Raw genomic sequence first — 72,089 nt, 5'->3', positions numbered from 1 at the left:
TGAAGTCACTGAAACCGATAAAATAACCATTAGAAGAATGGTAGCTGGATACGTTCTTGACGGGGAGGTTTTGTATAAGAAAAGCCATAATCAAGTTATGTTAAGGTGCGTCGATGCTGAAGAGGCAAAAATGATAGTGGAAGAAGTACATGACAGAGTTTGTGGAGCACATGCAAATAGACATATGATGTCGAGACAAATAATGAGATGCGGATATTTTTGGTCCACAATGGAAAGTGATTGCATCAACTATGCTAGAAGATGTCATAAATGTCAGATTTACGGAGGTAAAATAAATGTTCCACCTCATCCACTTCATGTCATTACATCACCATAGTCTTTCTCTATGTGGGGCATGGATGTTATTGGGCAAATCCATCCGAAGGCTTCGAATGGTCCTCATTTTATCATTGTAGCCATCGATTATTTTACCAAGTGGGTAGAGGTTGTTTCTTATGTCAGTGTCACTCATTCCGTTATTTGCAAGTTTTTGAAGAAAGAGATCATATGTCGGTATGGTTTACCTGAAAGAATCATTACCGATAATGCTACAAACTTGAACAATAAAATAATGAAGGTTGCTTGTGAGCAATTCAACATAAAGCATCACAATTCTACTACCTACAGACCAAAGATGAATGACGCAGTAGAAACAGCAAACAAAAATATTAAAAAGATAGTGGAGAAAACGACCGAGACCTACAAAGACTGGCATGAGAAATTGTCTTTCGCTTTGTTCGCTTATCGAACCTCAGTACGAACCTTGACTGGGGAAACTCTATTTTCACTAGCTTATGGAATTGAAGCAGTGTTGCCCATTGAAGTAGAAATTCCATCACTGCGGGTCCTGATAGAAGTCAAACTAGATGACGCAGAATGGGTCCAATCCCGGTATGATCAATTAAACCTGATAGATGAAAAAAGAATGAAAGTCATTCATCATGGTCAAATCTATCAGAAACGAATGATTCGAGCACATGACAAGAAGGTGCACCCGAGAATATTCTGTGAAGGAGATCTGGTGCTAAAGAGAAATTGGCCAACCCAGAAAGATTTCTGAGGAAAATAGACGCCAAATTGGGAAGGACCTTATGTCGTTAAAAAGGCCTTCTCCAGAGGAGCCCTTGTCCTGGCTGAAATGGACGGGCCCGAACTGCCACATCCCATCAATTCGGATGCAGTCAAGAAATACTTCGCTTAAGATAAAAACCCGTAAGGGCATCCTAATTCGGACAAAGAAAAATAAAAAAGAACAAAAAGTGAAAAACGTTTAGGGTGAAAACCCAAAAGGGCGCCCTAAATTGAAAAAATTGAAAAAGAGAGAAAAAAGAATAAAAGAAAAAAGAGAAAGAACAAAAAATAAGGTGGGTTCAAGATGAAAACCCGCAAAGGGCGTCTTACAACCAAGGATGGGTCCAAGTTGAAAACCCGAAAGGGTGATTTGGACAACTCAAGAAATCCAGACAGTTGAAACTCCCCGGCATCTTAATTTTCCACAGACTCGACGAGTCGGAGAAGGGTTGCAATCTCCTGAATGTTGTCGCATTTTCAAAGATCCTTTGGCAAAGGCTGTATTCAAGGTCACCTAACAGCTTTTCTGCTCGGAAGTGCTCACATTATTGAGATCTAAGACATTCATTTTACACCTCATCATGTCTTTATCTTCCAAAACGTTTGTCATGTATTATTTGTTCTTTTTTCCTTATGAATAAAAGATAATTTTTTTCTCTAAACCAATTTCTTTTGAGCATCTTGGATTGAGCTTAAACTTAAAGATTTATTTACTTATGCAAAAGATATTCGCATATTACTGTACAAAGATTCATTGAAAAATACAGGTACTCGGAAGCCGATCAAGGCTCATGCATATACTTGAGATGGTCGAGAAGCATTTCCCAAATCAAGGATAAAAAAACAAACATCAGATTTGAACAATACAAGACTAGGGATCGAAACTTCAAGATTCCATAATCAAGATTCCAAACAGGCAACTGGAGATCGAGATTTCTCTCCAGAGCCCCAAGATAATATATGTTCATAGCATCACATATATACATAACTTTTCAGGTTTTAACTAGAGTCAAAGTCAACTTCTCGACGAAGGATATTGAACTTGAAGCGATGTAATTGGCTCGAGAGTAGATTTCAACTTCACGACGGAGGATATCTAGCTCGAAGCCAAACTTCACAATAAAGAGGTCATTCATGATACTTGGATTTCAACTTCACGACGAAGGATATTCAAGTCAAGGCTCAACTTCAAGACGAATGGGCCATCCACGATCTCAATTCCACAACGGAGGATATCATACTCACACATCCATGATCTCAACTCCACAACGGAGGATATCGTGCCATTCGAGACAACACAAGTTCAACTTCACAACGAAGAGACGACTGGTTGTCAACAAATAATTTCCCAGTTCCAGAGCCAATTCCAACTTCACGGCGGAGGATATTGGACTCGGAGTGATACAACTTACATGGATTTCAACTTCACGACGAAGGATATCCAATTCCAGGCTCAACTTCACAACGAATGGGTCACCTGCGGTTTCAACTTCACGACGAAGAGAATCGTGCACACAGGCAGCATCCATCTCTAAATTGGATTTCAACTCCACAATGAAAGATATTCAACTCAAAGAAGGAGTGTATGTCAATAAACTTTCCAGTTTCAGAGTCAATTTCAACTTCACATTGAAGGATATTGGCCTTGAAGCAACGCAACTTACATTGGATTCCAACTTCACGACGAAGGATATCCAATTCCCAGGCTCAACTTCATGACGAAGGGATCATACAGATTGACCCAATTTCACGAAGAAGGAGTCATCTGTAACATCACAACACCAAAGTCTTCAGGTCAAGTTCCACCTTCACGACGAAGTATCTTGAGCCAGAAGACGATTCAGAGGCCACTTGTCAAAAGCTTTGAGCTCGTTTTCAACTTCACGACGAAGGATTTCTTGCTCAGAATTTTCTAATTTTGACTCAACCTCACAATGATGGAGTCATTTTATGATTGACAAATCAGTTTCAATATCAGATTTTAACTCTACGACAGAGGATATTCGATATGGACAAAATCTGTGTCTTGTAATCTTTGCTCCATTTTCGTTACACGATAATGAGCAAAGAGGGGCAACTAAAGACACCAGAATTTGTCCTGTCACCCAACCAAGGAGTCTTCACGCCCACGTCTTCCTCTCCTATTCTTTCGGGGAACGTTACTCCACGCGAAGAACAGGCAACCAACAAACAAGAGTTGGATTAGGACTCAAATACTAGTCTAAAATAGGATTTTTTTAGTACTATAAATGAGCCTTGTAATTACCACACCATAACACACACGATTCACAGAAAAAATACCAGAAGAATACAAGCAAATAGATAGTGATTTCAAAGCACTTGTAACAAGCTTGAAAAGAAATAAAAAGGTAGCATTTTTTCCTTTTTACCTTCGTTTGTTCGTTTTCTTGTTGTTGCATGTTGAATATTGCTTGAGAGTTGGCTTCGAAACCACAAGAAAAAAACGTTTTGGCCGATGAACGAAGTGAGGCCTTTATTTTTCGAAACCCATTTCCTAGATCTGCGTTTTTTAAAGCTGCTTTTTGAAAAACCGCTTGGATTTTCATACTGTGGGAGGAGGATGTTGTTAACTTCCTAAAAATGCTACTTTTAAAGTCTTTTTCACTTAAGTTATTGTTTGTTTAAAAGCTCATTTTAGTCATTTTAGGATCATGTAGTTGCATATAGTTGCATTTGTGGTGGTTGTGCTATTTTATTTCTTAATGGTGCTGTTTGAGGGAAAGGTGCAGTTTGTCTATGGTGTGCAGGGAATAGCAAGAAAAAAGGATTCTTTGGGAAGTAATGTCGTGGCATCACACGTTGCTAAAGCAGATTGAAATGCCTTGGCATTTCTGGCGCAGAAAAAGACAAAAATATATTTCTGCATAAGGACAGCTGGTACTGGACAGCTGTCTCTGCACGTGAAAGACTGTTGTAACCGCCTGCCATAGCTGCCAATGGACCACTGCCACTTGGAGGATAAGGTTCATGCACAACATGTGATTCTAGGGGTATGAGGGGTATTTTGCACCCAACAACCTCATCATTACCCCTAGATATTTTTATTATATATGACACCTCATGAGAGAGAAGAAAAAAAAGAGGACAGAGAGCACACGCATATAGCAGAAAAAATCACATTTTTATTTTTTTCTTCCTTGGGATATTCCTCCATTGATAAAGCTCCAAGGAGTGGCAAGCTAGGCGCCGGAAGGAGCTAGCGAGCTAGGTGGTTCGTGGTGGCCGAGAGGAGACCTCCGGTGGCGCGTCGAAGGCTTCTTCTCACTTCCCTTTTGCTGCTATTTTTCTATTAATTTATGGGTTGTTGGAACGAATATTTTCATGACTTTGTGTTTGGATATTTCGAACCCCACCATGAACTAACTTATTTGGTGGTGGTTGGTTGAACGATTGTTTAAACTTTATTTTTTAGGGTATATTTAAGTTTATTTTGGGTTCTTTATTTGCTTTGCTTATGAATGCTTCACCATCTAAGCTTGTAAGAGGCATGGAAATGTCAATCTCTTAGATGAAGGTTAGGTATTCGGAAGAATCCTAAGCTAAAAATACTTGTAAGTATTCGGAAGAAACGCAAGATAAGATCCTCATAAGCAATGGGTTATGGTATTTTCAAGGGGCTTTGAACCGGCCTAGGAATATTATAACTTAATCCCTTAGATCTCGGAAGAGACTAGGATAGGATTTCAACGACTAAAAAGGGTGTCTTTATCAATAGGGTAGGTTGTCCAACATCGTTGAGTGAGAGCATATGCCTTGGCATCCTATTCTGTTAGGTTCTTTTGAACACCTTAGGAAAGTCCTGTCGAGTAAATAAAGACAAGATAGCTTAAATATACTTGAGAAATAAGTTTAGCAACCTTAGACCAATCCTTACCATTCATTCCATTGAAAGCTTGTCATGTGAGGATTATTTTCTTCTTATTTTATTTATTTATTTTATTTACTATTTTTACCATTTCTCATTGCCTCAACATTTCACCATACTCAACATTAAACATCCATCATTGCCACTGCATTTCCATTTGCTACACCATCACACCATCAATCCGCATCCACTAGCATACACATATCCATTGCCGTGACATTTGTATATATCAAGACTAACTATACTTAGATAGAATATTGCATTGCTTTGGTTAGACTTTTGTGATTTCACCCAATCCCTGTGGAGACGATACTCACTCATCATTATATTACTTGAGCGGTTGTGTATACTTGCACATTATTTGAGTATAATTTTATAGTACTCGCAATACGCGAACAAGTTTTTGGCGCCGTTGCCGGGGATTGGCAGCCTAAAGTTATTTAGTTTTGCTAGAGCATTTTATTTTGTTTTGCATTTTTATTTTTGTATAGTTTACTTGATATTTTTGTTTTATTTTTTCAGGTTTATTTAGTGTATGCCTAGAAGAAATTCTGAAGAGCCTTTGGAACCAATAGAACCTGAGATTGAAAGACTCTTTAGAAGAAGAAGACGTGCTCAAGGAAATATGTATCAGATTGGAAACCAAGGCATTGGTCAAGATGACGGAAATCAGAATGCCGCGGCATTAAACAATGTTGAACCTGCTATCAGGCCTCGCGTTATTCGAGATCATTTAAATCCGATGCTGGATGATCGGAATCCTGGGGTTGTGGCACCCGAAATTCAAGCTGCACATTTCGAGCTGAAACCAGTCATGTTCAACATGTTGAATTCCATTGGGCAGTTTGGGGGTATGCCAACTGAAGATGCCAGGCAACACATTCGCAATTTTCTGGAAGTTTGTGATTCTTTCCGCCAAGAAGGAGTGCATGAGGATTTTCTGAAATTAAAGCTTTTTCCGTATTCATTGCGTGACCGAGCAAGGGCTTGATTGAGTGGTGTACCAGCCGGTTCGATGGAATCATGGGCCGATCTTTGCAAGAGCTTCTTATTGAGGTACAACCCACCGAATATGAATACGCAGCTAAGGAATGAAATATCATCTTTTCGCCAGGGCGACGACGAATCCATGTATGAGTGTTGGGATCGTTACAAGAGTTTGCTTCGAAAGTGTTCAAATCATGGTTTTCATGATTGGACTCAAGTAGTCATGTTCTATAATGGAGTCAATGCACCCACGAGGATGTTACTGGATGCCTCGGCAAATGGGACATTTCTGGATAAATCACCTACGGAGGCGTTTGCTATCTTGGACAGAATTGCTAACAATGATTATCAATTTCCTTCCTCAAGACTTGGGAGTGGAAGGAGAGCACCTGGAGCATTCGAGTTAGAAGCCAAAGATTCGGTGTCCGCTCAACTCTCCGCTATTACTAATATGTTGAAAAACTTACAATGTTCCACTGATGTGAAGGAAGTGAAAACAACTAGTCTGGCATGTCTGTTATGCCAAGGCAATCATCACGAGAGTGAATGCCCAACCAACCATGAGTCCATCAACTTTGTAGGCAATTACAATCGAGGCAGCAACAATCCTTACTCAAACACTTATAATGTTGGATGGCGTCAGCATCCTAATTTTTCATGGGGAAATCAAGGAGCCCACAATGCTAATCAACCTACTAGGCAGCAGAATCACAATGAGCCTTAAAGTTACCAAAATGCTATGCCATGGCATAATGCTAACAAATGAGCTTCATCTTCAGCGAGCATAAGTTCCTTAGAAGCTACAATTCAAGAATTCATATCTACTACGAAGACAATGCTGCAAGACCATTCTACTTCAATTAAGAATCAAGGAGCTTTACTTCATAGTCAAGGCGCCTTACTTCAAAGCCATAGCTCGTCTCTGAGAGCTTTGGAAGGCCAAGTTGGTCAGATTGCTACGGCATTGCAAAAGCGTCAGCAAGGACGTTTGCCAAGTGATACTGAAGTCACTAAAGAGCCTGGAAAAGAGCATTGCAATGTGTTAACTCTTAGGAGTGGAACACAAATCAATCGACAAGTCAAGGATAGTGGGCCACAGCATGATGATTCTAATCCCACTACTAAAGCTGAATTACAAGATGATAGAGTTTCTGAGAATGACAAGGAGGAGGATTCTGCCAAGGTACCATATTCTGATGCCAAGGCAAAATAAAATTCTATTCCTACAGCTAAGGAAGCTAGACCTCCCCCACCCTTCCCGCAAAGATTGAAGAAGCACAATGATGAAGTTCAGTTCAAGAAGTTCGTAGACATTCTTGATCAGCTCCATATCAATATACCTCTCTTGAAAGTTGTTGAACAGATGCCGATGTATGCCAAATTTCTGAAGGACATCTGTACCAAGAAGAGGAAAGTAGAGATTGTTGCCACAGCAACAGAATTTTATTCTTCATTGAGTAAGTTGTCGCCAAAGAGAAATGATCCGGGCAGCTTCATTATTCCTTGTTCAATTGGAGCTAAATTCGTTGGAAAGGCTTTATGTGATCTTGGTTCAAGTCTCAACTTAATGCCGAAATCGATATTCTTGAAGCTTGGCATAGGAGATGCAAGACCCACCTCAGTTATTTTACAACTTGCCGACAAATCCCATGTTAAACCTGAAGGGAGAGTCGAGGATGTCATAGTAAGGGTGGACAAGTTTGTGTTTCCAGTCGACTTCTTAATTCTGGACTGCGAAGTTGATGCCAAGGCACCAATCATTCTGGGAAGACCTTTCCTAGCCACTGGACGTATCTTGATAGACTGTGAAAAAGGTGAACTCACCATGAGAGTGGCTGATCAGTGTGTGACTGTCAATGTTTTTAGAACGCTCAAATATGTTGATGACACTGAAGAATGCCAAGGCATTTCTGAATTGAACTCAGTGATTGAAGAAGAGACTAAACATCTTTGCCAGAACAACTTCATTCAGCTAGCAGAAAATGAATATTGGGTGGATGATGAAAGCTTAGTGGAGTCCGACGACTTTCCAATTTTGGAGGAACAATCTAGCTTAGTACAAGTTAGATCATGTATAAATTTTGAACCTCTGAATTTTGATGAATTCATTTCTCCTAAGCCTTCATTATTGCATGCACCCAATCTAGAGCTTAAGACTTTGCCAGGGCATCTTAAATATGTTTACTTAGGTAGCGATGAGACTTTACCGGTGATTATTTCCGCTAACCTTACTACTAACCAAGAGCAAAGTTTGTTAAGTGTTTTGATGCAGCATAAGAAAGCAATTGGTTGGACTATGGCCGATTTGAAAGGCATTAGTCCCACGATCTGCATGCACAAGATTCTGCTAGAAGATTGCCACGGCAATTCAATTGAACCACAAAGAAGACTCAACCCTGTTATGAAGCAAGTGGTGATGAAAGAAATTCTGAAATGGCTTGATGCTGGAGTGATCTCCCCTATCTCCAATAGCTCATGGGTGAGCCCTGTCCAATGTGTTCCGAAGAAAGGAGGCACGACGATGGTTACGAATGAGGATAATGAGCTATTACCCACTCGCACTGTGACCGGATGGAGGATATGTATGGACTATAGAAAACTCAACAAAGCTACGAAGAAGGACCACTTTCCTCTACCTTTCATCGACCAAATATTGGATCGATTGGCCGGCAAAGCATTCTATTGCTTTTTGGATGGGTACTCGGGGTACAATCAAATTGCCATCGCACCAGAGGACCAGGAGAAGACTATATTTACTTGTCCTTATGGCACTTTTGCCTTTAGGAGGATGCCTTTTGGACTCTGTAATGCCCCGGCAACGTTTCAGCGCTGTATGCAAGCTATATTTTTAGATATGGTTGAGGATTTTCTGGAGATCTTCATGGACGATTTTTCTGTTTGTGGGGATGATTTTGAACGATGCCTCGGCAATTTAGTAAAAGTTCTCAAGAGATGCGAGGAGGCTGAGTTGGTCTTAAACTGGGAAAAATGTCACTTCATGGTGACTGAAGGTATTGTATTAGGCCACAAAATTTCACACAAGGGTATTGAGATGGACAAGGCAAAGATTGAAGTGATTGAAAAATTGCCACCACCAACTTCGGTCAAGGAAATAAGAAGTTTTCTTGGACATGCTGGATTCTATAGAAGGTTTATCAAAGATTTCTCCAAGATTTCTAAACCCTTGTGCACATTGCTTCAACAAAACCAACCCTTTGTGTTTGACGAATTATGCCTCGGCGCGTTTACTGAGCTAAAGCGACAACTGATCTCGGCACCCATTGCAGTCCCTCCCGACTGGACATCACCATTTGAGCTGATGTGTGATGCAAGCGATTATGCCGTAGGAGCTGTTTTGGGGCAACGCCGAGGTAAAATCTTTCATGTTATTTATTACTCTAGCCGCACTTTAAATGAAGCACAATTGAACTACACCACCACTGAGAAAGAATTACTTGCCGTAGTATTTGCTTTTGATAAATTTAGACCTTACCTAATAGGCACTAAAGTTATTGTTCACACTGATCATTCGGCTATAAAATACTTAGTGAACAAAAAGGATGCCAAGCCTAGACTTATTAGGTGGATCTTACTTTTGCAAGAATTTGACTTAGAGGTGGTAGATAGAAAAGGAACTGAAAATCAAGTTGATGATCACTTATCTAGGCTAGAGAACAATTCTGAATGCCATGACACTTTAGATATCCAAGAGGAATTTCCTGATGAGAAAATTTTATATGCCGCAGTAATCCCGTGGTACGCTGACCTTGTTAATTTTCTTGTTAGTGGAATTGTGCCTTTTGATTTGAATAGTCAGGCTAAAAAGAAGTTCAAGCACGATGCAAGGCACTATTTTTGGGATGAGCCATATATGTTCAAACATTGTGTCGATAGCTCATTAGACGATGTGTACCTGAAGAGGAGCAAAGTGATATTTTGTACCATTGTCATTCGGCCCCAAGTGGAGGCCATTTTAGTGGAGCAAGGATTGCTGCTAAGGTCCTACAATCAGGCTTTTACTGGCCAACTTTGTTTAGAGATGTCCAAGCATTTTACAAAGGATGTGATCGATGCCAACGGACTGGAAACATCTCCAGACGACATGAGATGCCGCTGCAAAATATTTTGGAGATAGAGCTGTTTGATGTATGGGGCATTGATTTCATGGGACCATTCCCATCTTCTGAAGGAAAATTATATATATTGCTTGATGTGGATTATGTGTCAAAGTGGGTGGAAGCAATAGCAACTTAAAAGAATGACTCCAAGATCGTACTCAAGTTTTTGCACAAGTATATTTTCACTCGGTTTGGAGTACCTCGTGCTATCATCAGTGATGAAGGAACCAATTTTGATAACAAGTTGATTGCCAAGGCATTGTTGAGATATGGAGTTCGACACAAGATTGCCATGGCATATCATCCGTAGACAAATGGCCAAGCTGAGATATCTAATCGAGAGATCAAGCAGATTTTAGAGAAAGTGGTGAACCCAAAGCGAATGGATTGGTCGTCAAAGTTGGATGAAGCACTTTGGGCGTACAGAACAGTATTCAAAACTCCTTTGGGGATGTCACCCTTCAAGTTAGTGTATGGTAAAGCTTGTCATCTCCCGGTTGAGCTTGAACATAAAGCTTATTGGGCTATCAAGCGATTGAATTTCGATGCTCAACTAGCTGGGGAGCAGAGATTATTAGAACTTAATGAAATGGAAGAGTTTAGAGCACAAGCATATGAGAATGCTCGGATATACAAGGAAAAAACCAAGAAGTGGCATGACCAAAAACTGATGCCACGGCATTTTCATGTGGGGCAACAAGTCTTGCTTTACAACTCCAGACTTAAACTCTTTCCTGGGAAGCTAAAATCTCGATGGTCAGGGCCATTTGAGGTGCATTATGTCTATCCCCATGGAGCTGTTGACATCAAGAGACTAGACAATGGGAAGATCTTCAAGGTCAATGGCCAGCGTCTGAAAGCCTACAATGGAATTCCACCACCGCACAACAAGGACGTGTTACGGCTGCACGATACTGAAGCGTGCTCAGAGGAGAACCAAAATTCGATGCCTCGACATGGAATTTGTGTCTGTGCATAAATAAAATTTAACATTCAAGTTTTTTTTCTTTAGTTTTATTTTATTTTATTTTGTAATTAATTTTTGATCTGATTTATAGGGACCACATTGCTGCAAACCGTACAAGGAGCGGTTACCAAAGGGAGGAAAGGACAAAGCATTAATTGGAGAGATATTCTTTTGATTTGTTTCTTTTTATTTAATTTAATTTCTGACATTTCTTTTTCTCTTTCCACAGACTTGTCCTATCACATCATTACCTTTTGGCAGTTTTTTTCCTTCCCTATACATGCACAACCCCCCACCCACTAATTCCTCTCTTAACCGTCCTATCACCCCTTTTCCCTCCCAAATTTTTAACTCTTTCTTTTCTCTTTCTTTATTCATTTTTTCTTTTTCATGTTAACTTTTACTTTTTCTCTCTCTTTTACTCATCTTCTTCCCTTATTCTCTCCATAGCCGAAATACATCCAAGTTTTTAAAGCTTTCAAAAGCTTCTTCCTTTTTCATTTTTCTTACTTCAAAAACACTGAAAATGGTGCGCTCAAGACCAGCTCCAACCGACACGACCGCTTGGCAATAGTTTGATAACGATGAGGCCAAGGCTCGGTTCCAAAACTTCAAGAACCGAAAACTCTTTTTTGAGTTGGGATTTATTTTTACCGAGAAAACCGATGGTGGTTTTGGACCCGATGTTATGGACATCGTGACGCCGCTCAAGTGGTAGAAGTTTGCCCGTCATCCTGGTTCGGTGAACGCCTCATTAGTTAAGGAGTTCTATGCGAACATTTCCAAGCCCAATCAACACTCCATCTTCGTTCGAGGTAAGCAAATCCATTTTACATCCACTGCTATTAATCGTTATTTTCATTTACAGGAGATAGTAGACGGCCATGCCATGTTCGAAGAAGAAGCCGATAGCAACACATACGATGGGGTCTTGGAGGACCTTTGTTTTGAAAACACTGAGTGGAATGGACGACAAACGAGTAGATACTCGGTTAACCGAGAACGTCTTCAGCCGCGCGCAAAGTTATGGAATCACTTTCTCAAGCATAAACTAATGCCCACTTCCCACAACACTACGGTATCACTTTCACGCTTATTGCTTTTACATTCTATGATAGTATCCCGTCCGATCGATGTGGGTCGTATTATTGTTCAGCAAGTTCATGACTGTTTGGGTAAAAAGGCAAGTGCTTTGGTGTTTCCTAATTTAATTACCGCTTTATGTCGTAAGAAAAAGGTTGAGGAAAATGCTTTTGATGAAATTTTACCTGGATTATCGGGCATCACTAGGGCTAAACTTCCACTATTGTTGGGACTTGAAAATCCCAAGTCTAAAGACCCTGTTCATGAGCAATCTGCAGGTACTACAGAATCGAATGCCGAGGAAAGATTACTTGCTCTCGAGGAAGTTGTGACGCAGACTCAAGCTCAACTGCATGCTTTACACGGTGACATCCGTAATTTCTTTGGATACGTGAAGCATAGAGATGATGTGGTGGAATCGTTGTTTCAAGAAATTATTCCCCACGGTCAATGGAATTTCCCTGGTTTCCCAGACAAAATTCTGCCGGCATTCAATGCCGAGGCATCTATAGAGCCTGAGCACGATGCACCCGATCCTCCTGCTGCTGACCCTACTCCTGATATACACCGGTCTGAGACTCCTGAATATCCGCCCACTGTCCCTGTCGAAGAAACACCCAGCCCTGTCCCAGCACCCAATCCTTCTCATGCACAACGTAGTGGTCGCCGTACCAAGACCACGGCTGGACGCATTGCGCACTATTACTCCACTTCTTCCGAGTCCAGCCCAGCACCTATCCGAAAGTGCACCCGACGAGGAGCTGCTAGCACCTCCAAAGCACCACCACCACGTAAACATTGAGGTACCTCTCTTGCATCCATTTTCATTTAATTGCATTTCATTGCATAACATATATTTTATAGTTAGTTTAGTTCTCTTTAAAGCATTGAGGACAATGCTTCCCTTATGTTTGGGGGAGGTATTGTTCTTGGTAGGTCATATGCATGATAGCATTAGCATAGTATTATGCCATGGCATCAGTAAATGGTAGGACAGTTAGATAAAATGTTTTGAGGATACCCGATGATGATAATTTTGTTAGGCTAGAATCTGAATGTAAATGACTGTTGAGAATGATAGAACTCTCTCTAGGGCTTGATGCTTTGTGAAAAATATTTACTCGATTTGTATGTTTTCTATACTTAGAAAATTTAGGAAATTTTTATGAAGGAACTTTAGTTAGTCTTAGCATTGAAATATAGTATGGTGTTTAAAAGAAAAATCAAAAACAAACTCCCTTAGAAATGAAACTGTGAATTAGAGGGACACTCCTCTTTGCCGTGGCATTTCCTGGAACTTTCTTTAATAAATGGAAGCCTTGTGCATATGAGTGAATGAAAGAAGTCACGGGATAACTCTACTTAACTAGCTTGGGGATGGAAGGTATGCTCCCGTTTATCTAGAGTATGGGAGAGTAGGTGTGATGAGTTGACTCCCTTCGTAACATCATATAAAAAAATCAAAGAAAAGGGAGTAAAAATGTGCTTAATGATAAGTAAATGCCTTGACAAAAACTAGGGGATTTGATTAGAAATTGTCTAAATTCGCTAAGTATAGATTGGATACAATCACGCACACACACTACCACAAAGGATTTTGACCTAGGGAAAAGTACTTAAATTCTTGATAAGTCTAGCATGTTGAAGCCTATCGTTCTGAGGGTTGAAATTCAATTTTGTCCTATTGTCTTACTATCGAACTTTGCCATGACATTATGCTTATGTAACTGCTATCCATTGCTTGAGGACAAGCAATAGCTTAAGTTTGGGGGTGTGTTAACTTCCTAACAAGGCTACTTTTAAAGCCTTTTTCACTTAAGTTATTGTTTGTTTAAAAGCTCATTTTAGTCATTTTAGGATCATGTAGTTGCATATAGTTGCATTTGTGGTGGTTGTGCTATTTTATTTCTTAATGGTGTTGTTTGAGGGAAATGTGTAGTTTGTCTATGGTGTGCAGGGAATAACAAGAAAAAGGATTCTTTGGGAAGTAATGCCGCGGCATCACACGTTGCTAAAGCATATTGAAATGCCTTGGCATTTCTAGCGCAGAAAAAGACAAATATATTTCTGCATAAGGACAGCTGGCACTGGACAGCTGTCTCTGCACGTGAAGGACTGCTGTAACCGCCTGCCAGAGCTGCCAATGGACCACTGCCACTTGGAGGATAAGGTTCATGCACAACATGTGATTCTAGGGGTATGAGGGGTATTTTGCATCCAACAACCTCATCATTACCCCTAGATATTTTTATTATATATGACACCTCATGAGAGAGAAGAAAAAGAAGAGGACAGAGAGCACACGCATAGAGCAGAAAAAATCATATTTTTATTTCTTCTTCCTTGGGATATTCCTCCATTGATAAAGCTCCAAGGAGTGGCAAGCTAGGCGTCGGAATGAGCTAGCGAGCTAGGTGGTTCGTGGTGGCCGAGAGGAGACCTCCGGTGGCGCGTCGAAGGCTTCTTCTCACTTCCCTTTTGCTGCTATTTTTCTATTAATTTGTGGGTTATTGGAACGAATATTTTCATGACTTTGTGTTTGGATATTTCGAACCCCACCATGAACTAACTTATTAAGTGGTGGTTGGTTGAACGATTGTTTAAACTTTATTTTTTAGGGTATATTTAAGTTTATTTTGGGTTCTTTATTTGCTTTGCTTATGAATGCTTCACTATCTAGGCTTGTAAGAGGCATGGAAATGTCCATCTCTTAGATGAAGGTTAGGTATTCGGAAGAATCCTAAGCTAAAAATACTTGTAAGTATTCGGAAGAAACGCAAGATAAGATCCTCATAAGCAATGGGTTATGGTATTTTCAAGGGGCTTTGAACCGGCCTAGGAATATTATAACTTAATCCCTTAGATCTCGGAAGAGACTATGATAAGATTTCAACGACTAAAAAGGGTGTCTTTATCAATAGGGTAGGCTGTCCAACATCGTTGAGTGAGAGCAGATGCCTTGGCATCCTATTCTGTTAGGTTCTTTTGAACACCTTAGGAAAGCCCTGTCGAGTAAGTAAAGACAAGATAGCTTAAATATACTTGAGAAATAAGTTTAGCAACCTTAGACCAATCCTTACCATTCATTCCATTGAAAGCTTGTCTACGTGAGGATTATTTTCTTCTTATTTTATTTATTTATTTTATTTACTGTTTTTACCATTTCTCATTGCCTCAACATTTCACCATACTCAATATTAAACATCCATCATTGCCACTGCATTTCCATTTGCTACACCATCACACCATCAATCCGCATCCACTAGCATACACATATCCATTGCCGTGACATTTGTATATATCAAGACTAACTATACTTAGATAGAATATTGCATTGCTTTGGTTAGACTTTTGTGATTTCACCCAATCCCTGTGGAGACGATACTCACTCATCATTATATTACTTGAGCGATTGTGTATACTTGCACATTATTTGCGTATAATTTTATAGTACTCGCAATACGCGAACAGATGCTCTTTAAAAAGACGGGATTCGTAGTGGTTACCGCCGATGAGCGGCAGCGAGGCGGTGGCCACCATTTTCAGACGGCGGCGTACGAACCTTGTTCTTAAATATCAAGAACAATCGGGAGATAAATTAGAGAAAGGGGGAGGGCTCTCGTGGGTTTGAGAAGAGAAATGATAAATTATAAAAAAAAATTAACTTTTATACTAAGCCCAATCCAGCCCGTCGACCCGACCCATGGGGCATAGGACCTGCGTGTTTTTAAGTAATTAAGGGTAAATCCCATTTCAGTCCCTCTGATTTTCAAAACTCGCGTTATTCTCCAAACTTCTCATTCTTTCTTTCGATCTCCTTTTAATTTGGCTACCCAACTTACTTTTCATTTCATTTTAATCATTGTATTATTAATTTTATTATTTTTTATATATATACATATATATTTTTTAAATATTTTATTTATATATCTATTATTAATATGTATATTTATTAATTATTTTATTCGGTTATCTTTTATTTAAGTATTATATTTATCATTTTATATATATCTAATTATATCTTTCTATTTCTTTTATTTTATTTTTTGGTTTTTATTTATTACTATTATATTATATTATACTAATTTTTTTATTTTATTTTTTATTGTTATTATTATATGTATTCTATTATCATAAATATATATATATATAGTTTTTCTACACGTTTTTTTCAACTTTCTTTTTAACTTTTTCAATTTTTATTCTAACTTTTTCAACTTTTCAACCTTTTCCTTTTAGTCTTTTTGACTTTTTTTTCAATATAAAATTATTATTATTTCCTAAACGTTTTTTCCTTTTAAATCTAACATTTTTTTATTTTATTCATTTTATTTTTTTCCCTTCTTGAAATTTAACATTTTTCTTCTTCTATTTCATCTTCCTTTGACATTTTATTCTTTTATTTTTTTTCCTCCTTTCTTTCTATCTTATTTAATTAATTTTTGTTCGATATTCCTTTTATTTTACCATCTAACATATTTTTGATTTTTTTAGTAGTAATTTCAATTGATCAAAGGTAAACAATTCGAATCGGATTTTTACCTTTTAATTTAAACTTATAACTTTTTTAATTAAAGACAACTGGTAATTACAAAGTACTGAAAGGGCAGTTCAAGGGTATTAATCATTCCTTAACTGTAACCGACTCCCGAATCCGACACATCTTTGGAAAGAAACATATCAGGTAAGAGATAGGGTATCTGAACAATCCATTTGTTTTAAAATAAATTATCGGTGGCGACTCCAATTCGTTTAATCCAAGTCGAAACTCAATTTCGGGCCCAACCGAAAGACGGTTGCGACGGCGATGAACTGCTTCTTGCTACCAAAAGGTTTGTGTTGGAAATTGAAAGATATTATGGCCCGCTACTGGTGGCAGAAATTAGAAACTAAGCGAGGTATCCATTGGTGGTCGTGGGAGAATTTATGGAAACTAAGGATAATGGAGGAATTGGCTTTCGTGACATGACCAAGTTTAATATTACCTTACTGGCAAATCAGGGTTGACGGCTAATGACAACCCTTCCTCCCTTGTTGGTAGACTTCTTAGGTCGAATTATTATCTCACTAGGGACTTAATGAACTCTCAGTTGTGGTCTTCAGGATCGTACATATGACGAAGTTTATAGATTGCAAAGCGTCTTCTTCAGATGGATACTAGGTGGAAGGTGGGTAATGGACATTCCATTTCTGTATGGAATGATTACTGGTTGCCACTAAGCGTCCCACGATGTGTTGAATCTGAAAGAGATGAAGCAGTCGAGTATGTTTTGAATTTAATTGATTTGGAAACTCGAGTTTAGAAGACGCGGTTGATTGAAGATATTTTTACTGCTAATAAGGCAAAATTAATTTTTAGTATTCCATTATCGATCTTTAACCAGGAAGATTATCGGGTTTAGAGTGGTGAAAAATCAGGCGAATACAGTGTAAGGAACATGTATAGGATGTTGCTAGAGCAGGATGAGGTTTCTCAATTGATAAAGGCCATGTTAACTCACATATGGGCTAAAGCGTGTCAACGGAAAATTTGAATCCAGGTTTAGTAATTCACTCAAAATTCTATCCCTTCAAACCAAAACTTGCATGTTAAACGCATTGCAAATAACCCACTCTGTGCGATTTGTGGAGACACTGTTGAGTCAGGTTTACATGTTGTTCGTGATTGCAAATTAGCCTATTTAGTTTGGTCAAACATGAATTATGAATGGCCTAGAACAATTTCAAATGCTGGGATTATTGAATGGTTAGAGTGGTGGTTTACCCATTATGAATCTACTAAACATGCTGAAATATTAGTGGTTATCTGGGGTCTATGGTTTACACGTAATAAACATTATCATGAAGGTAAACGCACAACAGTGGGGGAGTTCATTACCTTTGGTCACTCCCATTGCTTGGAATTTGCCAATACGATTGCCCGTACCAGTAGCCGTGTTACTCAGGTCCCGTCTCGGTGGAAACCCCCAAATCATCTCAGCATTAAGATTAATTTTGACGCCAGATTTATGTCAACACAACAAGAAGCTTGGTTAGGTATCATAGTCAGGGACAACGAAGGTCATTTATTGGAAACATGTAGAAGGGAATTACATAAGGCTATATGGTTGAAGCAAAGGCAATAGTCCATGCAATTGAGATGGTCATTGATCTGGGTTTTCACGATGTTATTTTTGAAGGCAATAGGAGAACTGTGATTTAGAAACTTTCTTCACCAAGGCCAGATCTTTCAGAGATTAGTACTTTGATATGAGAGGCGAGACAAAGAACGAGAGCCCTGCGTACTTACAGTTTCAACTTCACGAATGAGTAACGCGGCGACACACCTATTAGCAGCAGATTCTAATTTGGGCACGACAGATAGATACTGGATTGAAGAAGCTCCGGCAATGGTTCTGCGACAGGTTGCCGAGGACAGAAGGTGGATCGATCCCCCCTTAACTGAAAAGGATAATGGTCTTGTTACAGGGTGTTTATGCTTAATCTTGTTTAGTCCCCTTGCTGCATGCATTTTCATCGCTGATTCTGGTTTGGAGAGCAAGGGAGAAGAAAAGGCCAGCAGGGTTTTTTAGCTTTCTAGACTCATTATCCAAGCAGTTTTAGTTTAGTTTTGTAAATTTTTCGCATAGTATGCTAACAACTGTCTCCCACTTTGTTGCTTTAATGGATGTAGTAAGGGGTGCTTATGGAACGATTAGATGTTCGATTTGTGCTCTTTAAAAAAAATTTTTGTTCGACTCAACTAGTTGTTAGTTAAGTTCGTTAAAATTGTGCTCGACTCCTATTCGTTAAAAAAATTACTGTTTAACTCTACTCGTTGCTCGTTAAATTTACTAAAAAAATTACCTTATTTTTTAATTAAAAATAAAATTTACTAACACTATATAAGATATTAGGGTTGAGTTTATTTTTTTTATTAAAATAATACTAATTAATAATATTTTATTATTTATTAAAAAATAATAGATTAGTTAACTTATTGTTTTTTATTATTTATTAATACATTTAGATATTATCTTATTAATTATCATAATTAAAATATTACCTTAACTTAAAAAAAAACTCATAAAAATACACACATAATTGAAACATGAGATGATATTTAAAGTTAACATGTAAATAAAAACTAATATATGACGATGCATGATAATCAAAGACTAATTTATATTGGTCTAATATTGCTTTTAAACTTTGTATGTTTAAAATTTAATTTCCACACTTTAGAAAAAATCTTTATTATATGATTTAATAACTAAAAATTAATTTATATCAACAATCAAAGGAATTCAATTAAACTAAATTACGTGTTTTTTCTCAAAATAATTTGGCAGTAAGTATTAATGACATTGTATATTGTATTTCAAAAAACAAATTATAAGCTAAAATCTTAAAAATGATATTATAATAATTATAGATCTCGAACATGAATCATAAAATGGACATGAGATTAAAATTATTAGGACAAAATTTCAAATAAATGAATATAAGGACTGGTAGCAGAATTAGACCACGTTTATATTTGATTGTTGGAGCTTGTGTCATCTCATTTCTTCTCTCTCCATTGTCTTGTTCCTCTCCGATTTTACTCGAGTGGACAATAAGCTTAGCCCGTTTCTTTTTCAATTTCGTTTTTCTAATTTATTTAATGAATGTTTAAGTCCTCCATTTTTTGTGTGAATATGTTTTGGTTAGTGGTAGTGGTTGTTGCGACTCTCCAATGGCGATTGAAGAGGACACTGAGAGCTGCGGGGGACTCGTTGGCCCATGTGAATCCTCGTCATCACAGGCAAAAGCTTGACGTTTACAACGAGGTGCATAAGCGTATCCGGAAGTCTAATTACGAGGAAGCTAATCTGCCTGGCTTCGATGATCAGCTCTGTCTTCATTTCAATCGACTCCCTGCTCGGTACTACGTCTAACCCTAGTTCTCTGCTTTTGGTCGATTCTGCTCCTCTTTCCATTGGAAATGATTGTTTTCTTGTTGTCTTGCTGATGATTGGAAGGGTAAATTAGATATAAGATTCGTGAATCTCACTGTGATCCTTTTCCTTTTTTTTATAGAAATAATTTTGTCGTTAACAGAACGCGAAAGTGAAAAAAGAGAGTTCAAATCAAATCAGATAAACAGTTGTGTCTGTCTCCTTTCATCTTTTTAATTATCCTTCCACACTTGTATAGTTAATGAAGTTCGAAATTATTGATACCTTTTATTTTTATGAGAAGTTCAATACTTGAGCTTATACTAAATTATCAGTTGTTTTGTCATGACTCGCGATGTTTTGAGATTTCTGTTACTTTCGATAGATACGCAATAGATGTGAATGTGGAGCGGGCAGAAGATGTGCTTGCACATAAAAGACTATTGCATCTGGCAGAGGACCCTGCTAATCGTCCTGTTTTTGAAGTTCGACTAGTCCAGGTATACATTTGTGCGTGTCTGCCTCTTCTATTCGTTATACCTTCATAATAAGGTATTTCTATTTGATGTTTATCTTTGACTGTGATATACCCTATTACCCTTCTTGAAATCCTTAAGATTAAATGTAGCATAGCTTTGACAATTAGTATTTATTGATGAATGCTAAAAATAATTTTGTTTGATTCTGGTTATCTTCTATAGGTTTATCCTGTCTCCACCACACCTTCTGTTGACTCTGTTCATTCTGATTCATCTGTAAAAGAAGATGCACAAAGTGCTTATCATTCAAATAGACTGGGAGGCTCTTGTAATTAAAATTAATATTTCCATGGATTCTTTTTAGGCTCTTCCTCCTTATTCTTTCTGGACCCGATCTTAACTACACACTTCTCTTTTTGGGTATCCTTGCTATCCATTTCTTTCTTCAGCATCCACCCACCTCCTACCTTTGGATCATCGCCTCATTTTGAAGCTTTTTCTATTCAAGAAACTGAAGATAAAGACAGTGCAGTGAAAGCAACATCGTGCCTCCGGTAAGGATTTGAATTGAGCACTATCTTTTTTAAGTCTTGTACTATAAAGTGGCTTTGCTCTTACTCTTCTGGTTATCATTTGAAACTACGACCCTTGAGCTGAGCCCTTAGCTATACTCTTGTTTTGTCCTTTAACAAATCCACTGCTTTTTTTAGTAGTTGCATAACTTGATTTTACATAAATAATATTTTCTAAGGTGGAATTGTGTAGGACTATGCATGAGATAACCTTTTCAACAGTTGACCGGCCAAAACTCCTTAGTCAGGTAGTGAATGCTTCCTCTTCTCCTGTCTTGATGATGCCTGTCACTTTTTGTTCTCCTAAATTTCAGATATATACTGGCACCCTCTTTTTGTCATTTAACATGGCACATGCTGTAGCTTCATCGCTTATTTAATACAGCAGGGCCAGTATTGGTATTGTAATCACCGACTTTCACATAAGAAGAAAAAGATAAGTTTTAACACTTCATTTAATGTTTTTTAAAGGGGTGCCAATTGCCATGGATACACCTCTTTATGTTTGCATTAGCTTTTGGAAAAACAGAAATTATCATCTCTTGATTTACTGCTTCTGCATCAATTTGAAGGAAATGGTAATAACTGTGCGGTTTAACACATGAGTTCTTTAATTCTGAGACCTGAAAATCAAGTTACCATAAAAGTTCACACCTCTGTTTATATAATACTCTTGACAGGAATGATATGACATCAGATTGATTTGAAATTTTATGTATGCATTTTACTATGTTCTTGTTGCAGGAAGATCCCACTTGGTCTTTTGTTGAAACTTTCTCTTGTAATGAATAATAGATATTGATGATTATTTTGCAGTTGACTTCTTTACTTGCGGAGCTTGGATTGAACATTCAGGAAGCTCATGCTTTTTCCACTGTTGATGGGTATTCTTTGGATGTTTTTGTTGTTGATGGTTGGGCTTTTGAGGTATGCTATTATACTTGTTCACACTATTAATTGGATCAAACACTTGTTGCTAAGGCTGAAAAAATTGTTTTAACTCATAAATCTTTTAGGAAACCGAGGGGCTCAAAGATGCATTGGAGAAGGAAATTTTAAAGTCTAAGGTACCTTTTCCTGCATGTTACCCTCATTCCACCGCCACTATTGTGATGCTCATGAATGAAATCATATTCTCTTTCGCTATTAGTATTGAATCAAGCCTTGTCAGTTGTCAGTAGGGGTGAGCAAAACTCGACTCGAAAAAATTGATTTTTTCGACTCGACTCGACTTGAAAAAACTCGACTCGAATTGACTTCGAGTTGTAATTTCATAAACTTGACTCGACATGAAAAACTTTCAAGTTCAAATTGAGTTGTAAAATACAAATCGAATAACTCAAATAACTCAAAATTTTTAGTAATTAGTAAATTGATTTTCAAGTTTGAGTCGAATTTTGAGTCGAGTCCCTCAACTTTGTATGGTATATGTAAATTACATATTAAAAATACGAAAAAAATATATATGTATTATATATGGTTATAACATAAAATATAAATTGAAATCAAATAATGTCATAGTATTATAAAAATTTACTATTAAATTTAAATAGAAACTCGAAAATTTGACTCAACTCGACTCGAGAAAATTTCAAGTCAACTCCGAGTTATAAAATAGGACTCGCTAACTCGAATAACTCGACTCGACCGAACGCTCACCGCTACTTGTCAGTGCTATTAGTGCTGCGATTGATTGCTGAATATGACTCATAATCTTCCTTTCTCTTGGCATAGAACTTCTTTGTATACACCCAAATTGAAGCTTTGGCACTTATTCTTCATAAATAAAATGGGTCTACGGCGCTAAATATTACTCATCAGAAAGTGAAAAGTCAATTGTGGTTTCCACTTCTTGCTTTATAGAGTTTGACCTCCTAAAGTATGCAGACTCTCTGCTTTTCTGTAGATCAACCTAACTCCCTATACTTGATGATGACTTGTTAAACCATGGTAGCAACCATGTTGATTATGGATTACTAGAGCCTACTTATTTTTCTGCTTCCATTTGATTGTTTTCTAATTGGCTGCAGGAGCAATATTATCCAATAAAGAGTTCAATTTCTGTTATGTCTGGGCTTGTTAAAGAAGGGGTCTTTTCCTTACCCAATTGTGTTGAAATCCCGACTGATGGAACTGATGTATGGGAAATTGATTCCAGACAGCTCAAACTGGAAGACAAGATTGCATCTGGGTCATATGGTGATCTGTAAGTTTGTCAGCTTCAAGCATACTTCTTTTCCCTTTTGACTTAGGGAGAGTACAAATTCTAACTTGTCTCATTTAACGTCTTCAGATACAGAGGCACTTATTATAGTCAAGAAGTGGCCATAAAGGTCCTCAAGCCTGAGCGGGTTGCGGGAGAATTGCTGAGAGAGTTTTCTCAGGAAGTTTTTATTATGAGGTTCGTTGGAGCGCCAGTATATGCTAATTGTTTTGAAGTGAACCGGTTACTTCTGCTGATAAGCATTCTCAATGTGTTCTATAGTTGGATCATTGGATGTTTCATGATTAAAATTCAATCCAAAATCCTATAAACTCGTATTTAAAAAATATCATATTGTAAGCCTTTTTCGGCAGCCATAAGATGAAGAGATAAAGCTGTGAAGAAACGAAGTTCAAAGATTCAAGTTGAATCTAGTGAAATGGTTAATGCTTCTGTGTATGATTTGGATATCATCAACCGGAAAATTATCCTTAAGAAGGTTGAGAAAGCATGGGATTTTGGTAAGAATCTTGGTTTTCAAATTGAAGGGGATGAGCTAGAAGTTATTCAGGAGTACATAAGGTCAGATGATTATTAGTTTTGGAGTTCGGATACGAGACGACTTTCTTTTCTATGTGGTATCTCTAAGGTAGTCTCTAGTTTTTCTGGTTTCGATTTTCCTAAGATGTATATAAGCAACTTCTTGGTATTGTCGGAGTTGAAAGGGTCAACATATTTTTGTTCGGTATTATGGCAGCCTTCGAGATATTGGATTGGTTCTGTGTTTGGCAGGTTGTTCTTGAGATAGCAAGACGATGCAAGAGGTGAAATCTTTCGGTGGTGGATTTTATTTTCAAGTCTTTGTTTGGTCTTTGCTGCCGTTTTTGTATTACAAATTCTGTGCACTTTGGGAGGTTCCTTAGGAGGCTGTTTTATTTTTCCAGTATCTATCCCTTACTAGGGAATGCATTTTATAGTTTAGAGGGCTATATCGTGTGATGGGTTGATGGCCTCGCTGAGCTGTCGATGGGTGAGCGGATTTGGGTGTGCTGGCTGCTGTAGGTTTGTGTACAAGCATACTGATTAGTGCAGGCTTCCTTGTTAGTTCCTGTAGTGGAGTTTTATGGTCTGGTTAAGTTTCGTTCCTGATTGTGTTGTGTTAAGATGTGAAGTGCATTGTATCACTTTGGTGTTGCTCGATGTTATATGTTCTGTTTGGCACTGATCTGGGGAACTCTTTTTCCTCCAACTAGGTCTAAGAAGGTTTTTTAACGAGTTCCTGATCTCTGTCATTATTTTGTATGTTTCATCGTTTTAATAACATACAAAATGCTCCTTTCAAAAAAAAAAATCATGTTCTCTCATCTCTCTCCAAGCTATTACAATTATCTCTTCTTTTCCCTTCCTTCCCTATCATCTCATATTTTCTGGGATTATTGGTTAGCGTGCATCAGAGTCAGATTCTTGGATTACCAGCTATTTCCCTGGGTTACTAGAATCTTTTGATATACTAGACCAAGTGACTGTTTCTGATGTTCAAATGATTCCATTTCTACCTGATAGGTAGGATTCTGTGCATGCCACCACATAGATTTTGAGCGGAAGTTGCTCAATCATTTTTCCCATTTCTGTTCCTAAATTTTCAAGACCAGTGCTCGTCTTTGTATGGATAGCCACCAGTTGATTGTAGTGCCCAATTTTAGTTCTATTGTTTTGCTCCATCTCTCTCAATATTTCTGAATTATTAGCTGCTGTAAGTTTCACGTAATATGGTGAATTTTCAAATGAATATTATGCTGGGGAATATTGATTGTTTGGTGCTTAAAAAGACAAAGGAGATAACTATTGATGCTTCTTATTCTTGAGAATGGTATAGTTAACTCTCAAAGGAGGGTGAGAATGTTTCAAACGGACATAGCTCTGAAACAGGCCATTTTTTTAGTTGGCTGTCTGCATATCATCTATTTCCCATCCACATTGCTGTTTCATTTCTCTTGCAAAGAACTGGATGTTACTCTATCTTTTTTTGGCTTGATTGGTGGTTGTAACGAAGTCTGAACTCCAGCATTTTCCTAGTAGCCTTTGGTTGAACTAATTGATGTCGTGTCCATATATATGTCTGTGTGTGTGTGGTTTGTATATATTGGGTGTAAGTATTACAAGAAAAACTGGCTGGTCTTATTCAGATATCTCATGGTCCTCATATATTATAGTTGAGTTTAAGAACCCCTGCAGTTAGTGAATGCATTGATGTTCTAATCACAGCATTGATTCTTAGGAGGCTGAGACTTATTGGTACTTATCTTCAAGGCTGATTCACATGCTGTGGAATTTCAAACCTTTTTTTTCTTCTTCTTTTTCCTGTTTGCTGGAAAATCCGGCATAAGAACGTTATACAATTCATCGGCGAATGTACAAGAGCTGCAAACCCCTGCATTGTGACTGGTATAATCTGATGAAGTTTTCCAGCTATGATTAACTATGCTATAAATTTTTCTTTAGTGCATAAAATTTTGAAACTTTTGCTTCTACAATGGTGCTGTTAAGTGTTGCTGTTTTTCATCTTTACCAGATATTATCTAGAATTATGTTGCTAGAAGGGAAAAATTCTGGCTTTGGAGTACAAACTGAGAGATTTACACAAAACCTACCATTAAGAATTTAGTGTCTGAATTCCCATCTGTAAACCAAAATTTAAATATTCGAATGCTTATGCCTTTTCACCTCTTTAATTCTATGATGATAAACTCTGGTTTTATTAAAAACAGAAACATTTTTCTTTTCATTTTACAGATAGTTTTTTATAGTGATTTTTGTGCTTTATCAGAATTTATGGCCAGTGGTAGCTTATATGACTATCTGCATAAGCAAAAGGGAGTTTTTAAGTTGCCATCTCTGCTCAAAGTAGCCCTTGATGTTTAAGGGAATGAACTATTTGCATCAAAACAACATCATCCACAGGGACCTGAAAACTGCCAATCTTTTGATGGATGAGAATCAAGTAAGATTCTTCTGTTAATCAAGTCACTGAATAATTAATTTTCTATTAAAAGCTACCTTTTTTTATTTCCCTTATGAAATTTGACTGGGATCATAGTATGCTATAAATTGTATGATAGATTAACTTATGGAATTTGTCTTAAAAGTACCAGTCTATCCTTTATAGGTTGTTAAAGTTACCGATTTTGGAGTTGCTAGAGTGCAGGCTCATTCAGGAGTAATGACGGCTGAAACTGGAACATACCGTTGGATGGCTCCTGAGGTATGCATTTTTCTTGGACATTGTGTTTATCCTTTGCATTCTTTACATGGTAGTAGTTTAGCTACACCGATGATCTTGTAATATACTGGGCTAGTCTCTGTTTCTTCATGATCATAAAAATGCATGTTATGGTGTTCAAACTAATTCCTGCGCCAGAACTAAAAAATCATTTTGCATGTTATCCCATTATATATAATCATCTTCCAAATGTTAGCACTTTTTTGTCACCTGATTCACTACCTTGTACTGTAGATATTTTACTTGTTAATTGACACAAATACGTATTTCAATTCTAGAAAGGGATTCTAATCTATTGCATTACCCTATCTTAATTAATGTAGGTTATTGAGCACAAACCATATGATCACAAGGCAGATGTTTTTAGCTTTGGAAGAGCACACTGGGAGCTACTGACAGAAGTAAGACATTATTTTATGTGGAAGAGTTTTGGTTTAGGTTGTGGATGCTTGTCTGTGGCAAACTTTCTTTCATTTTTTGGTTTTAGGTTGTGGATACTTTGTCTGTGGCAAACTTTCTTTCATCTACACGTACAATACTTTGTGGTTTTATATCTTTACGACTGATCTATTCTTTACATTGCAACTGCTAGCTCCCGTATTCTCTCGACTCCACTACAAGCAGCAGTTGGTGTGGTGCAAAAGGTACTTCTATTTTTGTATAAATACAAAAAATACGAATATTTTGAGGATATTTTGTTTAGAACAATCTAATGGTCTTTTCAGAATCTACGCCCTACGATCCCAAAGAATACACACCCAAGACTAGGGGAATTGCTTGAGAGATGCTGGCAGCAGGACCCAACTCAAAGGCCTAACTTCTCTAAAATTATAGAAATCCTTCAACAAATAGATAGAGAGGTATGATGATACTCATATGACATGCTTTTTGATTTGTCCCATCAAACATTTCTAAGCACGGTACTATGCCTGATAGATTGCAAATAAGGGGGAAGATCGCAACATGAGCAAGTCGTCCGGCGGTGTTTTCTCATCTATGTTGAGGGGACAGCATTAACTCCAATAGTAAAGAGGATGCTGTGAACTATGGAAAGGTTAGTTTTAACTATGTCTAAAATGTTTGAGAGAGAAGTTAATGTAGTTTCAAGATGACCCCTGAAAATTGACTGGATTTTAATAGCTGCAATGTCCTCTCTGGTTAAACGTGTTGTCTGAGATGGAGCTGAGATATTGGGAAGTGTCTAGCTTCTTTGATCATCGGCTGCTGGCTTAGGTTTTTGCAGTGAAGAATGACGATATCTCATTGGTGGGATGATTTGACGAACTTCTTTCGAACTGTATTGAACCAGTTTCTAGCCGTTTTGCAAAATCTGCAGGGTTTTTTTTTTTGTTTCTTCAAGTATTTTTTTGATAGAAATAGGAGGCCTCATTAAAAACCTTTCTCATGGTAGTCCTATTCCCTAAGGAAAGAACCGACTAGCGGAAGGAGGAAAAGAGTACCTCAATATATTATTGAATAAAATATATTACATAAGACTTAAACAAACAGCTCAACAACTGTTCCTTACAAATACATAAAACAGAAAAAAAATAAATCTTATAATCACCCAATCCCCTCCTTTGCTAACTTATTTTCCTCACAATTACAACCCCTAGGTATCAATCTAAGGATACCTCCTCTGTTTCTTCAGGTATGATTTAATGTGCCCGTCCCAAGAAGGGGGTGGCTTTAAAGGGAGGAGGTTGAGGCTTGCGCACCATATATGTGATAGTTTAGTAGTTTATCCTTGCGGAGCAATGCTTGTCAGACTAAGAACGTGGGAGGATGAATTACCAATGGCCATCTGATCCCCACCAGTCTGTGCTGGTTTGAAGCGTTCTACCACACGGCTAACCTCAACCCAACCAACAATTGCTTGCTTCAATGCTCTGCCCAACATAAGTCAATCTGCCAAATCTTTTATTTATTTAGGTTAATATACCTCATCCAAAATGATTTTAAGGACTGGTTATGTCACGTGACTTAAATTCACAGTCAATGCTACATCAATATTATATGTTTATGTTCATTTTATATTTTTTTATTAAATAATATATCACTTGTTAATTTACAATTGATCAAATGTTGTTGTGTGGAATTTTGTTTATGTATTTTAATAAATTATTAAATGTGTCAAATTACATGTATTTACTTGAGATTTTTTTATTATAAAAAGATCATTTAGGTTCTGTATATTTTAAAACTAAAGATAATTAATTATGATTTTTTTTGGTACATTGAATGAAAAAAAAAGCAGACTATTGTCTCAACTCGCCTGCGCCATTTTTGTCTATTCCCAACAGCACAATGAGTTCAGTTGGAGACCCCTGCAAGATAAAGATTTCTTCTTCTTGAAGTAGTACAAGATTTGTCAGCTTATCAGCACGTTTATTTCCTTCACTCCAGATATGTCGGACTTCCACCACCCAACCTTCCTCAAGGATATTTATACAGTCCTTTACCAGATCGTTATCTGATCATTCTTCCATCCTTTCACCCTTCAAGAGATCCACCACCCATTTTGCATCTATCTCAAGAATCACATTTCTTAAGCCAAGATTTTTAGCTAACATAAGACCCTATTGAGCCTCCCAGATTTCAGCGATTGAGCTATTCACATTCCCCAAGCGCAACATGAATCCACTCTTCCAGTCGCCATTACTATCTCGGATCAGTCCACCTGCAGCATCCAGACCTGTATTAGATTTATCACACCATCAGTATTTAAAATCCATCTTCCCTTAGGCGATTTTTCCCAACATGGATCATTTGTCATCTTTCTCTGAGAGGCTATCAAAGCTTTCTCAATATCTCTGGCAAATTGTTTTGTATAACTTGTCACTTTAAACGGATCAGCTCTCCCGTCTTTGAACACTGTTTCATTTCTGCTTTTCCACAACCCCAAATGGCTGGCAAGAATAAGGGACCCCATTCTAGGCTATCAATCCCAGTTTTCTTTGAGAGGCAGTTTCTTTTCAGCCAATCTTTAAAGTCCAACAAATCGAATTGATTATCATGCTCCCTAGCTTTTAGCTCTTCCCAGACAATTCTAGCTATGGGACACATCCAAAAAATGTGATTAATAGATTCAACTTCATTTCGACATTCTTTACAATTTGATTCCTGTATCATGTTTTCTTGCATCTTACTTCATTTGTATTGAGTTTGTCCAGGTAAGATAGCCAAACAAAGAATTTGATTCTCTCGCTGGTATTAGCTTTCTAGATCCACTTTAAATTTTCTCCAATTTTATCGCCCATCTCCATGTTAGATATAGCTTGGTATGCTGAAGTAACCATGAACAGTCCGTCCTTTGAGAAACCCCAAGAAATTTTATCCCTTTCCTGATGGTCAGACAAAACTGGGATTGAAACTCTAGAATATCCTATCTTGTCTCTTCAGAGATCAAATATTGAATTCCCTGGATATTCCATGATCTGTCCTCATCGATGTACCTTGCTACCTCTTCATTTCTACTAGGATTATCCATGAGCGGATATATATTCTTCAAAGGTTCCTTTCTGACCCACCAGTCCTGCTAGAATTTTACTTGTGCGCCCGAATTAATTTGCCATTTACATCCTCTCTTAAGCAATTTTTCATTGCTTAGCAGGCCCCTCCAAGTGGAAGAACTATTTCCTCGTGTTCATGTCTCCAAGAACTCCCTTTCCTTAAGATATTTCCCTGTTAACACTTTGCACCAAAGGTTCTCTTGTCTAGTGAGTAATTTCCAGCTATTCTTTGCCATAATAGCAATGTTCATGGATCTTGCTTTGTGTAGGCCTAGTCCCTTCAGTTGTTTAGATCGGCAAAATTTTTCCCAGCTAACTAGGTGATTATGGGTATACTCAGTGTCTCCTCCCCATAAGAAGTTAGCATTTAATTTGTCCAGCTTCTTGCAGACAGCTACTAGGAGCATAGTTGTTTGCATTGTATGAATTAGAATTGCATTTGGGACGGCTTGGATGAGTGTTCTTCTTCTCGCCATGGATAATACTCGTCCTTTCTAGCCCGCTAATTTCCTCATGACTTTATCGATGAGATAAGCATAGGTTCCTGTATTAACCCTTTTATGGATTATTGGAATTTCCAAATATGTTCCCAAATCATCCGTAAGGAGGATACCGCACAAACCACTTAAGTATTGACCCATATTTGAGTTAATATTTGGGGAGATAAATTTTTTTGATTTAAGTAAGTTTACCTCAACTCCAACTGCTCGGCTGAACTCATGTAGGCAATTTCGTATATTAATCATTTGATCAGAGTTAGGTTATGCAAACAGTAAGATATCATCAACAAAGAACAAATGACTTAGCTTAGTTCCTCCTCTTGAGCACTTAAATGGTTTCTATAAAGCCCTTTCTTCCTTCTCCAATATCATATGAGAAAGTTTTTCCATGAACAAAATAAACTGGTACAGCGAAAGCGAATCACCCTGACGGAGGCCCTGCTTTGGATTCAAACTCTCAATGATTTCCCCATTCCACAACAGCTCGATAATACTAGACATGATGCAGAACATAATGATCTTTATCAGTTTTTCAGGAAAGTTAAAATCCTGAAGGGTTTTCTTAAGGAATTCCCATCTGACATTATCATAGGCCTTCTGGAGATCTATTTTCGCAATAACCGCACCATTTCTACCTTTAAGATTCATCATGGATTGAACCGCCTCTTGAACAATCAAAATATTATCTGCAATGCTTCTTCCTTTAAGGAAGATGTTCTGATAGGGGTCGATTAACCTCTGCAGAAGAGGACGCAAACGATGAACAATGATATTGGAAAAGATTTTGTAGGACGTGATCAATAAGCTAATAGGGCGAAACTGAGTAATGTTGTTAGCAGCAGCATTCTTCGGTATAAGCACCAGGAAAGTTTTCAAAATTTTTGTATACATCCTTCCTAGATCCATAGTTGTATTAACAAAATCTCGTATAGTGTTCTTAACAGTGTCCCAATTCTGTTTATAAAAAATTGGTTGAATGCCATTAGGGCCCGAAGCTTTCAAACCCTTCATGGAGAACAAGGCTTCTCTAACTTCCTCCATTGTGGCATGGTTACTTAACTCGGTCTTTTCATCTTCATTCAATCTGGGCATGAACCTATCATAATCCGTTGAGAGCTGCTCATACTCTTTACCAGCGAATAAGTGCTTATAATACTTGTAGACGTGTTGGCAAAGTGTTTGCTTTTATGTTATCCATCCATTTCCTATGAATAAACCCACTATTTTATTATATCTCCACCTCACCATAGTGGTAAGATGGAAAAAATTAGTGTTCCTTTCACCTTTCAAAATCCAGTCCAGTCTAGCTTTCTGAAACCAAAGGATTTCCTCCTGAGTCAACACCTGCTGATACTCAGTGTCGAGGGCCATTTCCAGTTCTTGAAGATAAGCATAATATAAATAATGTGGAGATCTTTGAATGCCTTGAATACGTTTAATCAAGGTTTTCTTGCGTTTAAAAATGTTCCCCAAACGTAGTATCATTCCATTCAATGATCGTATTCTTTGTTTCTTCCACCGCATTGACAAGCGAATCTTTCTTCTTATCCCAGGCTGAACTAAAAACTATATTGAACTCTTCATGAGTAAGCCAAGCTGCTTCAAATCTGAATGGACGTTTTTCTTGTTAATTGGAATTCTCAAGTCTGTGTTAACAAGGATCGAGTTATGGTCAGAATAGACTCTAGTTAGGGTAACCACTCTGAGGTTTGGAAAAAGCTCAGCCATATCAATATTCTGAAACAAACGGTCAAGTATTTCCTGAAAGGTAACTCTCCCATGAAGGTGTCTAGTCCAGGTAAATTTACTGCCCACATACCCAACATCCATGAGATTACACCTATTCCAGCGGTCCCGAAACTTTAAGATGCGCTCCATGCGGTCAGAGTTGCTGCCAACACGCTCATCAGATGCTGTAAAATCAATAAAATCTCCCACCATCATCCAAGGTTTATTAACATTTATAGAATAATTGTATATATTCTCCCAAAACTCATCTTTTTTGTTAGAATGAGGTTGAACATAGACTGTGGAGAGTAACCATTTATTACCATTCTCTTGAATTTCAGCATGAATAGCTTGATCAGTATGTTGCCGAATCATAATCTCATGATGTCGTGTGTTCCACAGAAGAATCAACCCTCCTCGGAGGCCCTGAGATGGGACCTCAAAATGAGTATCAAATTTCAGTTTTTTCTCTAGTACGGAGCCAATACCTGCCTTAGCTTTTGTTTCCAGTAGACAAATGATGGTTGGGTTTTCATCCAGAATCAATTCCCTACAGTTTCTAATAAAATCATTATTCCCTACACCTCGACAATTCCAAGAGATAAGCTTCATTTAGGAAATTTGTTGTTGTTATTTTCCTCTATGCCCATCATCTCGTTTATCATAAATGTTTGTTCCTAACCAACTGGCTTGGCTTCCATTTCCAACGCATCTTGGCTATCTGTTTGATTTAGGTCATTTTCTATATCCATTGAGGACTGCCCCTGTTTTCCCGTAATTGTCTCCTTTTCCGTAATTGGTTCCAGACTAGTAGCTTGGTTACTCTCCCATTTAAGCTTACTCCCTTGTGTCTTGCCCTGTTCATCTCTTTTTGCAGGAAAATTGGGGGACTGGGGTTTATCATTTTTTGCCTTAGAGTTATCTTCACCTGAGCTTCCTGCCAAATTATTACCTCTGATTCTATTACTATTTTCTTCACGTTGTATGGACTTCATAGTTTTTTTGTTGATCTTCCAGGTACACTGCTGTTCACATTAACTTCTTGAGTTCGGATGTTTTTCTCTTTACCCTTCCTGAAATCTTCTTCACCAGAGTTATTCAAACTATCAAATCTATTGTTTCAGCTTGGTTCTTGGCTTCTACTTCTTTGATTTTTAGGATTAATTCTTGATCCACGTTGTCTCATTTGAACCAACATCCAAGGTTCGTATCTATCCTTAATAATTTTTTTTTTTCTTCCTATTGAATTTTCTCGTTTCCCACCTTTTCTTGTCTTTTTTGTTGATCTTGATTTTGTGGTTCACTGTTGACTTCCCTAGCAATAGGAGTTTCCTTCTGATTCACCAGGCAATCAGTGGCTATATGACCTACAACACCACAATTGAAACAGATAGAATGCAATCCCTCGTATTTGATATCATAGACCTTATTTCCTATACGCACTTTTAACAGTAAAGGAGTATTTAGATCGATTTCCACACATATTCTTGCAAAACGCCCTCTTGTTGACCAAGCTGTATAAAAATCACTCTTAAGGGGCTTTCCAACCAGTCTTCCTATATTGCACAAAACACTTTCCTCAAAGTACTCAATTGGGAGACCAGGGATATGAATCCAGACTGCCGTGAAGGGAATACTTGCGTTTGCTGCCACAAAATTAGGACGCCATCTTTGGACCGTGATATAGTGATCCAATATTTTCCATCCAATATTTTCCAAGGGCCTTCCATAAGAACATTTGCTCTATCTAAAAATGTTTTGAAATTTAATAGCATAGAAATCATAGCCAAGATCGATGCATTCGAACTTACCTTCCAATTTCCATAGATTTGTCACTCTGCTAATGAGGATTTCGTAAGCCATTGTTTTGCCCAGAATCTTGATAATGAACGCCTTTCTCCAAGGTTTTCTCAGTTTTTCTTTTAACTCTTGGGGGATTTTGATTGTCGGAATATCATCCCCTTCACATTCTTCGTCTTCATCCGAATCTTCGACTTCTACTTCCGTCGAGATAAATCAGCTGAAGAAGAAAATAGGGTAATAACCCTCAACTCTAGAGTGTTGCAGAGAACCAAAAACGAAGAAAGAAGATAAAGAAAAGTACAAAAGAACCGTCTCATAAACAGTTCAAATGATAATTATACAAGCCTTTGCTTTCTAAAAATTGTAATTTCTGCCTTCAATCAACAGAAACGATACCTGATATACAAAGATGCTCAGCATGAGGGAGGCTTATGTGCCACTTTTCTTTATGTGTCATTTTATCTCATATTTATCTATTAAAAAACAATCATTAAAAGCAATGCTAAATTAAAGTCTCCCTCTAACTTGACGTTAGATGTTTATTTGGGCTAAAGTTGATTTCATTTCATGGTGGATTTTTTCCTGGGTAAATTCGTTCGCTCACATCTTCACATTGAGCCCAATGATCCAATCCATGCACTATACTGATTGGGTGTGGGCGTTTTCAGGGTAATCTTTGTGCCCTTTCCTCTTCAACGTCCTTTGAGCAACTAGCTTGCACCATCACGACTTCACAGCCCGTGTGGTTGATATCTGAGAACTTGTCTTTCAGATTTTCTAAGAAATGAACCCTTGCGTTGAGCTTGTTACATCTTCCCGGAATCTGGGCATTTAAGAAATGGCAAGCTTCACTGGTTTATCAGCTTCTCAAACTCAAATCTTGTATCGCTGCTCTCCGCCTGTCTCTTCTCCTGCATTCATTTCGTCTCCATTTCATTTCAAAGTACACTTCTTCTCCCCATCGCTCTCTTTCTATCTCCTTGCTTGAATCTAATCCTTAATCCTTACTTAATTCCTCTTTTCCCCTTTATTGAAGAAGGAAGCGCCAGTTCGGATACTGCATGTGGTTCCACTAAAGTGTTCATCTCCATGGCCGAGTCAACAGACTGAGTCAGAAGCTGAAACGATATCTGCAATTACTCTTATAATTGGCGTGCGGGGATTGGTGCCGTCGGTCTTCTTGAAACTGCCTACTTGACTTACCTCAAGCTTTCCGGTTCCGATGCTTTTACCCTCTCGTTGGTTGCAGTTACGGATATGTCCTCAACAGTGGTTACGCCCTCATCTATGGGGTATTTAACTATCTATATGCATTTATATAGAGCTAGTTCTTCTAGGCTTCATCAATCTCCTTGGGAATAAAGTCACTCCTAGTCTCTAAAATTTGCAGGCATAGCTGGATATTATTGCTTTCCTATTATACTTGGCTTCTTGGCTTCTCATGTTAGATTTGATTGGAAAGATAAATCTAATGCTTCTTTTCTTACAGAGTAGGTACATTAAATATATAATCTCCTGCTTTACATATAATGGGAATGTCCGTGCCTTTGATTCTTTTATAAGTATGGCATTCATCAGCACTGATTTCTCTTTCGGATGCAGGTGTTTGGGCGTGAGACAGCAAAGTTGTTGGACTATGTCGAATGCTTTCCCGATGGATATAAGACAGGAACTAAAATGATCAAGGCATGTGCAGATACACATTTAGAAGGATTCCCAACCTGGGTTATCAATGGTCAGGTGAGGAAATCTTTCTCTTTTGTAATTCTCGAAATCTTTCGACCTTATATTTTCCAAATACATCTTTTCATTGCAATTTGCAATGTTTCCTCATCTGTATTATATTTATCGTGTCATGGATCGTAAACTTGTCATTCAGAATTGCTTCTGTTCTCATATACTCACATACAATGTTGCCTTTTTCCAGGTTTTGAGTAGAGAGATGGAATTGGAAAAACTTGCTGAGGTATCCGGGTTTGAATTCAACGGATAAGCAGACTGATCTACACCGGCATTTGTACAGCGCTTACAGAAGGCATGTTTGCTCCGGCTAAGATTTTGAAGGATGAAGTCGGCTTCTCGCACTCACGGGACGTAGAAGGTAGCATTGGTCTTATAACAAATTTAGGAAGCTGGAAGATATGATGATAATGGTACATATTTGATCCCTCTTGTAATTCGTGTATGAGAGGAGCAGTCCTGGAATTGAGCTTACATTGTGTCCCTAAACCCAGCCGCTAAAATGTCACTCAAGACTTTGCTTAAAACTTTACTGCTCAACTTATTTGCTTGCCATGCGCGGTTAACATAAGCTTTAAGTGGTACTGTGGACTATTTTCTGGGACATGGTCACCAACCAAGCATTCATTCAATGCATTTCATTCAATCTGATTGGGAAGAATGAAAAAAAAAATCCCAGTAAAATATCAATGAAATTGTTATTTCTCGACAAAGCTGTGTATATTTTTTCTAAGGAAAGAAAAGATAAAATATACTTCAAGTCCTCGTAGTCTTAAAAGATTTGGAATTCAGTCCCTCTACTTAGAATGTAGTCTCCCTACTTCTTTAATTAAAAAAAAATCAGCGCTCATTTTTAACACCATTAAAAGGGATCTGTTAACTTCATTAAATTTAAATCTAATTTTAACATCTACAATTTGGGACTTATCCAATTTAGCAGCCAAGTCTTTAGGGAAGTTAGTGGATAAATTTTAATAAAGATAAATTATATTCATGATCATTTAATAATGAGCAATAATCGATCTTTTAATTTTATTAATTAAATTATTTCAATGATGTTAGTTATATTATCAATATTTAATAGTAATGAAGATGGTAACATGTCAGTTAAAAAATTTACTGTAACTATATTTGATCACTAATGGGATGTGATTAGAAAAATAAATTTATTAAAATAAAATTGATAAAATACGTAATATAAATTAAATGTATAATTATAACTACGGATTGTAGCATTGGATTGGACAGGTTGGTTTATTTATTGGGCCTACAAAACTTCATGGGCTGTTATGTAAATACCTAATAGTATACAATTATCTGACCGACAGCTGCACTTTGATTTTCCATTCAAACTGCAAATGCAATCTTCCACGAGCACGCTCTTCTTTTCTTTTCTGCTTTGATTTTGGTTTTATCCACATTTCTAATCTGCTCCTAACTTTCCTTATCCTTTGAAATTAAAAGAAAAAGGCCAAAATGATAACTTTACCAGGACCATTCTGATGCTATAACCGGTGTCGTTTAGTGATTTGATTTGATTTGAAATTTGAAGATTTTGTTGTTCCTGGGTGGGTTTGTTTGATGGCGACGGTCGTAGGTGTATGTCGCTCTTTTCGCGATCGAGCTCTCTCCCGCTGCTTCCCTTGTCTCTCCGATGGTACCCTATTTTTTCCTGCAACAAATAAGCTCTTTACTTTGCATAATTCAGTTGAGTTGCGGATAATTAGTTTATGGCTTTCCGTTATTTCGAATAGTTTTTCTATTTTTCACGACTTTTTAGCGTTTTTCTTGTCATTAATTTGGATTTTCTGATGATGGGTTCTAAGCTCGGAGATCATTGTTGGGTTTGAAAGTGACATTGGTGATGCTGCATCTGATATTCGTCGGCACTCTCTTTCTTTTCGATGACGATTTGATCGATAAAACGAGAAAAGAACCCTGGTATGTATAACGGACTTCATTCACTGCAATTAGTTATATTTTCTGCTTTGAAAATATAAAGTTTGATCCTTTTGTTCATTCTTTTATAACCACTTTAACCTCATCATAATGCCTGTATAGCATAAGAATTAAGAACATCCATAAATAAAGCATTAAAAAATGCATCTTCCTTAACTAGATGTTATGATGTTTTATGTTATTTCTTTCCAACTCGCTTCAGTATTTTCTCTTGAACTTTATAGCACATGTATGTGGAACCTTCTATTAATTCTTTCTTCATTTTCTCAGGTACACAGCTTTATATTTGTCGTTGCTTTTTGCCACATTGGTGCAATACTTTATTACTTCTAGCTCTTCTCCCGGGTAAATATCAGTGAGCTTATGCTTTGTAGATCACAGTTTTGAACTGTATAAAATATTTTATTACATTCTTACTCTAATATTTTTTATTCTCTTTGTTGTTTTCTGCTTTTAGTTATGTCGTTGATGTAATGAGAGCTGTTAATGAGACAAATGTGATATATCAGAAGTCGTCAGTGGCCTCAAAGTAAGCATCTTTTTTTTCATTTTTATTGGTCCTTCTCCATTCTTTGTTTCTTCCATCTTTTAGAAGTTTGAACTAAATTATTCTGGCTAGAATGATCTAACAGCAATAGAAGTGGATTTATGCTTGGAATCTTACTATTATCATGTTCTTATGATGTTTAAGCAAAGACAGCCTGCTTCAAGCAAAAATGGAAGCTTGATTGTCTCTGTTGAAGGGAGTCAATCGGGTAGAAGTCTTCAAGGGAGTATTCCCTCATCTTGGACAAAGTTGGTGATGGAAATGTATCCCCCTGGAACATCTATTAGGTATATAAAACACTATTGACTCTGAATAATCTCTTTCAATTACCTTTTCAATGAATTTATGTTTGTAGATCTGCATGGGTGCTAAGTGCCAACGAATTTAAGCAATTACAATATTTTCTTTCATGTATCTCTTGCAGCTCTTGCCTTTAACATTCTTATGCTTGTTGCTTTTACAAATCTTAAAAGTTCAGGTTGAAGGATTTAACCTCTTTTTCCTAGCTAGTTTTACTTTTATATTTCTAAGCCTGTCTACTATAGACCAATGCATATGAATCTTGATGTTTTGTTTGTTTTAACCCCATAAGCTTGAGTTTAATCTGAGTCGCGTCTTGCAAATCACCAAGTAGAATGCAGTTATGTAGAATTTATTGAATACTACGAAATTACTGACTCTCTTTTGTATCTTGCAGATCTTGCACTTGCTCCTATTGTAATGTTGAGCAGGTATTGAAATGTAACTTTTATGTCCTTCATGCAATACAACTCATTATCTTTGAATCAGGACCTCATGATGACCTCTGCTTTTGTTGTGTTACTTACCTAGATGTGGAGGTTTATTGTTGACTTTGTATAGTGTCTAGCATTTGAAATATGCATGTTTGAATAGTTGTAGCTTTGATGGTGAGCATAGAGGTCCACGTAATTCATGCAATACAACTCATATTGTTGCTTTAGATTGGATGTTCATTGCAAAAATTATAAAGAATCACTTCTGTTTATTAAGCTATCTTTTTGGATGTTACTTTTGCCTACACTTAGTAGTACATTACATGGCATGTGATATGCTTCTTTGTACAACTGCAGCCACCACGAGCAAAGCATTGCCATGATTGTGATAAATGTGTTATTCAGTTCGATCATCATTGTGTGTGGCTTGGAACATGTGTTGGCCGAGATAATCATTGCAAATTTTGGTGAGTCTACATCAACTTTGACATGTTCTTTATGACCTTACCTATAGTTTGTAAACATTTGTGAGTTACCATGGCATAAGGTATCTATAACGAGAAGGCTGCTCAAACATAAAAAAAGTTACTCATCATAAACCCATTAAATACATCGACAGAGGATTTTCTTTCCCATTTCTGTTATGAATTGATTATTTTTTCATCTATTTTAATAAATTCATATAGTTGAAATATATTTTCAATTTGGAACTGATTTGTCTTCTCTCACAATTCTATAAATTCAGGTGGTATATTTGTGAAGAGACAGCATTGTGCCTTTGGACTGGCAGCTTGTACATTTCGTTCCTGAAGGCCAATATTTCAAGGGCTTGGTATGTTATATTACTAAAGTAACTTCTCCTTTACCATCTTGGTATGACAGTCCAATATTTTATGGTGCTAAACAATTAGTGGCTAAATATGGATTATTTGACTTTTACTTTCGATCAGAGCATTTGTATTCTGAAAATTTGACTTGGAAACATTTGGTTGACAGGTGGAAGGATGCCATCATGATTCTATTTTTGGTCGCCTTGTCAATTTCCCTATTATTTCTACTATTACTGCTGCTCTTTCACAGGTAAGTTGTCATTTTTACTCTTTTTTTTAGCATTGCATTTCTGATTTTGATGACTGTTTTTAATGTTTACCATGGGCACTGCTTTATTTTGGGGACCTTTGTTTTTCATGCAGCTATCTTGTTTTGACAAATCAGACTACATACGAACTCGTTAGACGCAGGCGTATCCCATATCTAAGGTAAGTTGGTGGTTTTATTCTCTTCGTTCTATTTGCATCATGCAAATTGTGCACGATGCCGTGTTTATGTATACCAATGGATTATCAACTACAAATCAACAGACTATCATGATTGATTTTGATAGAACACATTTTTTTTTAATTATCTGTTGGTACGAAGTGAAGATGGTCGGGACATTTTCTTTAAGCACAGATTGAATGTTTATCAAGTTATTGACTGTGTGTTGAAAGCATACTTGGACTTGGTTGCCACTTTCATTATATGCAGGCGGATTCCGGAACGAGTATTTCCATTTAGTAAAGGGGTTTGCAGAAATTTACGTGAGTTCTGCTGTGCACGAAGCAGCATTTACAGTTTGGAATCTTTACCCTCTCCGCAAGAACTTGAAGAAAAGTCGAGGCCTTACACTTGCTTAGATGTTTTAACCTGTCGTTGCGGCTGATATTATAGGACAATGTATCATTCAGCAAAAACATTTAATGATTTAATGTGAGGTCGTATAGAAGCAATCATTCTAGTTTAGTAGATATATGGTTGGCTGACGACAGTCAGGTTCACGTTTTAGTGGTGGTTTATTGTCCGATGTGTAGAAGAACTTGGAAATTTTGTCAACCAAGATTTAAACTGCCTCGTGTATCTTCTTTATTCATCCAAAAACATGACATTGGAGTCGGAGCATTTCAATGCTTAGAGCCAACAGATGCATCATTTTGTTGAGCAGAAGCTCCATTTCATAAAAGTTGTGTGCTTCATCTATTTGAAAGGACGCTCGAATCGTTTAAACTTTGAACACAACACGTATATCTAAATCGATTACTGTCTCCATTGCAAGAAAAATCAGTGATGGAACCTAACAAAATGTACAAATGGTGCTCCAGCAATGCCTGAAGTATTGCACCCTATAACAACTGTACATAGTCTCCCGCAGGCAAGACATGTCAGATTACATGTCAGTGTTGTTGATCCACCTCTCAAATCCCAATAGATCGGAGGACATTACAAATCCTAATGAGAAAGTATGTTTAGGAAAGAAACCCTAGTATGGAGCAAGCTCCTAAACAAGCGCCCTAATCCATCTTCAAAACTTTCAAACACAGCATCCAAACATTCCAAATTCACCAGTGCTGATTGGAATTTCTTTTCCTTGGAGTCCTCTTTCGAGCCCTGCAGCAGTAAGTTGCTAACTGCAACATCGGCTCTGTCTAATTCGTTTGCTTTCTGCTCGTCTTCGCACAATGTCGAACCCTTCCGCACCAACTTCGAAACCAATGACCACTTCGAGGGCTTTGACCACAGCCTCGATGAAGAAAGGAATGAGAGTAAGGTGTGGAAGATGGAAGCAGTGATCAGGTTTGCTTCTTTAAGCAACTCGGTGATCGCGAACAGATGACGGTTTTGGTCTAACAGGGGAAAGTCACCGAATATATCGTCCATTTGCTTCAATAATGCAAGAGCATTGGCAATTTCCCTTTTCATATTCCTCCTACAGGTGATGTAACTACTGATATTGCTTTCAATGCTTAGCTCCCCTGCCTTTCTTCGTCGAATAGCCGATTGAAGTTCTCGAGCACTTTGTTTCATCGACAGGACGGCATCCCTCGTGTTACCGCATAGATCCAAGTGCTTCAACGAACAATCCAGCAATGCATTCTCCCATTCCTCATTGTGATGCTGAGCTAAAGCATGCTGAGTGAGGGGCAAATTCAGAAGATCCTCTAAGCAGATATACAATTCGGCTAGGCCGAATAGACCGGTGCAAAGTGTTTCGGAATTCGATGACGATGAACCACCCTGCCGACACCTACGCTTATTCAGCTCCTCTTCCATCGAAGCGTCGTCGGATGCGATCGAGCAGGGAAGCTGACGGACCGGACATTGTGTTTTTTCGTAGACTTTGAGGAGAAAGCAGCCATTGTCACTCTGTTCATTCTAAGATGAAAGCTAATCAAGTTGAAATGATAACCATCCATTAGCATTTATTTATACCAAAAGAGTTGGAGATGGAAAGCAGCCAGAAATCACTATGGGGCGTAGGCCCATGCACCAATGTGGAATGCATGTGATGATGATATTGTGGGGTAATTTTCATGTAGAACACATTATGTCGTCGCCATATATCCCACCATAAAGAAAGGACTTATAATGATAAACTTGCCTTATTTATTAAAAACCCAAGGGTTCTGATTCTGATACGGTGTATCTGACTCTTGGGGTTCTGTTTTTTCTGTCACACATTTCTGGAAATGCATCAAACAATGCACCATCACCATTGTCGAACGCCGACCTGGATTTTTCTGTTAAGAAAAATGGGGCCATGCAGGACCCTGAAACTATGTGATTTAAGATCCGAAAAAGGGATTTGGGACCTTATAATAATGTTGTACGAGTGGTACCTCATAATAATAAGAATAGACTTGCCAGATAACATGTTTATATGGGTACATGAATGCTACTACATTGAGCAGGATCTCGTTATGGATTTTGGCCAGCTCGCCTGGATTTGAAATGTGGATTTTATCTTACCTATATTAACAAAAGTGGTGTTATTCTTTTGCTTTGAAAACAGGGAGCAGATATGCCATATCTTATCGAACAAAGGAGCTTCAACACTTTTGAGTAAAGGTTAATCAAGAAAAGTATATGTGGAACTTCTAAATGCTATATGTTTTGACACGTGCGAGTGTCCTTTTCGTAGGTTTACACGTGGAGAGAAGTGGACAACCTTTCCTGGAAGAAATAAGGTTGGAGGCAGCCATTAGGCAAATAATTTAAAACCAAATAATAGAGATGACGGCTGTCAAGACCATGTCTTAAATATATTCAAGAAGTGGGCCTAACATTTAAGTCGAATTTTAGTTGCAGATGCAATGTCCCAATGCAAATATCTTTCCTTTTCTTTTGACCTATACCTACCTCTGTCCTAGATCCATATGGGATTTTAGAATGCCAAGAAGCTTCATCATTTCATTTTCATACTATCAGGCTAAATTACCATGTTTTTAATTTTACTTTTCTAACACTGTTTGACCAATATTTTCAAAACTAGCACCCTTTCTGCTGAATTGGCAAAGGCGCGTCCCCGGGGACGCGCTTTACCCGTGTTTTCGCTGAGTTGGATGCCACGTGTGAAAGGCGCGTCCCCGGAGACGCGCCTTTGCCAACGCAGCAGACACGTGTGGAAGGCGCATCCCCGGGACGCGCCTTCCATTAAATGTCATAAATGCCCCCATCCGTTTTTCCTAACTACCCCTCCTCCTCCCCTATATAAACCCCCTCAACCCTCACTCATTCTTCACACCAAAATCATCTTCTCCTCTCTTATAACTCAAATTCTCCAACTATTTGAGTTTTAAATTTGTTATTAGTGGTAAGAAATTTATTTTTATATTAGTATTTTTTAAATAGTTATTATTTTTTATATTAATATATTTATGTAAATATTATTTTTTATTAAAATAATATTTATAATTATTATTTATTTAGAATTATTAATTTTTTTTGCTAATTATATTGTTTTGTCTACAGTTATAATGGAAAACGAAATGTTGTTGCGATTGGATATTGATCTGCAAGAGAGGTGGTGCGATTGTGGTTTCTTTCAAGCACTCAAATATCCATGCTCTCATGTCATTGCTGCTTGCTCACATTCGCATTTGGACTACAAAAATTATGTTGATCCCGTATACCAACTTTCACAAGTTTTCAAGGTATATGAATTTGAGTTTCCGCCCATAGGAAACGAAAGAGACCAAATGAGATTCAAACTTGGCTTACAATTGTACCAGATCCATTGCTATTAAGGGACTCAGGTCGTCCAAAATCTACTAGAATACATTGTGATATGGATATTCGGAGAAGTCAACAGAACAAAACGATGTGGGCATTGTAGAAACATCGGGCACAATAGAAAAAATGTCCAGCTCTGTTATCATCATATAACCGTTAACTCTTATGTAATTAATGTTTTTAAATGAATGTTTTTATTTCTAATAATTTAATGTTATTGCATTTATATAATTTGTCAATGTATGTACACCTAAATAATTTTTTTTAACTTTTAAATACATAAATATATTTAATATATTTATTTAATATAATATTTAATATTATTAGTTATAATTTTTTTTAAAATATAATACTAATTCCACCTTCTAAGTAGAGAAAAATATTAAATTAAACAAATTAAAAGTTATTAAAAAATTTATGTATACGATGACACATTTCATGTTCTGATTGGAGGATTAAATTTATTAAATTAAATTTTCAATAAGACTAATTTTATAAAATATGTAAGTCTTGGAGATTAAATATGTAATTATACTAATTTATTAACTTATGCATCAATATTTTCGTTAAAATATTAATATGAGATGACTAGATTGATAACATTTAAATAATTAACTAATAAAATTAATAGATCGATAATCAAAATCAAAAATACTCGAAACTTGATAATTCTTACATTATAATCGAAACATTTTACATAATATATTATTAATTTATAATAATAATAAAAATAAACTATTTATTATAAAACAAAATATGTGTCTGCTGAGTTGGCAAAGGCGCGTCCCCGGGGACGCGCCTTTCACACGTGGCATCCAACTCAGCGAACAACACGGGTAAAGCGCGCCCCCGGGGACGCGCCTTTACCAACTCAGCAGAAAGGGTGCTAGTTCTGGAAATATTGGTCAAACGGTGTCAGAAAAGTAAAATTAAAAACCCCATACTATCAACCTATAATTCATTATTATTCTGTTATTATCCATTCCACCAAACTCAGACCATACCCTTCTGGTGACGATTAGATGGGGAAATATGAAATTTTTCTAAGAATAGAATTCATATTCTCTCATTTGGTCTGATCGGAAATGTCATTTCCGGTAATATTTTATTACTAATAGTAGATTTTTTTGGGTATATTACCGGGAATGTCATTACCTTCATTCCCTTATGTATTGTAACATTATCGGCGTTTTGAACTAAAATGCCCTTAAATTTTTTTTTTCAAAAATATAATTCTTCTTTCATTGAATAATAAAAATTCTACGAAGGTTAAATTACAAATTTATCCTTAAATTATTTTATATTTACAAAAAAAATCTATAATTAAAATTTTATATGAAGTTCAGGGGTTAAAATAAAATTTTACCCTTTCATTAAATATTTTTATATTTTTAGTTTTGTAAAAAAATTATATAAATATTATGAATTTAGTTTTTTTTTAAAATATATAAATATTTTATAGTAATATTATAGTAGAATTCAACTTGTTAAAAAATAAATATATAATAAGGACAATTTGGTCAAATATATATTCCAATAATCTTTTATTTTTTTAACCAAACAAGGTAATATTACATTCCTTCTAAACCAACCAAACACAAAATACAACATTCTCAGTAATCCTATTCCCTGATAATATTTTATTCACACTGGTAATCTTATATTCCGTGAACCAAACACACTCTCAGTTTCAAACAATTTTGGATTTCTTTTTCTTAAGAAGTTTATTTTGTAATCTATAACATTTGTTACGTTGTTCAAGAAACTCGTTACGTTGAGTTAATTAATTTATCAAATTAATATTTTTTATTCAAATTCATCACGTCGAGGTGACGAGTTTCAATAAAAGTATATTTTTAATTTAATTTTATCACATCCGTGTAAAAAGTTTAAATAATTTTTTTTGAAACTTGTCACCTCAAAATGAAGAATTCAAAGTCACAGTAGTAAATGTCGTAGATCCCTAGATAAACTTCTATATGTCCTATTGGACTAATTAATTACACTGTTTGCTCTATTGCACCAAAAAAAACCACAATTTTGGCTTTATTATGAAAATAATAAGAAAAATATTTTTTTAAATAAATATGGACATTTGAGTATTATTTAGGGAAATATATTTAGATAAATGGTTTTATATAAATTTGTTCTTAATTAGATATAACTTTATTTAAATCGTTGTGAGTTGGATCAAAATTAGAGCGTGTATTTTAAAATAGAAAGTTGATGATAGTTATGGATAATTTTATTAAAATCGTGAATACATGCCGACAATTTTGATACCGAGGATGTAAATGCAAGAAAAGGAAAAGGAATAAGAATCAATCAAGAAAATAAAATTTATAGGATGAAAACAAAAGAAAAGGAAAAACAGGAATCGATTAAGAAAATAAAATTACAAAAACATGCACACTTACTTCCATGTTATAACCGCAAATGAATACAAATTGGATTTGGTAGTAACAAATTAACAATCACATGTATGTATGAACTTTTAACGCTAATTATTTAATAAAAATAATAAATGTTATATTTAAATACTTATAAAAAATAATATTTAATTAATATAAAATTTATCTTTTTTTATCATTAATAATTTCTATATTAGTTACCACTGTCTCCTTTGTCTACCTTTTTTTTCTTTCTCTTTGAGTTTGTATCATTTTTCATAGATTATATCATTTTTTTAATTTTTAATAGGCGACGACACTGACTTTGATGCTACTTGTCGATCACTGATTCTTTTTTCTCTTTATTTTTTAATAAGAATAAATATGCATGTGTGATGTTTTTCGATTTTTTTCTCGGTCGTTTGTTCGTTCTTTTATTTATGTTTTTCTTTATGTTGGATTGGACGACGTCATAACTGATCAAGATGGCGCTTATTCAAAATCTTGTTGATCTTCTCTGCTATGGACCTTTGGTTCGAATTTGGATGCGTGATTTTGTGTTTGTGGATAGTTTCTCACGACATTGGCTCTGATCTGCAGTTCTCGATGTTCTTTAAATATCTTAATTTTCTTTTATGGTTCGTTTGCCGATGCAATTAGATTTATTAGTATCTATTTTTGTTCAAGTATCTTAATTGAGTTTTTAACATTTTTCATGTATAACCTTTATATAATCTAAAGTGGCTAGTTTCAATGTTATATGAAAAGTCAAAATTATGTATTTAATTTTCGATGATAACTGTAAAATCTTTTTATAATTTTAGATATTTTCACTTTTTAAATAATATTAACGGCTTTTATTAAAAAAATTTATATATTAGTTAGATATCGACGTTTATAAATATTTAAATTTATATTTTTTTAAATTTGATTGATTAAATACAATACCTACACATATGTGTCTTGATCGTTATCCAACTTAATCCGTACTAGTGTTAACACTTTCTTTTCCAATATTGTTTCTGTAATTTTTATTTTCTTAATCATTTTTTAATTAAAGACAGACTTAGATTTTTTTATTTAATTTTAGCCCGTTTTTATTTATAAACATTTCAATGTAAAAGTGCATCTCCTCGTACAAAAACATTCCCCCCCCCCCCCAATTAAAACTCATATGATTTAATCGCCATAAGGACACCTATATGGAGTAGATAGGTTCAAACCTCCTTGTGCTATTCTTTTTACGTAGAACATTTTTTTGGGACAAAATTACGGGTAAATTTTTTTTATTGATATTAAAAAATAGTAGAAGAAGAGGATTTTCAAAACTAATTTAACATTTATTTTTTTAATATTTTTTTATAGAAATGATTAATTTATTATAATAAAAACTTTTTTTTAATATTATGGGGTATGTACAAGGTAATATATGTTCAAAGATAACTATCAACTATTTGACATGCTCGAATTCGGGACTTCAAAGAATAACAACGATTTCTTTATCACCGAGATTGCTTGATTTGTGCTAAAAAAAAAACTTGTATAGCAATAAATTTACACAAACTACGTTTCTTATTTTTAATCAATATATTATAGAATATGTTTATTACTTTCAATTAAATTAGAATTTTCTTTTATTTTTTCTTGATTTTGTATATTTATCAATTTTAATAAGATCAAATTCAAGTAAAACTCTAATATCAATTAAGATAATGATCTTTGAAGACAAAATAAAAGAAAAAGATAATTACACATCAAAATTTGGAGCTCAAAACTTGAAATTGTGTTTCGTTGTATAACTATACAAAAATTTGTATGATGTAGACTGAAATGGAAGTCCTCTAAAACTTGGATGCCACACCAGGATTTGGACCCATGACAATATTCTATTGAGAAATGATGTTCAAAAGAGAGGTTCTTGCTCTGAGCAGCTTCCAGAACAGGCACTCCAATTTGTTCTCTACGCCTTCAATGCTACTCTCCAACGCCACCAATCTTTTATGTGCAATTTGCATCTTATCAACATCAAAAGCATGTCTGCAAAGCGCAGAGTCCACGCTTTCAAATTCATTAACAACATCTTGCTCCTCTTCACACGCTACCACACCCTTATGCATCAGCTTCGCCACCAGAGACCATCTCGTTCGCTTCGATGAAACCGGTGCCGACAGAAACGAGAAAAGGGATTGAAAGATGGACGTGTTCGTTACATTAACTTGTCGCAGAATTCGAATCACGGCCGAGAAATGATGGTCCTGGTCCAGGCACGGTGATGCATCGAGTTTATCATCCATTTGCTTCAACTTGAATATCACTTTCTTCGCCTGCTTCCTCATCTCCTTCCTGAAGGAAGTGTAGCGAAGGATGCCATCCTCGATGCTCGAAACACCCTTCCTCCTCCTCAGAGAAGATTGGAGAACACGAACCTGTTCCTTGATCTGAAACATGTAATCCCTCTCAATACCGCAAATATCTAAAAGCCTTACGTATCTGTCCAACAATTCATCGACACATTTCTCGTGTCGATGCACCGAGAGTACTTGTTTTACCGAAGTCGTGTTAAGAAGGTCATCCATGCATTGATACAAGTCTTCAAGCCCCGAAAGACCAGCAGATATCGACACTGATGTCGATAAAGCCGATGCTTCCCAAGTTTTGATCCGGTTCAGCTCATCTTCCATTCTAAGAATCGTAGGATGTGACCTCGAAGGCAAGCAAATTGATCTTACATGGTATTTGCTAGCCATTTTAATTTGCATTTCTTTTATCTCTTTCAGAGCTCGAATTAATCTTGTTTTAAATCAAACCACAACAATATCTATTTATACAACAAAGCAAGGGTATCGAAAGCTAAAATGTGACCACCATGTGAACCAGAATGGGCTTTGTCCTTTGAATTCGGATACCTTGTCACATCATTTCACCGGCAAGGCTCAAATAATAAACTATTCAAATATGGTTTTGGCTCATTTGATTCATATAATAATGTTTGATCAATATTATTGAAATATCAGATATGCATGAGGTGTCGTGTTGCCTTGTCGTTTCTGTGTTTATTTATGCATGTAACCTAAATAGTCATCACCAGTTTTGCCTCCCTTGGTGCCACATTATCCACACACCCAAACCATTTTCAAAGTTTAAAGAAATGCAGGTGCCTCGCTTTCTATATGGTTGGCTTACCTGGTTTTGTCTCGCATTTAAGAACCTTTGAATAGCACAAGGTATTGAATAATAATTTTGTTGAGATTGGGATCCAGATAGTTAGATAAAACCAAATGCAATAATTTATAGGGTTTTTTTTTTTTATAATTCCAGGATCTTGATTACAGCAATAATTGGCCCACCTTTGTATTGCCTATAATATTGTGTGCACGAGTGGCATGTATCATTTTATTTGTATAATTTAAAGGTTGAAATTTGACATTCACAAATATAAATAATATTAAATTATATCAATAAATAAAACTTAAGAATTATTCATGACATTAACATATATTAAGAATATTTAAAAATAATGTAATTTTTCTTACTAAGAATATATAAATTTATTGTAATTTTTCTTCAAATATGTGACTTGATTTAGTGGTTAAAATAGTTTCATCCCTACTTAAAATTTTAAATTTAAACCCCCTCGTTAGTATTTTCACCCCTTTCTTCATTTTTTTTGTCATTAGTTAGAATTATATATATAAGAATGTGTAAATATTAAGGATCAAATATGTAATTATACTAATTTTTAACGATCATAACATCTCCTCTACTAAATGTTAATTATTGATGGCTTGATTACAACACTTAAAAAGTTAAATGACCTTATTGATAAAATCAAAAGATTTGTGGTCAAAATGAAAAGTGATCATAGTATAATTTACTCTATTTTATATTTGAGGTTTCTTAGAGTTTGCTCATTGACTCAGGTTTTCAGAAATTAGTGTAAATTATAATATTGACCGCTTAATTATTTAACCATTTTACTTTTACGACCGATTTTTCAATTGTGTCAACTAAACCACCTAACTATTTAATTAGATTCAATCAGATCACACCTTTGAAAAAACAAAACCCAGATCACATGTCGTTAAAAACCAAACAACACATCTATCTGGTTTTTATCTACTAAAGGTGAAGTAAACGTGTAGTTTTTATAATACTTTTAAAGTCAACCCGAAAATAAGGAAAGATTTGTAATACCCTAATTTTCCAAGTAACTTAAGTTAATTGAAGGTGATCGAAGAATGACTTGAAAACGATCATACAGTGATCCAGGTGGTGTTGGTGGCATGACTTTGCTTAATCGGTTTACTGTTGGTTGAACATGGGCTGATGTTGAAATTTAAAAATTTGTAACCATTTTTTTTGTTAATACCCGAATACCAAATTAAACCAGATTCAAATAAAAAATAAAGCCCAATTATGTTTAAAACCCAGTCCAAATTACAAAACCTTTACCAAGCCCAAAATACACCAAATGTCATGTTAACCAATCAATTAACTCATTACCTGAGCCCTATCAATTGAAAACCCTAACATCAATCATTCTAAGCTCCTGTCGCCCCCAAACTTCAACCCTTGGATCACTTTTTATCAACACTCCAGATCTGTCACAGCTAGGGTTTGTGAAATTCTAACCCCCTTCATGTTCCAGCCGCCAGCAATGGTCTCGATCTTTCTTCGCTCCTTCAATCATCATCATTCATCAACAACGAGATGCACAGTGGTCCCGATCCACATGCCTCGCTACCAGCAAAAGCCTCAGCAGTGGTCTCCCTGGTCCCTCTGCCATGGTAAAACAAATGCCCGACAATTCCTGGCAAACACCAGATGCAAAAACAATCTCCTGGTCAAATGCAACAGAAGAGGACGAAAGCAAAAGTTGGAAAGAATTTTCCATTTTGGTCATTTTTATTGTAAATTGGGTTCTAGAAAATCCCAAAAGCAATTGTAAAAAGGGATCCCCTTTCCCACCATTCGAAATATACAAGCGATACAAGGGTCTTCCCCATTTTCTGGAATCGAATTCTTTCAAGTAACATAAAAATCAAATCAAAACTGATGGTAACCATTTTTTGTAGTTTCCATCTCATTTTTGGCATGCATGTTTGATTTTCAAAAAATAGAAAAGGAAAATAGTAGTTTACCTAAGGGTCGCCGGAGTAGAGAGGGAGCGAGGGACGCCGAAGTTCTTAGGAAAGCCAACGGTCGCCAGAGTTTGTGAATATGAGAGTTTGGGTTTAGGTTAGACTTGCTTAGAGGGTTTGTTTAGAGTTCATAGGTTTAGATTCGGGTTTGGATAAGTAGATCGAAGGCTTAGGGTTTTAGAGGGTGAGCTTTTGGTCTTTCCAGCCATCGTAGGTGGTGGCCGGAGTTGGGAAAATGTAGACGTATAGTGTTTGGGGCTCTTGGTCTTCGGGTTTGGCGTTCGGAGTGAAGATAAAAGATTTGTGGGTAATTTTAAGTCTAGTTTCAGTCGGTCCGGCCACCGTCGGTGGTGTCGGTTCGACGATTTTCGACTGGATGAGGAAAGGGATGTTTGAGGAGTACAAACGGGAAGAGGCTCGAGAGTTTTTTTTAGATTTTTGGGAAAAAATGATGTTAAACAAAAAAATGTATATTATATAGTACAAATTTATGGGCTAATTGCACTTATATCCTTCTATCTTTACCTTGTTTTTACATATCTGTCATATGTTTTGTTCATTTTATTTTAATTTGAAATCTGTCCTTATCCTGATATTTTCCATTTCTGTGCTTATTAGTTAGCTAGGGTAATATTTTAGGATTAATTTTGTTTATGCCCCTGAACATTAGCCGTGTTTTTTTGATGTGATCCATGTATTGTGATTTTCGTATTTGGTTAAATTGTAATGTCCTGATCTCTTAATGTTTCATTTTTAATTATTAGTATATTTTAAGTTCATTAAAATGAAAATCCTTGTTTTAATCTCTCTAATTTAAGCGTATTTTTGTATACTGATCACTGTCATATTTCTAATTTATTTATGCTTAATTTTTATTTATGTCAATTTAGTCACCATGTTGAATTTTGATGTTTTATTAAAATTAGGTCCCTAAATTATTCTGTTAGTTTTAATTTAATATAATTTTAGCCTTAGATTTAAACTTCTTTTAATTCAACCCTAAGATTTAGGATTCTTACGCTTTAGTCCTTGAACTTTAGAATTAGGTATTCTTTTAACATAATTAATTAGGTCTTTAGTTAGAGTCTTCACATTAGTTTAATTTCACTTTACTCCTCTAATTTAGGGAGTAATATGTGTTCGGCCTTGCCTAAATGCTCAGATCATCTCGATTATTCGATTTAATAACTGGTTAAAATTAAATAGGGTTACTAATAGAGCTTCCATTTCTAGGTTTAGTCCCCTAGGTTCTTTAAATTACATAAATTAAAACTTTATGTTAGGGGAAGCCTTAATTAACCATTTAGAATAATTATGTTCAATAACTTAATTGTTTGATTGCATTTGATTTTTAAGAATTAAGGCAATGTTCAAGGGGTGAACGCTGGTAATTCCCGAAGTAGATGGACATCCTTTTCAAAACCCCCATATCATGATTTTTCAAACCTTAATGCAATGTTCGTTTATGTAGATCAATAATGAAGCTTTCACATTACATGCTCGAGAGTGGTCGTTATTGGTCTTAGTAAACTAACATCTTTTTCCAAACTTGGCATCCATTATGATTTTTAAATTAAATAAAATTTTGAGCTCAATTTTTTTTTATTTTTAAATATAGGGTAATCTACTAGGTACCAATTTTTGGGCAATGTGGGGGTGTTAATCCTTCCCTACGCGTAACTGACTCCCGAATCCTATTTCTGGTTTTCGCAGACAAAAGTTGGTATTTTTGATAAAATAAAAATGTTTTATTAAAATTACTTGATTTTAGATGTTCCAATCACACCTTAAAATAATTGGTGACGACTCTCAACATTTCAAAACCTTTTCAAAGAAAACTCCCAAGTCGCGCTATTTTTTTTCCCATCCCAAGCAAAAAACGGTGTTGATAGCTTGGCAACTCAATTGGGGACTTTTATTTTCTAAAACAAAAATTGAGAGTCGAGCCACAAGTAGATTACCTTATATTCGAAATTTCAAAATTTGAGTTTGAACTTATTTAATTTATGATTCATTATGTTGTTTTCAAAATTCAAAAAGATGTTCTCTCTAGTTAATCTTTTCTCTTGATTTAATATTTAGGACTGTTGGATGCATATCATAGCTCTATACCAAAGCTTTGTCCTGTTTCGCCTAAGTAGGGGAAAACGTCACATCACCTTGGAATATTGGTTTTCCTCGTATAGGTCTGACAAAGTACCTATGGAAAGCATTCTAAATGTTTGTCCGTATATTGGTTTCCGAAACACTCATTTAGTGATGTGATCCCCTAGACTGAATTCGATTTGTAAGTCTGTAATGGGCCAGAATCGAAGTCCTTATTAACCTTAGTAGGTTGTAAGGATAGTTTGGGAACCCTTGTTAGAACCGAACCGTCATATAGAGAATCTAGTCCACCCCGCTAGAGTCATGTGGATAACCTAAGAGAACTAGAACACATGCGGTTAGGACTTTACTTTCCTTTGTGTGTTTTGTTTGTAGCATCATCTATGAGTTATATTTAGTTATTTTTACCTATTTACATTACTTTGATTATCATTTCTATTGACTTGATTTTTCTTTTGCCTTGTTTCGTGTCTTGTCGTGCTTTATTTTTTTCCATAAACATGACACCTCATCAAAGGTATTGATCCCTAAAATAGTTGGCCATTGAGAAGGTTCTTGAAACGATAATGTCTTTCATTGGATTTGACAGAATTTCAAGGATTCCTCAGTGGGAAAAACAAAGCAACGTGACAGTCTACCTGCTGAGGTAACAAGCTGGACTCAAGAAGTTCTAACACTGAAGCCAATAGATAAAGATCGTGAACCATTTCAACGAATTTATGCCATAGGAGATGAAGTAGAAGTTTTAAAGGTTCTCAATGTGCCCAAATCTGATGAAGGACAACTCATTATACTACCACTTGCAGGAGTTGAGCAATTAAGATAGAACCAGATAATTTTTTATTTTTGCTTTCCCATAGTACCGAGACATTACCAGTTCTTCGAGAATTGTTCTAGGGACAATTATTTTGGGATCAATACCTTTTGCATTTGTATCCTTTATTTGCATTTACATTTACATTTTGCATTGCATTTATTCAAGCATTTATGCAGATATTCAAAAAATAAGATTAATTTATGGAGGGTATGTAGCAAATAATACCAAGTTCGTCCATTCACATACCAATCCTTCGTCACCATGGATAAGAGGTTAAAAGCAATAGAGAAGTCCCAAGGTGATTCACATACCAATTCGTGCATTATTTACACTAGCCTCCATTCACAATTTGTAAGTACATCAATGGATGTAAGGACTGCATTTCTGAATAGAGATCTAGATGAGGAGATATATATGGAGCAACCCCTTGGTTTTGAGGTGCCTGGTATGGAAAACAAAGTATGTAGACTCAAAAAGTCTCTTTACGACCTCAAGCAAGCTCCTAAATAGTGGTACGAGAAATTTCATAAAACTATCCTTAGTTTTGGTTTTGTTGTGAATGGTTCAGATTCATGCGTGTATTCAAGGACGTTTAATGTTGATTTCTTCATCATAAGTTTGTGTTGATGACATGTTGATTTTCAATACTAACATTGAGTCATTAACAAAACAAAAGATTTATTGTCTACTAAGTTTAAGATCACAGATTTTGGAGAAGTCGATGTGATCTTAGGAGACAAAGTTACCAAAATTGAAAAGGGTTTTTCTTTGAGTCAAGCACACTATATTAAGAAAGTGTTGAAGAAATTGGATAGTTTTGACGTTATCCCTATTCGAACTCTTTATGACCCTAACGTACATCTATTTAAGAATAAAGGAAGTAGTGTTTCCCAAACTGAATATGCTAAAGTGATTGGGAGCTAATGTTCTAAATGAACTATACTCGGCCTGAAATTGCCTACGCTATGAGCAGACTTAGTAGATATACCCACAACCCAATTGGTGAACATTGGGTCACTCTTCGTCGCTTACTTAATTACCTTAAGGGTACGATGGATTAGAGACTTGAGTTTGTTGGCTATCATGTGGTGTTAGAAGGATACTTTGACACCAATTGTGTTTCTGATAATGATGAGGCAAGCTCGACTAGTGGGTACGTCTTTACTTTAGGTGAAGCAATGATTTCATGAAAATATTCAAAGCAAACCTGTATTGCTCGCTCTACTATGGAGTCAGAGTTTATAGCTCTCGACTTAGCTTGGCAAGAAGCTGAGTGGCTCAAAAATTTATTAGTTGAATTTTCGTTGTGGGGAAGACCGACTCCTCTAGTTTTTTTACTGTATGAATCACAAGTTGTGATTAGTATGGCCAATAAATAAGCTTACAATGGTAAGAAGAGGCATATTCACAAAGACATGAATATGTCAGACAATCGATAAGAAATGTAGTGCTCTCTTTAGAGTATGTGAAGTCGGAAAGGAACCTAGCAAATCCGCTTACCAAAGGGTTAAGCTGAAAATTGGTCCTAGATTTTTGAGGGAGATGGCCCATTGGTTGAGGAATTCATGGTGGATACCCAACTTAGTTCTCTAAGTTCAATGTGGTCAAATGAAACCATGAAAAGATTCATAGTGTACATTTTTCCATGCCTATCCCTATGACGAATAATATACATGCCCAGGTTGTTCTTAATTGCTCTTAATAAATTCATAACCCAGATATTGGGTGGTCTTAGTGAGAAAGACTTGATGAATTTACTGACTTTAGTTGAATATCTATTCTTAATAAGTTCACAACCCAGAGTTGAGTGGGTAGTCCTAATTGAGAATGACATGATGAACTTACCGCTAGAAATGTTAAGTTTTATGAAAAATCTTAATGAATTCAAAACCAAGTTTATGGATGGTTTAGTGAGGACTTATTGAATTTACCGAATAATGAGGTTGAATATTTATTCTTAATAACTTCTTATCTAGAGTTTGAGTTGTTCATTTATAATGAACTTTAAGAAAGTCACCATACCCTATATGAGATTGAGCTATTGGATAAGCTCTTAATTATTTCATAGCCCTGTTAAGGGTAGTTTATGTCAAGATAAACCTAATGAAATAACCTACATAAGTTAGAAGGGTTAGCCACCTTCTATGAAAAATGATGGGCCGTTTTTCTAGTACACTTACTAGAATCATGAGGTAAGATGGCCAAATATATACTTTTGTATATATATATATATATATATCTTACGCATCGAGGACTCAAGTGGATGAAGGGGTTAGTTTTGTGTTATGAGTTTACCCCTATCTAAGAAAGTTCAAGACTAGTTTCACTTATCTAAGAGAAGGATCGCTCATCATTATTATGTAGTAGTTCAAGATACGTTCACTAGTGCTTAAGCAACTAGCTCCTCTATTGCTCTTCTAGAAAGATTATTTTGAGTTTCAGAAGAATTCTTTTACATTAGTGGGGGAATGTTAGTAATGCCTAATGGGATTGGGTATTTAAGGCTTTCATTCTCCACTCATTTGTTGAGTGATAGAGAACAAGGGGCAATCTCGTGCACCACTGTCGCCACCGTCCGTCTCGTCTTGTGGCCGTGGTCAAGGTCGTGGCTCGTGGCAATATGTGGCTTCGTCACGTCCGTCCTTGCAGATTCTATCTTTTTAGAAAAAATCTGTAAGAACTTTTCTCAAGCATAAAAAATTGTGAAAGAATTTACTGACTGATATTTATAAGCTACACATTCGATTTAAATTTCAAAGGGTAACAACTAAGATCAATTAGTTGTCTTTTTTATTTTTGAAATTTAAAATATATGTAATCAGTTTCCTGTGAAATGTTGAGTGTATCTGAATGACATTTCAGCTTTGTTCAGCTATTTATTGGGCTAGTTATATGAGTTAGAACATGAGTTATAACCACAATTACTTGAGAGTTACAAAGTAATTGCAAAACGACTGATATTATACCTCGAACCTGGATTGTTTTTAGGCCAGATTCATCCATTATTTCAGCAGTTTGAACAGGAGATTAAATACAGAAATTAATCAAATTTACATCTGATTTTTATTGGACCTCTTTACCCCTGTCGTGAAGCCTATAAATAGAGAGCTTCATAAGCTTCTCAACTCACTAATGCACTCAAACATCTCTCAACTCTCTCAAAGTTTTCTAAGCTTTTAACTCTTTACGAACGCGGAGCAGTACCACCAACAATCCACTCTAGTTTCGGGTGTACGGGATTCGGAATGATCGTGTTAACCTCGAAGGAAGATTTGCCTATTGGAGCGATTATACACATCAAGACGAATTTATTTATAAAACAATAGTTTTTAACCACGACACAATTTCGGTTGATCGAATTATTTATTTTTTGTTTATTTTTTCAATCAGTATTAACGCTGTGATTTTGCAATCAATATTTCCAACACCTTTTGATTTCTCCTCTATAAAAATATCAAATTCTAGCATCTTACTTTTGCTGGCCACATATATTTTGTTTCACAATTGAATTCGCCTTCCCCTGGAATTATCTTTGACACTACGCCTACGGATCCCAACACTCCGGATGCTAATTTAAGAAGGCGGTCATGGCCTTTGCTGCCTCTCTTCTTCTCCGCAATTCTGCTCTCAGTTGTTGCAGCTATACTTGTCTACCAACTTGACTCCTTCGACGCCGCTACCAATCCCCTCCACGAGTTGACTCTCCCCTTCCACCCTCCTTTGCTGCGTAACTACCGCCTGCTACAAGGGGCGGAGTACTTGGGTCAAGGGAAGCTACAGGGACCCGAAGATTTTGCCTATCATCCCACCTCTCAGCTGATCTACACGAGCTCTGCAGATGGATGGACCAAGCGAGTCTGGCTGAAGTGAAACGGTTGTTGAGGACTGGGTCAATACTCGTGGTAGACCGCTCGGAATCTCTCTCGCACCCAACAATGAACTCATCGTCGCTGACGCCTATAAGGTGTGCAATTTTCTAACTTCCAACTTGTTTAGTATTGATTTAATGGGTAAATAATGTATTTACTCACATCACTATTACAATTAATTTTTTAACTGTAAAAATTTAAACTTAAATATATTTTAAGAAAATATATAGTTAGATAACTTAAACGAACTCAAAAAAGATAAACTATAGTAGTGATCATTTAATTATTGTCGCTTTTCATTTTGATTAGTATTTGTATTGTGCATATGGAAAAATATGAAGAAATATTTTTTATTGTATATGTAGTTATAAAAAAATCACTTAAATTGGAATCAAATAATATTATATTATTATAAATATTTACAATTAAATTTAAATAGAAACTCAAAAAATCGACTCGATTCGAATTTTTTTAAATTAAGTCTGAGTTGTAAAATAGGACTTGTCAATTCAAATAACTCAAAATTTTTTAACTTGACTTGACTTGATCGAACGTTCATCTCTACCCGAAAATGCTTCCTTGCATTGTCCTATGTTGTAAAAGTTTTGAAATTTCTTCATATATTTGTAACCTCAATTTTCTTAGTCATTTTATTTCCGCAACTTTTCTTCTCCTTTGTCACATATAATATCTTCGAGAACTAAACTTATCATCTTCTTTGACTTTTTCAACATTAACAATTGTTATTCATAATTATCATTTATTCAATTAATGTGCAATTTACGAAAATTTCAAATAATGCCAAGTTGTCGTGATATTAAAATTTTCAGTCTCACGGTCTTAATCAAAGTTTCCAACAAATTTTAATTCCTTCCACATAGGTAGAGGTGGGTATACGCGCTACCCGCCCATTTAATCCGCGGATTTTGATGGTACGAGTTTAAACGGAGCGGTTTAAAAAGTCCGCATTTATAAACGGTTTTGAATTTAAGGACTGCGGCCTGTCCATTTAACTCGCGGGCTAAACGGGCTTACCCGCGGCCCGTTAAATAATAACAATTTTAAATGCTTTAAATTCAATAAAAATGATGTTCTAACTTACTACACCTTTAAAACTGATCCAATAACTTGAAAAGGAAGGTAGCACCGTCAAAATAATAAATAATAATTAAATTTTATTTTAAATAACCGGAAATGATTATAAAATAATATTTTTTTAATCATTTATATATATATATAATGATATAATTACTTAAACTCAAATTAAAAAAATAATATTCACTTATATTACCAAATTAAAAAACAAATAAAACAATAACCACATTATACTTTTATAAAACACGATTATTCAAGGATATAATATGAAGACGCATAAGTGTCTACAAGCAGAAATTCAAACATAAAAATTCAACAAAGTCAAACATTATACAAATCTAACAAGAAAGTTGTCAAGTGGTCCTAATAATTATATTTTATGGATACTTTAGAAAAAGACTAAAACATAATATGAAAATATAAAATAAAATACTTACAGTATAAGTGTAAATTTGAAAGATACAATTATATTAAAATTGATAAAATATAAATCATTAATTTATTAAAATATATTTATTTTGTAAAAGCCTTTAAAAATTTTAAAAGTTGAAAAGTATGTTTTCAATTTTTTCTTTTACTTTTTTTTCTTATTTTTAATTCAAATATTACGTGTTATGTGATATATTATTAGAATATCACGTGACTTTTTATAATTAAAGAACGAAATGGGTAACATGCTTCATGAAAAAAATAAAGGTCAAAATTAAATAAAAAATATCTTTAAACACCAAAGTGATAATGATGTAAATTTTATAAGACTAAAATACTATATAAATCTTTTAATTTTTATTTTTAAAATGAAGAATAACTTTATACATTGTAAATGAAAAAAAATATCAAGCAGCGGTAGAATTATGACAAACGCCCTAATAAATTTAAGAACTACAATGGTTATAAGTAACATCATATTTATAGGTAATTTATTTTCTTTTTCTATAAAATTCTTTAAGTTTATTTTCTCTAAAATTTTATAAATTTTAAATTAAGCGGACTATTGTGGGCTACCCGCGGTTATACCCATTAAACCCGCGAGTTTAACGGTCCGGGCTAAAAAGTCCGCAATTTAAACGAGCTTTAATTTTTTATGTCCAAAACCCGCACGGGCCGCGGGTTAAACGGGTAGCCCGCGGGCCTTAGCCCATACATCCACCTCTACACATAGGGCCCATTTGGATCAAGGATTTTATCATTCCTCCATGAATATTTTTTTCCTGATTAATATACCCATGTTTGAATGGGCAAAATTCCCAAGTGAGGGTAATATCTCATTACCAACAATAAATTTTTGTGTGTTTATTCCTGGGAATGTTATTTCCACATGTGTGTGAGCTTGCCTCTGCAATATCTTCTTCTCCCCGTGAGATTGCCTCTACAAAAAATTCGTTGTTTTCCTAGTGAGATTCTCCTGGTAAGATTTCTTCTCCACTCTCTTTCATTTATTTTCCCAGCAATGAGAGAAACTTTACCTTGGGAAACAGAAGACGGAGTTTGGGTTCAGAAAAATAGGATTGGCTTAATAATCGAAGGAAGGGGAATTGGGTAGGTTTTGAAATCAAGGGTTTTGATTTGGGGTAAAGAAAAATAAAACAGGAAAGAGGATATAGAGGAAGATTGGAGTAGGAAACACAAAATGCACGACATCGTTGTATGGTAATGGTTGTATGATTACTCTTTATTTTCATTTGATTATTCCGTTTCTTGATGTATTGTTTTCTAATTTTTTTAAGAATCGGAATTAGGTCAATGCTTCAAACTTCATTACATGTAATTTGTTTTACTTCTCTCTTTTTTTAAGATAAAAATTTCACGTATAATTTGATCCTCTACGTTGCTTGATTTTCTTCATTTATAGTTGTGAGTTTTGCATGTTTTCATCACTTAATCGTGTCGAATGAATAAAATTACACATTGCAATTGTATTTGTTTCAGTTTGCTACTGTTTTGCTGGATTTCCCCCTATTTTAATCCTTCTTGTCAGAAGAGTTCTAATTGCTATTGCTAGCTATGCTCTACTATGTTTTATTCCTCACATTGGAATTGCACCCTAGAAACTAAAACTCATCATGAAAGAGTTTGTTTTCTTGGTTTTGATAAATGTTGGTTTTTTTTAATTAGTGGAAGGGAAATGTTGTAAATTTTGTGTATTGAAGCCGTTGGTCTTGGCTGTTAGAATGCGGTTGTGAATTAGGACTTTTCACTATGAAAGACGCATGGTTTTATTATATGGTCAATTAGTCAGGGGTAGTATTTATATGATGTAAGTGAGTTTGAATTAGCGAAAGTATTCTCGTATTAATGAAAAGAAACGAGTAAGGAAATTGATTATACTTTCAAATGAAAAATGAAAAAGCATTTTAAATAGGGAGTTGTTGTTTATAGACTTGTTATCTGTGATCATCTTGTTAGATCATAATGTCTTCCTTTGTAAGTTTAATTAGTTGTACTTATTCACTCTTTTGGGTTCAGGTTTGGGATCGTCATTTATGAACCCAACCATGTGCTCTAATTGATGTATTTTGATGCATTGATTAAAATTGTTGGCTCACTTTGATGTCAAGTCTATTGTTCATTGGTTGTTGGAATAACTGTGGATGTAAATTTGGGTTATGTAAAACTCTTTTTAAATATTTATTTAATCCCAAGAACAGTGTTTCAAACTCTAGAATTTTTTTCAGTAATGGTGAAGCGAGAAAACACCTTGATGGCAATGGTATGATTGTAGCTTCAAGTTATGTTGGTGAAAGATTAGTATCGCTGTTGTTATCCTGTGGTGTTCATATTTGTTATATTCTGTTTTTTTGTGATATACAGGGATTGGACAGATCAAAGTTGGGACAACCAGATGAAAGGACCTTATATAAGGTAAGGCTTTAGACTTTAAGATTAAATTCCATTTGAGAACGCTGAAAAGTGAACATTGTTAAATGCTTATTAAGGTGCAACATCGAGGAGAGCCTGCTGATGCTGACTTCTTTCAGATCACGGTGAATGGAAATTTAGATGATGATATATTACAACGGCGAATCCATGATGTTAACAAGCTCAGGCAATTGCTAGATCAACAATTCTATAAATGCAGAGAAGTTGTGATGCTAAAATTGAAGCCCATGCCAATACTGCTGCCAAGGTTGAGGTTTGAATTAAGAATGTGATTCATAGCATTTGTGTATATAATACAGTCAACAATTTCACTTGTTAAAAAATATAGAATAAAGTCAATTTGATAAAAATATACATTACAGTAATCTTTTATTCCCTTCAATCAAACACAGTAATCTTATATTACAAGTAAACAAATCAAACACAATAATGTAACATTCCCAGTAATGTGTTGGATAATGTTACATTCCGATAATCCTATTCGAGAATCTTTTATTTTGTAAACCAAACGCACTCATATTGTTTTGTGAGCTTGAAGTTGACTTTGATTTCTAACAATTTGCTGCAATAAATGAACCTTTCGTTGGATGATCAAAGTAATATAGACCAATGCAATCATAAATTAGCTGATCATATTATCATATGTAATAGAGTAAGGGGAGGTAGGGTAGTAGGTTACCCCCAATATCAGGTTGAGAGCCGTTTCCGTTGAAGACCTCCGTTATGAATTGTTCTCAGTTAGACTCAATCCCACGACCACAATACAATTCCGATAAAGTTCAGATAAAGTTTTGGAACAGCATGACCGGCAACGGCATATGGCCTATAACACAAAATTCAGAAAGTTTGGAACTTCGAAGAAATTTATTATTGTTATTTCAGTAGTACCAGTTGTCGTGAAGCACGTCTTGGGTAAACCGAAGACACTGAGAATCACAGGAACCTACCTACCTAACCGAGCTTTGTAAAAAGAACAAAAGAGGAGAGAGAGAAACGTGTGTTTCCCGTGGTGGCAGCTATGGTTGTGTACCAGCTCGATTCATTCGACCCTGCTCCTCTGCCGATCCACGAGCTGGATCAGCTGCAACCCTTGGTTGTCTCGTTGGTCAACGATCGGATGCTATAAGGCGCGGAGCTGTTGGGTGCGGGTGAGTTACAAAGACCAGAAGATATCGCATATGATTCCACATCGCACATCATTTACACGGGCTACCACGATGGATGGATCAAACAAGTCAGGTTAAATGATTCAACCGTGGAAAAATGGGTTAACACCCATGGCAGACCGCTTGGACTCGCTCTCGGCCTCAATAATGAACTCATTGTAGCTGATGCTTATAAGGTTAGTTCATCTTTCTTACACAGATTAATCATGGCCTGGATAAATAATATCAATATAAGCAGAGTCGATAATGTATCAGGGACTCCTGAATATAAGCATAGATGATGAGGTGGAGCTGCTAACGGATGAAGCCGATGGCTAGAAATTCAAACTTACTGATGGTGTAGATGTTGCGGACAATGGTGTGATATATTTCACAGACGCTTCTTACAAGTACAGCTTGCATGAAGACATTAAAGACATCATGGAGGATCGACCTCACGATCGATTTATGAGCTTCGATCCAGTTACATTGAAAACCAGGGTGTTGGTCGGCGAGCTTTATTTTGCTAATGGTGTTGCAGTTTCAAGATTATGTTATCTTCTGTGAAATTGTTATGTATGTTTCGTTGTTGCTAATCTTTTCATGCTTGTGTGATTCAAGTGGACATGGATTGATGAGAAATTTGATTGCAGGAGAAGGTGCAGAAAGTATTACATCAAGGGGAACAAACAGAGAAAGGTGGAGAAATTTATTGATAATTTACCAGGCTTCCCTGATAATATCAAATATGATGGTGATGGCCACTATTGGATCGCATTAGCCGCGGTAATGACAATTTACTCTTTGTTTTCACAAGAATGTTAACAGATTCTATGAATTTTCAGATATTAGCTGTGCATGCTGTTGGTATTGATTGACCTGTTGGTAGTTTGTTACTTATTGTGCAATTTGGGCAGGCAACTTCAGTTCCTTTGGACATAGCATTTAAGTATCCTTCCATCCGAAAGGCTATGATTGTCGTGCAGAAGTATACTGAACGACTACATATGGAGGATAACGCAGGTGTTTTGGCTGTTGATTTGGAAGGAAAGCCAGTTGCCCACTATCATGATCGCAAATTATCAATGATCATGAATGGAACGACGATTGGAAATCGTCTTTATTGTGGCTCTGTTCTGCACCCCCGCATACTCAGCCTCAGTCTGGATCAATATCCTGCAAGAGCCACTGGTGAGAGCAAGTAGTACACAATGCTGCAAAATGCAAATGGTAGAGAAAAAATGTAGCTTTGTTCAACCATCTGTTGTTGGCAAACACATCACAATAGCGAGTCGCTGAATGATAATGAAAAACTTTCGAGACATTTTTATCTTCCGGTTTTTGTAGGAAATTTGGGGTTAGCACGTTATCATTGTTGCTTAAGAGAGGCTGCCTAGGGCCTTTGCTTTTTCTCTCAATATAAACTTCTGTATCTTTCCAGTTGAGGTCCTCGGCAATTGTTCAAAGATGACTGTTTTGGGAGCCATATAATGTGGCAAGTGATCTCGGCAAAACCTGATGAGTTCTTGAGCATCCACATCACATCCTTCTTTTAGCTTCACAAATGCACAAGGGGTCTGCCCCCAGTGATTATCAGGCCGTGCAACAACAGCAGCCTCGAGAACATCTGGATGACCGTACAAAACCGTTTCGACTTCTACCGTGCTTATATTCTCTCCCCCGGAAATTATGATATCTTTCAGCCGGTCCTTTATTTCTATGTAACCATATGGATGTTTCACAGCAAGATCCCCACTCCGAAACCATCCACCTCTAAATGCATCATCTGTTGCCTGCAAGTCTTTGAAGTATCCACTCATCACAGTGTTTCCTCTGAACATAACCTCGCCCAGGGTTTTACCATCAGCTGGTACACTTTCCATGGTGACTGGATCTATTATGTCAACCTCCTCCAAACCAATATGCTGCATTCCTTGCCGGGCTTTCAGCTTCGATTGCTGCAGAGGAGGCAAGGACTCCCATTCCGGTTTCATTACACAGTATGTACCTGGACCATAAGTTTCCGTAAGGCCATACAAGTGATTTACGCTGAAACCCAACTCTTCCATCTTAAGAAAGATCTGAGGGGGTGGGGGTGATCCACCGGTGAATATTGTGACTTTCCGAGAAATCGGCTTTTGATCACTGGCTGATGAATTCACAATCATGTTGAGGACCGTCGGAGCTCCTCCCATGTGTGTCACATTGTGGAGGACGATGTTCTCGAATATCTTCTTGGGGGAAACATTCCTCAGGCATATGTTTCTGCCGCCCTGCGCTGCGACACCCCAAGTCAAGCACCAACCATTGCAGTGAAACATAGGCACAGTCCACAGATAAACTGGCATCGAGCTCATTCCGTGAAGGAAAACCGTCGCAAGGGAGTTGAGGTAGGCTCCCCTGTGACTATAGACAACTCCTTTGGGCCTAGATGTTGTACCGGAGGTATAATTCACACTGATAGGATCCCACTCACTCCTTGGTCTCCTTATCTCAAATCCAACATGCCCGGTTTCTAAAAAGCTTTCATACTCGTAAGTTCCCGGAACAATGCAGGTTGGAGATGAATAGTCTCTATCAGAAATCAATATTAAGATGGGTGGCTTTGAGTTTGTTTTAGCAAGAAGATCAAATGCTCCACGAGCAACTTCAAGTAATCCATGGTCTACGAATAGGACCTTGGCTTCTGAATGGGCCAGTAGGACTGAGACCATGGCCGAGTCAAGGCGTGTATTAAGCGTACAAAGAATGGCTCCGGTCATTGGAACCGCAAAATGCAGCTCATACATTGCTGGAACATTAGGAGCCAGTGTTGAAACCTGCTTAAACAATTTAAGAAAGAAAAAAAAAATGGGAATCTCATTTGATTCTGTAATTCAAAACAGCCCCTTCATGAGGTATTATACATAAAATTGGTTAAAGTTCAACCAAAACAAACAAATTCTCATCAGCACGAAAGCAAAAGGCGAGAAAGACGAGCATTAGGTACGTATCAGGGTGAATTAAAAATGAATACAAGACAGCTTGATTCTGCATGTTGAATGTTGATGGTAGATCAATCACACAGGTACCGCCCGTGAGTGAAAATCATGAATTTGTCGAAACTAAACTAGTATTCAGTCCATAAACACAGATTGATTTTCCATAAATTCTGAAACAAGATTTGCATGAAGAAGTCTTGATATTTTTCATTGGACTGATTACTGAAAACCATACTAGAATCCAGTATAAGTAATCCTTGAAGATATTAGCCATCACCAAATGGTAAAATAAGATCCAAAAATGAAACAAAACAAAGTGGCCTGGTTACAAGTTGGTGTGCCAAAGGTTTAGAACTATATAAGAGAGAGAGAGAGAGAGAGAGAGAGAGAGAGACGAACCACATCACCCCGGGAAATCCCGAGCTGGGACAGGGCAGAAGCAAGCTTGAGACAGCGTTGATGTGTCAAACTCCATGTGAACTTCTGAGAACCGTAAACAAGCGATGTCCTGTCTCTGTAAACCTTTGCAGCTCTCTCCAGGAAGCTGATGGGGGACAAAGGCACGTAATTGGCGGAGCAAAGGTGGAGACCCTCCATCGATTCCCATGACCCGGGATGTTGAAGATCATCATCCCCTGCAAAGCGAGAGAAATGGCGATAATTTTGAACAACAAATGAGTCGAGCAGGCGGATGGTGGTGGGGACCAACCGAGTCCACGAAGACTTTAGGAAGTGGATCATGGTAGACGAAGAAGACGATCAACACCAAAGACCGAGTAGTAGAGTGGACTTGGTACATATTCTTGAGGAAACTAGGTGAAACTGAACTTAAATACTGATTGGTGTTTTAGTTTTATTGGGTAGAAATGTAACGGATACGTTACCTCGTTAGTCGGGATTGGTTTGAGTCGTGGCATCCTCGAGCATATCATTCAGGGATAAGAATGGGTCAAGTTAGGTCGAATTTTTTTATCCATCCTATTCGAGAATAATAATTCCTCCACCCGAAATCTGACTCGACCCGCATAATATATATCCTCCACCCGATCCGAACTTGACCCGATTTTTGAAATATAATCTGAATCCGACCCGACTCGAAATAATAAAAAAATTATTTTTATTCAATAAAAACATTGATTTAATTAGAAAAAATATATAGAGAGATATTATTATAACTATTCTTAAATATATAAAGTAAAATTTTATTTTTTCCTGGTCGAGTCGAATTGAGTATTTTTCACCCTAAACTCAAATCTGACCGGACTCGAACATCACATTTAAAAAGTCAGACTCGACACCAACCCGAACCTGATTTTTTTTTAAAAACTAACCCGATTGGGTCGGGTTGGTCGAAACCCATCATGTTCGGGTCTATAAAGATCCCTAAATTATCATTTAGATGATATCATAATTTTTTTATTAAAAAAATGATACGATGTTATCGGTTATTTTCCCGGTATATCACCAGTGATCGGTATTATTACCGATCTAACACCGATCAGACTATATTTCTCGATCTAACACCCTTAGCAGAAAAGCGCGCCCCCTGCACTGCGCTATATGCTGATTTGGCGCCACGTGGGTATAGCGCACCCCCTGCCCCGCGATATACAGTTATCTGGCGCCACGTGGATATAGCGCGCCCCCTGATCTACGCTATACCTGGATATCTGACACGTGGGGTATAGCGCGGTGCAAGGGGCGCGCTATACCCCTAATTATCACGTCCCTATCCTCCCTATAAATACCCCCTCCTCAATCACTTTTATCACACCAATTTCTCTCAAATACTCTCTTTTTAAGGTATATTTTATAATATTTTTACTATTATGTTTTTACTTTATTTAATATTTTACTAATATAATTCTTTTGCAGATATATAATGGAAGGCAGTCTACTTCGCTCGGATGGAAATCATATATCTCTACACTTTGCTGATACGGTAACATTTTAACGTTTTAATTTAATTTAAATTATTAGTAATATTTAGTTGATTTATTATATGCATAATTATTAGATTAAGAATTAAATATCTCGACACTTTGCTGATACGGTAACATTTTAACGTTTTAATTTAATTTAAATTATTAGTAATAATTAGTTGATTCATTTAATGCATGATTATTAGATTAAGAATTAATTTTTGTAATTATTTATTTTTAGGAGAAGGACCGTGTATTAGATCCTTTTATTAGGAATCTTATGTTAGTGATACCCAGTTGTGTCTTGCCGTATTTAGTAGAGGCTGGATTCGGTTACATAGGTAGATATCAGGGTCACTGTAAAATAGAGCCAGACCTGATTTCTGCCTTAGTAGAGCGGTGGAGGCCGGAGACTCACACATTCCATCTTCCATGCGGAGAGTGCACGATCATGCTTGAGGATGTTTCTATGCACCTGGGGCTTCCGGTGGATGGAGATGTGATATCGGGGATAGCTTCCGGTTCTTGGACTACTTTGTGTCGGGATAGTCTAGGACGTGTCCCGGAAAATTTTATCGGAGGTAGGATACCGTTAAATTGGTTAGATGCCAATTTTCGGGAGTTGAGCACAGACGCATCTGAGGATGAGGTTAAGATGTATGCACGGGCATGCATACTGCAGTTGATAGGAGGGTTGCTGATGCCGGACAAATCGCGCAACCTATTTCACTGCATGTGGTTGCGATATCTTAGCGACTTTCTTCTCGTCGGATCATTCAGTTGGGGCTCGGCAGTTTTGGCTTTGTTGTACAGGGAGATGTGTGGAGCCACTGACTACAGACGTAATACTATCGGCGGATGTCTCATGCTGTTGCAGTCTTGGGCATGGTATCGATTTCCCTTTTTATGTCCTGTTGTGAAGAACCCATTCGTATTTCCACTACTTCTGAGGTAATTATAAAACTGATTTTGTATATTAATAATTTTATACAGCGTATAACAAATTTTTTCCTTGAATAGGTGGTATACTGATAGGAAAAATCATCAGGAGCTACCTGATGATTTAGAAAAAATTAGGGTGCTAATCGATTAGAAGGCTGTCACACAGGTATAAATTTTAATGTTTAAAAATCGATTTTAGATTATAGTTATATAATTAAATTATTATTTTGATAAAAATTATATATTATTTGTTTTAGTTTGATTGTGTGTCATATTCTACTGATGATGTGAGGGCGGTGATCCCACCTGAGTTGAGGGGTCCATTAGATGTTTGGATGGCGATGATCCCTCTGATCTGTTATGCGACCGTCGAGTGGCACTCCACTGATCGCGTGCTCCGGCAGTTTAGTTCGTATATGAGTTGCATAGCTTAGATAGACGCGGCAAGACAGATACAGATTGGCTGGTGAGGCATCATGGGTGGGTCGTGTTGTGGGAGGATCGACATCGGCGCCTTCCCCTTAGAAAGCCCATTTTTGATGACCTCTTGATGTATGCTAAGGATTATTATGAGTGGTTCAACAGTAACGGGAAACCGTTTCTACTACCCGAGGATGCACGAGGGCAGACCTTTCCTCGACGTCGACAAAGACGTTCACCGACACAACACCATCGTTCCCCGACTCCTGGACGGAGAGCAGGTGCTTCCGGTTCATCCTCAGCTACACCAGCAGGACCTTCCCAGCAGCCACCGCAACCATATATGATGCCGCCATCGCCTTTCCATTACCAGATGTCGCCGCCGCCTTCACCTGGTTTTATGACCCCGCCACCGTCACAGATGACCCCTCCTGGAGGCTATTATGGGTCTATGTTTGAAGATTCGACTTGGGGTTCATATACTAGATATTTGGCGGGTTCATCCTCATCACCCATGGCCGCAGCACAGACACCTCCTGTACAGTTTTCACATTCAGCGATGTCTGGGTTTTCCTAGTTTTCGCATGCCGGTGGGATAGTTAGTCATACACCTCCAGGGTTCTTATTCTATTGAGGTGCTTCATCGTCATCAGCTCCTCATCAACCTGATGTACCTGCTCAGGACGACGATGATGGTGACGACGACGATGAGTCAAAACCAGTGATACGAAGAAATCCTCCTCGAGACCGACAGCCATCGCCATGCGGAACACATTCGCGACGCATGCATCGATAGATTTTTTTTATTATATTTGTATTTACTTTATTTTGTTTAATTGTAATTTTTTATTATTTCTCATTTACTTACTTTATTTTGTTAAATTTGTTGGACTTTTTTTAATATATTTTTTTTTGTTTATTACCATTTAATATAAGTTATTGTAATTTGGTTATCATTTACCATTTAATTCTTATTGTAAGTTTATTGTATTTAAATATCAAATTGTTATTAGTTTGATAAAATTTAATAATAGTGTTCGTGTTTTTAATCTTTATCAGCGATTATCGAATGACATTAACTTGAAGTAAATGCAAATTAAAATACAATAATTATTATTTGATAAACAAATACATCATTTCCTCATCAATTGTTACTTGATGACAACAGAAGTGGACATGTTTTTCTAGTGTGTCCTGGGTTTCTACAATGTCCACATCTTCTGTCTTGTCTAGATCTTTCTCGAATATCCATATCGCAATGAATTCGATTGGATTTTGGACGACCACGCTCCCTCAATAAACTCGGATTTGGTATAATCGGAAGCCAATCTTGAACCTCATCAGAGTCTTTGTCATTACCTATGGGGGGAAACTCAAATTCGTTTACCTTAAAAACTTCAGATAGTAGGTATACGGGATCCACAAAATGGTTATAGTCTTAACGTGTATACGAGCAAGCTGCTATCACATGAGAGCATGGATACTTGAGAGCTTGAAAAAACCCGCAGTCGGACGCTCTGTCCCTTAGATTTACTCTTAACGACACAGCTTCAATCCTTTGAAGAGGTCGGGGCAACTCTGTGACACGAAACATTTTATGCCTTCTAGAGAAGCTTGTTACAGACATTCCATTTGATGCAACAATTTTTTCTGTAGATCTGCAACTAATCTAGGGTGATAGACATGATCGCCTTGCATCCAGGTTTGAGCTTGTCCCCTGAGCTTCGCAAAAAACGCCCCCAAACGAAAATATGTTGTTTTTACCAAAGCCGCTACAGGTAAGTAACGTGCACCCTTTAAGGTTGAATTGATTGCCTCAACCAAGTTGGTATTCTCGATATTCACCATCATATGCGTTCGTCCACATTTCTTTATCGATGAGGCTGATGTAATCGTATCCTTCCTCGTTCTTTGCCCGCAAATCTTTAAGCATTGATTCAAACGTTCGAGGAAGTAGTTCGTAACCTGATCAAAAAATGTATAACTTACTAACTTGCTTTCTTTACAAAATTAAAATGATCAAAAAATGTATAACTTACTAACTTGCTTTCACTTACCCATTCGCACAATTAATTGACGCTTTTATTCTTCTTGTACCTTCCATGATAGTTCGTAGCAATGTGTCGGAGACAATACCTATGTTGGACAAAGGGTGGTTAGCACATTGGACCCAAAGACTCCATTGCTGCTTTGATCCCAGCTCCGCGATCTGAAATGACACAAATTTTTTCCCTCGTGATAACATGT

General features: G+C 36.5%; 4 protein-coding genes and 3 pseudogenes across 5 annotated transcripts; 4 read left to right on the top strand and 3 right to left on the bottom strand.

Annotated features, from left to right (window-relative positions):
* Window positions 1–19,683: 19,683 nt before the first annotated feature.
* On the top strand, window positions 19,684–27,680 carry LOC120216254 (annotated as a pseudogene).
* A 7,118-nt stretch (window positions 27,681–34,798) lies between these two features.
* Window positions 34,799–36,101, top strand: LOC120216172 (annotated as a pseudogene).
* Window positions 36,102–37,236: 1,135 nt separating this feature from the next.
* LOC120216253 (protein S-acyltransferase 10-like) lies at window positions 37,237–54,181 on the top strand. 2 transcript variants are annotated; one of them, XM_039213733.1, is made up of 13 exons: window positions 37,237–37,505; window positions 37,675–37,789; window positions 38,078–38,152; window positions 38,265–38,336; window positions 38,504–38,641; window positions 39,052–39,085; window positions 39,446–39,555; window positions 39,834–39,920; window positions 40,085–40,168; window positions 40,282–40,347; window positions 40,616–40,823; window positions 45,202–45,207; window positions 54,170–54,181. In XM_039213733.1, exons 1-11 carry the CDS (start codon window positions 37,430–37,432, stop codon window positions 40,788–40,790), a joined length of 1,032 nt encoding a protein of 343 aa, XP_039069664.1. In that variant the 5' UTR covers window positions 37,237–37,429; the 3' UTR covers window positions 40,791–40,823; window positions 45,202–45,207; window positions 54,170–54,181. The 2 variants fall into 2 exon arrangements, with proteins under 2 accessions (XP_039069664.1, XP_039069665.1); XM_039213734.1 differs by lacking the exon at window positions 37,675–37,789.
* LOC120216171 lies at window positions 41,354–42,664 on the bottom strand. The gene is made up of 2 exons (XM_039213672.1): window positions 42,554–42,664; window positions 41,354–42,277 (listed from the first exon to the last, which is right to left on the bottom strand). Exons 1-2 carry the CDS (start codon window positions 42,662–42,664, stop codon window positions 41,354–41,356), a joined length of 1,035 nt encoding a protein of 344 aa, XP_039069603.1.
* Window positions 48,411–49,271, bottom strand: LOC120216170. The gene has a single exon (XM_039213671.1). It carries the CDS (start codon window positions 49,269–49,271, stop codon window positions 48,411–48,413), a length of 861 nt encoding a protein of 286 aa, XP_039069602.1.
* Window positions 54,182–63,412: 9,231 nt separating the features above from the next.
* On the top strand, window positions 63,413–64,893 carry LOC120216250 (annotated as a pseudogene).
* A 51-nt stretch (window positions 64,894–64,944) lies between these two features.
* Window positions 64,945–67,348, bottom strand: LOC120216251 (probable acyl-activating enzyme 2). Its single transcript, XM_039213732.1, has 2 exons — window positions 66,958–67,348; window positions 64,945–66,396 (listed from the first exon to the last, which is right to left on the bottom strand). The coding sequence occupies exons 1-2, from the start codon at window positions 67,297–67,299 to the stop codon at window positions 64,957–64,959; spliced, it is 1,782 nt and encodes a 593-aa protein (XP_039069663.1). The 5' UTR covers window positions 67,300–67,348; the 3' UTR covers window positions 64,945–64,956.
* Between the last annotated feature and the right edge of the window lie 4,741 nt (window positions 67,349–72,089).

This window comes from Hibiscus syriacus, unplaced genomic scaffold (genome assembly GCF_006381635.1).
Source record: "Hibiscus syriacus cultivar Baekdansim isolate YM2019G1 unplaced genomic scaffold, ASM638163v2 tig00110159_pilon, whole genome shotgun sequence".
Classification (NCBI taxonomy): domain Eukaryota; kingdom Viridiplantae; phylum Streptophyta; class Magnoliopsida; order Malvales; family Malvaceae; genus Hibiscus; species Hibiscus syriacus.
This window is presented reverse-complemented; position numbering and strand designations above follow the sequence as displayed.

What these genes read in the sequence shown, in the direction of transcription:
- LOC120216253 (XM_039213733.1), top strand. Translation starts at nt 37,430, where the DNA reads ATGGCGACGGTCGTAGGTGTATGTCGCTCTTTTCGCGATCGAGCTCTC. An exon ending in AAAACGAGAAAAGAACCCTG is followed by an intron (nt 37,790 to 38,077) that starts GTATGTATAACG and finishes TCATTTTCTCAG; the next exon opens with GTACACAGCTTTATATTTGT. An exon ending in GCCAATATTTCAAGGGCTTG is followed by an intron (nt 39,921 to 40,084) that starts GTATGTTATATT and finishes TTTGGTTGACAG; the next exon opens with GTGGAAGGATGCCATCATGA.
- LOC120216171 (XM_039213672.1), bottom strand. Translation starts at nt 42,664, where the DNA reads ATGGCCCCATTTTTCTTAACAGAAAAATCCAGGTCGGCGTTCGACAAT. An exon ending in GAAAAAACAGAACCCCAAGA is followed by an intron (nt 42,278 to 42,553) that starts GTCAGATACACC and finishes CTTTCATCTTAG; the next exon opens with AATGAACAGAGTGACAATGG.
- LOC120216170 (XM_039213671.1), bottom strand. Translation starts at nt 49,271, where the DNA reads ATGGCTAGCAAATACCATGTAAGATCAATTTGCTTGCCTTCGAGGTCA.
- LOC120216251 (XM_039213732.1), bottom strand. Translation starts at nt 67,299, where the DNA reads ATGATCCACTTCCTAAAGTCTTCGTGGACTCGGTTGGTCCCCACCACC. An exon ending in GGATTTCCCGGGGTGATGTG is followed by an intron (nt 66,397 to 66,957) that starts GTTCGTCTCTCT and finishes TTGTTTAAGCAG; the next exon opens with GTTTCAACACTGGCTCCTAA.